The sequence below is a fragment of the Cygnus olor genome, chromosome 3 (assembly GCF_009769625.2).
Source record: "Cygnus olor isolate bCygOlo1 chromosome 3, bCygOlo1.pri.v2, whole genome shotgun sequence".
NCBI classification, from domain to species: Eukaryota; Metazoa; Chordata; class Aves; order Anseriformes; family Anatidae; genus Cygnus; species Cygnus olor.
The window spans coordinates 77,256,777-77,328,385 of NC_049171.1; the positions used below are offsets into that span (position 1 = coordinate 77,256,777).

The window sequence follows — 71,609 nt, forward strand, 5'->3', positions numbered from 1 at the left end:
GGTAATATGTACATTACATGTCATATAAAATCTTTTCTTTTTATTACCTGCAATTAAATGTGCTCCACTCAGCCTTTTGACTGAAATCAGTGCCAGAGCAGATGAGGCGTTTCTTAAAAACAAAAAATCTTGTGTGTATACCCATGACGCATAAGATTAATAATAATAAAAAACTAACATAACAGGAACAAACAAAAGCATTGTTTTTACATCATGAGAAAAAAATAAATAAATTGTGGGTGGGTGGGGAGGAGAAAGCAATTCCTGAAGAGGGACATACCGAATGGTAAGAAACTTGATCAGTTGCAGGTACTTCTAAGAGGAAAAGAGAGCTGGGTAAATGCCAGATGACAGATACAATAACAGTGGGAGTTAGCTCAACAGACACCAGCATCTTTCTAGTGCCTATTCTTCTGTCACCCTCTCTGCTGCAGCAGAACTGCATTCCCTCTTATGCTATTGGCAGAAGGTGAAAGAAGAAAATGAAAGCAGGCCAAACCAGCACACCTCAAGGTTTTCTAAAAGATCTACTGCTCTTTCCCTTCGCACCATCTCAACCTGCAGCATCTGTTGCAATGATGCGTGCTGGGTATTGTAGGAGGAAGACAAACACTAATGTATGCACCTTGGGCAACATACTCTTCTTAAAAAAACTTTTGGAAGAGGAGTATCTCCCCAAATGTAATTATGTAAAGCAGAGCATGTTCTAGATACCACGTTGACAATGCTGCGGCTCACCCAGTGAACAACTTGCACACCTACAGTCAGTTGTCTGGTCACTAATTGACGCCAGCAGCAAGGTGGAGCCCTCATACTCCTTTACAACTATGTGCTTGCTGGAGTACTTGAAGTGTTGACTTGCGTTCTTAAAAGAGGCTGTACTTTTTTTTTTGTTTGTTTGTTTTTTTTGCTTTCTCTGGCCTCACTGTCACATGCTCAGAAAGATGACAAATTTAACAAATCGTATGTGAGAGGTGTCAATCTCTGACCTATTAAAAAAGAATTAGGAATCATTTGCTTTTCTAACAGAGTAACTTAACATGGCTTCTGTTGTTGCAAGGGTTCTAAGGAGTCTGATGTCTTCTGTGGTCATAATCAAGATTTACTTTAAACCTGTTCAAATTGAAGATGTTGCAAAACGTTAATTTTGTTAATGCATTTTCCAAAACAGAGATAGGAGACTGCACGTGGGAAAAATGAAGTAGGGAAGTAGTACCTGAGACAGTACAGCCTTCTAGAATTGAAGCAGGAAAATTAAACACTGGATGAAACATCATGGAAACTGGTCTGCAGAAGAGTAAGTTTAGTGTCCTAACTACTGCCTCAAGAAAAACAGTTCTTGTGGGTCATCTAGCACTCTCCTTGCCTGTTAGGGAAAAAAATGCAGAACTTCTATAAATGTTTTTTTATTAATACAGTCTAAACCTTGTTTCTTTTTCAACAAATAATACTCCATAAAAGAGCATTGCTGAGCAGCCTCATACTTCACTTTTTATGAGATCACATAAAATTCAAAGCCACTTAAAACTATACGTCCTAGAGATTATTCTAGAACTAAATATTTTATTATTTTGGATTGTTATATAAGCACTCAAGAGAATGCAACTTAATTTATTCACTGCAGTTTCAATCTGTAATACTTGCCTTTTCTCTAAAAATCTGTTCGTATGTGATATTTCCACAAAACCAGATTTTCAGAGAGAAATGAACAATTTTGCCTTTTACATTTTTCCACTGACTTTTTTCCTCCCTTTTAAGGGAAGGATTCATCCCCATCTTCCTGCCAAAATGCAGTGACGGTTAGCAGTGATGAATTTTTTCAGTGTACCTTTTTTTTTTTTTTTTTATTACAGCCATAGCTATACAGCCAGCATTATAAAGCTATTAGGATAGTGACACATTCATATTTTTAATGTGAAAAACTAAGGCTGAAGTTTTATGATTCATCAAATTAAACAGCACACCTTCTGAAGTTTCTCATTCAAACTCATCCTAACACAGTCTACTCACACCACTAATGAAAATTTTTGTTATCGATCATCTTCATCACTATAAAAATAGTGTCTTCGGAGGCTGCTGGCAGAGATCATTCTCAGAAAACGATCACTATATTGCATTTCCTTAGGTCTGAGCTGATATTTCAAACATCCCATCCCATTTTATGGAACAAGCAAACCACACCATTTTCCAAAATTAATCCAAAGACGATGGCCAACCAAGAGAGCATTCGGTTCAAGTTCAACGTAACTGCAAAAGAAAACAAATTTATTGATTTCCAACTAAGAAGTCCACAGAAACCATGTGAGAATTCATATTAATTTGTACGTGTAAGAAATCACACTAGTGTGTTAAAATCTGAATTCCAAAGCCATGCAAAAAATTAACATGAAATTTTCATCTTCCAGACACACAAATAATTCTATTTTATGTTTCAATGATCCATGCTAAGGTGTCTCAAACTGTAACTGATGTATGCAATATGGCATATACAAAGAGTGGATAAAAAAAAAAAAACAAGAAAAAGCACCTCTTATCTAAGTGGTTTTTTTAATTCATTTTATATGAAAGTCTAAATATCACTGTTTTAGGCTAGAGCTATGTCAGTGACGTCTGATACTGATATAACAACAATAAAAGTGACTTCTCTAACAGCTGCATTCTCATGCACATTCTACACAAATCATATAGTAACAAAGCAAAAACGTACCTCTAATTGCCTGAGAGTTTGATGTCAAGACAAATACTTTTATAAACACAAGGCACAAAGGCGTGTAGTCATGTTCCCAAATAACAGCTGGAATTAGCAAAAGTTTTCCATAGCTAGACAACAGCAGTGCTTTGAGAAGTAAAATGAAGTCAGACTTGGATTTTAGCATCTCAGGTCTCATCCACCACAAGGCAATAAAGATGCCAACCAAAAATGAAGTTTGTTCTATGAGGAAATAAGAGGAGATGGAAAGAGAGAATGAAGCACCAAAATCAAGTCCTTTTTTTGAAACATTTTAATGAAATGCTTTGCGTCAAATGAAACTGAGATACTGCTATTTAAAAGACATATGTAAACACGAACATGTCTTCCAGCTCCTGTATTCATTGTAATAGTCATATATTACTATTACTTACCTAAACTAATTCTGTATCATTAAATTCAGAATAATTCTATCACAGATTTCTATATGTAGCATTGTCACACTTTAATTTTTGATACCATACAGCACAGGCAGTTTAATACATGAAACTCTACTTTTCAACAAAAGGAGAGGGTTGGTTTTTTTTTTTTTTTGCTTGTTTGTTTCCCCAACTGCCTGTTAGCCTGTAAAACAAAGATCATCAATACTTTTCATTTTTGAAAAGGTCACCAGCAATGAACCCTTTCCATGCAGCACAAGAAGAAACACTGAAGTGAAAATATCATTGAGCTATTAGACTTTTCTTGACACCTTGTCACTGCGTAACACTGGAACTCATGCAGATGTCAAAGCAACTCTCACAACAACTGGCTGAGCTCTATACCAGTTTTCAAACTATGTAAATGGTTCAGACCACGATTCTGAATATTGCTACTTTTCAGTGATTTGATACCTAATGCTGATCATATTAGTCTGAATTGTAATCAATGTTGAGATATGAATTTCATAGAATCATAATCATAGAATAGCTTGGGTTGGAAGGGACCTTAAAGATGAACTAGTTCCAACCCTCCTGCCAGTAAATTAGAGAACATGTGCATAATCATTTAACCATGCTGGGTCGGACATGACATCTATTCTAATGTGGTTTTTTTTGCAATACAGGCTTGCTGAAAGACTCATAAAATTATTGAATGCTTAAAATGTACACTTGATAGTTAAATGAAATCATTCTTACCTAAAGAAGCAATACCAAACATTCTATAAAAATCCCATTCCTTGGCATATCTGATTAAGTCATCAGGATCTGTATTTTGGCTTGAATCCTGTAGTTGAAGCCACCTGAGATAAGCTTCACAGAGCAAACAAAATACACAGAGCTTACCATGAATCTGGTAAATGAAAGAATAATAAAAGCATTAGTGTTAAATCAGCATAAATTAAATTAGTGTTAAATTAGTATTTGATATACATTTCTATATCTCTAAACAAACAAGCTCTGTAGGTTTTTTCTATTTGCTTAGAAATATAAGCAAATTACTTCTGTTGAGCCACTAGTTTAGCACATCATCATTTTAACATCAATTAACCTGATAGGCAAATTAGAGGGTGTATTAACTGTACTGTATTAACAGCTCTGCACAGAAGAAAGTATGTAACTAGTTTTTAAAGCCTGCTCTTTATTTGGTTTTTAAATTGTGAAAACTGTTTCAGTTAGGAATATAAAAACGAAAATTGTGCTGTAGCTAATAGAGCTATACTGTCAAAAACTTCAGTGTAACAGCATCTACTCCATTCAGTGAACTGGTTTAAGTACCCTTGTTTTTGTTTTTCCCTGTGGCAATCTGTATCTCCATTAAAAGAAACTGGTAGTGTAGTTAGACCAAAAACATTTTTTGGTTCAGGCAAGGGTGAGGAACCAGCCAATGGAGGAATATAACCCAACTAAACTTAAAGAATCCTCCAAAGTGATGCAAAAATTATGTCATGAGGGTCCATGCTTCGCATATTTCAACATTAACTACAGTCTATAAGCCAATGGGGAGGGGGTAAATTCTGATTTTACACAGATTTTTTAATAAAAATTTAATAAACCAATGCAATTTCCGTGAATGCCTTTTTTCTTTTTTAGTAGAGACTAGTTATGCTGATTGCATGTACATGCACAGGCTAAGCAAGTTTAAAAATTCCATTCAATTTTGATAGATGGTATTTCCACAAATGGAACATTCTTCCAGAAGCCTCATGGAAAGCATCATTGCCAGTCTCCAAAAGCAATGAATTAATTACAAACCTTTAGTCAGATTTCTGTTTGAAAAATCAGGCCAGTATACCTATCTACATTGCTTAACACTGGACTGGTCAAGAGGTACCAACATGAACACAACATAAGCTTATGCGTGCATCGTTTGTTGTAAATTAGCTTCCCTTTCCTGGGAAATCAATCCTTAAAGGAAAAAAAAAAAAAAAAAAGGAAATCTGTCAGAACAACCACCTCTACACTCCAATAGTATGGCCAGCACAACTAAGTTGACTCTGTAACTGCATCAAGAACAAGAATGCTTCATGTGAAAGCTACTATCTCTTGCTACAGTTCTGAGGATGTGTTTAATTACTCAGGAGGAAACTCATGAGAAAGTAGTAGCATAGGTTTAATTGGTATTAATTGGCTTAGTATTGGTAATATGCCACGTCGTACTACTATAGCTCATTTCAAAAACAATTGTTTCCATCAGAAATTTAAGTTGGAAATGAATTTCAAATTAAATATTTCCCTTCTAATGAGTCCAATTAGGACTCTTTAATATGTAGGATGATAGCTGTTTTTACTGGTATTGTAGGGAAAGTAACTTTATCAGTAACAGCTAGAGTTTGAGACTTCATATGTTCTATTCACAATATTAGACCCTTAATTTTTTTTTGAGAACAAAACTGGTTCAGCTTGCTGGTAGCTGTGAAAGGGAACAGTTCCTGAATTTTACAGCTATTCCAACCAATTTAACATATGTAAATATTATCTTTAACATAAAAAAGTCATAAAGTGGGGGCATAGCAACTTACATTTATCTTTGTATTGAAAAGAATGTGTCTGTATGCTTGTGCTTTACATAAAATTGCATTAATCAAGATGATAACAGGATCATACTCAATGTATTTGTCCACAGGTTTCTGGCAGGATTTCTGAAAAAATCACAAAACAACAAGAATTAGGGAAAAAAAAGAAAAAAGAGAAAGTTTATGAAACGTTCCTCTGAGCTTAGCACAATTGCATAAATACAAAGTAGCTAGTCAATTCTTATTAGTCTTTCCTTAATGTAATCTTAATTTTCAAAAGGTTTTTAATCCATCCACAAAAATTGTACTTTCCCCCTTTGACACTACAGTTGATACAAGATTTCCTTTATAAGCCAGAAAGATACATTACCCATTTTTTTGTAGGCTTCAGATTAACACAGATCATTAAACTATGAAGGATATACTTAGTTATCATTTCCTTCTTTTTAAAGAGATGCCTGATCCTCCTATCCTACCTTTCAATAGTTTTTTTCCTGTTGCATTGCTCTTCCATACCAGTACATAGTCCAGATGCTTCAATTCATTTTCCGTTACTGAACAAATACCAATATGTTTGGAATACTTAAAATGTAGTTTTCATAGAACCATAGAATGGTTTGGGTTGGAAGGGGCCTTAAAGACCGCCTGGTTACAACCCCTGCCATGGGCAGGGACACCTCCCACCAGACCAGGTTGCTCCAAGACCCCCCCCCTTGAGCACTTCGAGTGATGGGGCATCCACAGTTTCTCTGGGCAGCCTGTGCCTCACCACCCTCCGAGTGAAGAATTTCTTCCTTATGTCTAATCCAAATCTACCCTCTTTTAGTTTAAAGCCGTTACCCCTTATCCTGTCACTACATGCCCTTGTAAAGAGTCCCTCCCCAGCTTTACTGTAGCCCACCTTTAGGTATTGCAAGGCTGCTATAAGGTCTCCCTGCAGCCTTCTCCTCTCCAGGCTGAACAACCCCACACAGATACAGCTCCCACACACACAGATACGGCTAAAGAATCAGAAGCTGCTAATGCAGGGTGGTAAGACATTAGACAATTATTTCTCCAATGCATCTGCTGGTTCCTGCTGGGTTCACTGGGATTAGATTGTCATCAGCCCCTTCGGACTTACCGACTCACCTGGGTAGGTGTTTACTCCTTGACTTGAGTCAAATGAGAAGGGCTGACAAGAGGCTCTCGTTTTAAGTTAACAGAATGGCTATGGAACAGTCCTACAAGAGGCTCAACCAGCAGACCTGAGGGGGAAATAACTTGTAGGAGCGAGCAGAGGAGCAGCAGCAACTGAGGCCGCACCTCAGGACACGAGTGCTGTGCTCAGCTTTGGGCCCCTCACTACAAGAAGGACATGGAGGCCCTGGAGCGTGTCCAGAGAATGGCTAAGAAGCTGGTGAAGGGCCTGGGACACAAGTCCTGTGAGGAGCGGCTGAGGGAACTGGGGTTGTTTAGTCTGGAGAAGAGAAGGCTCAGGGGAGACCTTATTGCTCTCTACGACTACCTGAAAGGAAGGTTTGGGGAGCTGGGGGTTGGCCTCTTCTCACAGGTAACTAGTGATAGGACTAGAGGGAATGGCCTCAAGTTGTGCCAGGGGAAGTTCAGGTTGGAAATGAGGAGACATTTCTTCTCAGAAAGAGCAGTCAGGCATTGGAACGGGATGCCTAGGGAGGTGGTGGCGTCACCGTCCCTCTGGGGGTGTTCAAGGAAAGGTTGGGCCTGGTGCTTAGGGACATGGTTTAGTGGGCGACATTGGTACTAGGGGGATGGTTGGACCAAGTGATCTTGGAGGTCTTTTCCAACCTTAATGATTCTGTGATTCTATGGCCATAGCCACCACCTCAGCTCAAACAACAGCATTTGCAGAAGGCAGCACACCTTCGGGCCAGCTTTCTCCTGCCACCAATCCTCCAGCCTCTCCTGAGCTAATCCCACTCCCCTGAACCTCCACATCAGCTGCCATGCTCAGAGTACCAAAGTCAAGGAAATGATCCCTATCTCCATTTTAAGCAGCACACAGCTACGCACTGCCGGCACAGAAATCTGTGCACAGAAACTTTCTGAAATGTTGCCACAGTCAGAATAATCAACATTAGACAACATGAACCTACAGATAAACTCTCAGGAAAGAGAGAAAGGTTTCTGCCATTTTAGAGTATTCCTTGTATCTAAAGTTAATTCTGGTAAATATCAAAGCAAAGATATTATTGGAGAATTTCAGCAGGTAAAAATTCACTAGCAAATTGACTCAAAAGACCAATTTCCATATCAAGAAAAGCATCTGATCAAATGTTTGATAAATCAAATAGACTGTCTGAGGAATATTGCTACCACTAATCAGTGCTTCTAGGTCCAGCTCAAGAAAAAAAACACAACAAACTTACTTGGATCAGAAAAGAAAATACTATGTATAACAACAGTGCAGAAGGTAGAGGGAATTAACTCAAAAATTGACTTAATTAACCAACCGTTGGATGGGTCTAACATTAAAGTCAGAGAGATGGAAGAAAGGATGTAATTACCAGAAGACCAGTTACAGCATTTAATAAGAGAGAAAAATCTACCACAGAAGAAATCACAATTATAATTAAAGGCAATGTCTTGCTTCATTTCCTTCTACAGGAAAATCATGAACACATTCGTATAGGCAGCAATTTACTGATGTCAAATCTCTGGGTTGACATAGCACAGGATTTTTTTTTTTTTTTTATAAGTTTATTCACACAAGCACTCACTGGTCAAGCACAAACAAAAGATTTTTCTTCAACACAGTGTGTGTTGTAAAGGCTAAGGATGAAGGATATCCCCTATGCCCACAAATTCATTATACTCTCCAATTTTCCTAGAACTGAACGTTTTCAGAACAGGGCCCAAAACCTTTCTGGAAGGAGTAAAGAACCATCTTTTCAAATTCAGGGGGTCCCATCCAAACACCCATCCAAACACCTGCAGCTAAGAGCTACTGAAAAGTTTTCCCTGACGGCTGAGAAGCATTTTAGATAATTAAAATATGTCAGACCAACCCTCCAGGCAAAACAAAACATCTAGAAATTCCACCACAGACATACAGGGAAACTGCCATGAATACGCAAGTAGCAGCATTAGCCATGAGTTTTCTGCTCTTGAGCTTCTGGATGCCACAACCAAATAAATCTTCTGCAGCTATAAGAATGATGCTTAATTCAGTATTTCAGCACACCACCACCAAACATTTAAGAATCCTATTTCCCTCGTGTTACTTAACGGCAAAAAGAAAATCTGCCATATAACAAAAACCAGTCACTTTCAAGGACATTTCACGCAAAGACAGGAACATACATTAATGTCTGCCTGTCTTCTTGAGTTAGACCAGCATCCTAATCTTAATACACTCTATTTCTATTTGAGTATTAACCATATAAAGGAAATGGCTGGATAAGCAAAGGACTTTGACCTAGCCAGAGTGAGTCTTTGGGAGATTCAGGGACTTGTGAGATCTTCAAAGCATCACACTGAAGAAGACTTGCATGTGTGCTGACACAGACTTACCAGACAAAACGAAGACAACATTTCTTATATCACGAGGACATTACAGAATAAGTAAAACCTCCAGAATGAAATTTTCTCCATGCCTACTTCGCTTTTTTTTTTCTTTTCCCGCTGTAATACTAAAACATCTGCCACTAACCTTAAACACCTAGCAAGCAAACTTGTGACTAGAGCCTGACTTCAGCAAAATCAATGCAAGCAAAGGTTAATGCAGTTCAAGTGCATGCATGTTTATCTTGACAGCTTTAGCTAGTTAAAATGATGTAACTTTATGAACATCGATAATCCCTAGCTCTTTCGCAGCAGATCAGCAGGAGCAGCTCAACTATGCAGAATTGTTTGCATGCCTCCTAAGATTTCAGCCAGGCTGTTCAGTATGAACTAAAACACTGGTGCTCACATCTAATTCCTGTTGTATAGCTGTAGACAACAGCCCATTCAGCATAACCAGTAAACTACATCTTTAATGAAACTGAGCTTTTCCAGGTTTCTTTGGGCTTTCTCAAAGAAACGCATCATTTATCACAACCAGATCTAAACCGACTGAAAGGAGTATCTGGATTTCTGCATGTTTTTAAACAGTTTCTAATTTCTTCCTTAAATATGCAATTGACATCATAAACAGGGCATAACTGGTATCTTTCCCTGAAAAAATAGATGACTTGGATTACAAGCTACTTTCAGGTTATGCTGCAGAAGAGACAGCTCAAATGTGACACCATTAATTCAATTGACAGATTTTCTTCTAAATTGCTACATTTCAGTTTATAAGAATGCTTGATACTAACACACGCAAGTCCAATAAATACTTCAATCCTCTAAAAAATGGTATTTTGAATGTATTTCAGTATTCCAATGAATGAAAATGAACATTTATTTATGAATTATTGATAGTATTTGAGTATGCTTGTCTGTTGCTTCAAAAAACAAATTTCCACTCGGATGATTTAAAAATGCGCCTAGTTATCATAAAGTATTTTATTTTAAAAAAGACATCTTTAAGATTGCCTCTTCAAACACCAGTACAACCACGTTCTTCATAGTTCAGCATACAAGATGCTTTTCTGATCAAAACAATGAGAAAAAAGATCAGAAAAGTAATATATATTTTAACAGCACAGTTTTATTAAATAAGAACGAAGTACTAAAATGCTAATTCTTATTGCATTTTTACCAGCCTTTTATAAAGTTCTGTTCAAAAGGCGTACCTATTCTTTATTCATCAGAGATACTCAGCTGTGAACACAGTCCACAGATTTATGCAAAATAAACGATGGCGTATAAATATTTGGGGAAGTACCTACCGTCACTGAAGGGCTAAGTTCCTAAAATATATGAACATACGCTTTTGAGTGCTCTCTTCAACATTAAAATATACTGGATTTTTAAGTAGAAGTATTTTAGAATGGGGCTGGGAGAAGGGAAAAGCATTCTTCTTGAAAAGAAGTCTAGAGCATACCAGAGAAAATAAACACATATATTGAATAACCAGGCTCCATCCTGAATTAAAAATAACACGAACACTACACCACAGCAGGAATATATTTGTAAATCTGTGGATATTAGAAACACCAGTGCAACAGTTTCATTTTAGTATTCCTTTTTCCAGTGTTTGGAGTTTGGCATAATTAAGCTACAATTTTTTGCTGGTCTACCCATACAGCAAATCTTACCACTTATTCGGGTTCAACATGAACACAGGTTCAGTTACATAGGTTCATAGGGCAAAATAACATGTGTCCATTATTTTGAGAGATTACCCTTAACCCCGGTGGCATCCTTAAACAATAAAAGGTAATCAGCCATGCTGCTTTCAGGAATAGGTTGTTTATGAGGGATGCAGCTGTCATAATATGCTGAAAAATAAAACAGTCCAGTTTGAAATGCACTCCCTTTCAGAAAACTAAAATTAAATATGTTTTTAAAATATTTTTTTCCTAAATGAAGCATTTTGCAGCAATGAGGTGCTCTGCAGATTGAGTTATGTAAATACAATACTTTATTTTCCAGGATGATCTTTTTACTCTTGGGAGATTTTCCACCTTACCACATAAATGCTTTGCATTCCGAGCATTTATAGTCTTTCTGCCTTGCTGCAATAAAAGAGCTTTTCAATTATTTTTTAATTGCAGAAAAGCTAAATGAAGTGTGCCCTGCTCAGGCAATTTGGCTTTCTTATTACAAAACACAAGGGGGATCCTGGCTGAACGCTATGCATTGCAATGGATAATTTATTTTCCTTTGTTAGGGTCTGAAACTAAAAAGAGTTTCAAAATTGTTAATAAACAAAAAAGTGATATAAAATCAAATACAAAAGAAAGAGCTTTTCCTTCTGTTTTTGAATCAATTAAGTTTACTAATTCCCTTTTATATTCTTTCTACTTCAACTGCAGAATTTATCTGAGGTTAGCCCAATCTGCTTTTTTTTTCCCTCCTATAGCATTAATTCTATAATGGTGGTATTATCAGAACGGTATTTTTTGTTACTGCTGTTACCAGTTGGTTCAGAACATATTAAGTGAAGATTCTGCTACGTTACTTACACATAGTTTCAGTGTTAAGGATTTGAGTGTTAAAAATCATTTCTATAACAAACCACCTACACTTACTTTGACCATCACTTCTGGGTCAAAATAGGGAAAATGTCAGCATGTGACGAGTGATACAGCAGCCACCAGACCTTACCTCCACTGGAGCCAATTCTCACACATCCACCCCTTCTGCCCCCTAATTATCACCCTGAATAAAAAACAAACAAACAAACAAAAAAAAAAAAACACGGCACACCACTGAATAGGTGTAAACTGAGGAGGTAAATTTCCTTAAAAATTACTATCCATTTATAAGTACCTGTACGTTCTTTTTAAGGAGCAACAGTCCGCCTATTCTTTGTAATGATATTTCCACAGCAAAATACGTGCAAGATGAGAAAAAGGTTCATTCACTAAATGCAAATCTCAAGTAAGAAAGAATGCAGTCTCAGAGGTCTGGGGTTGGCTTCTGCTGAAACTGGTCCCGATTAAACAAATTAGATTAAAAAAAAAAGATTGAACTTGGAAAAATTTGTAGCAGTTAGCCACCCCACAGAACTTCTAACAAAAGACATGACTTTTCCATCCCGAATTTCATGGTACTGAGTGGAATTTTATGTTTGATAAAGGAAGAATGTTTCCTTAACTTTTTCAGTAGCCTTTGCAAACTTATTTCCAGAGTACATATTAACACTTGCGAGGTCTGCTTGTCTGCATCAGAATTACAATACAGAGCTCTAAGAAACTTATTTTTTGTAAGAGCAATATAAAATATTACTGGAACTAAACTGAAGCAGCGCCGTGAATATTAGATTGAATTTCCAACATTGCACTCTAATATTGTGGGCTGGAAACAAATGAGCCCTAGTGAAAGCTTTTAGTATTTGCCTCTGGAAAAAATTCCATTCTTCTCTCGAGCACATTAAACAATGGAATACAAAATAGTGGTATTTTGACATACAAATTAAAATCTTCTACCTGAATGAATATTAGCCTCAGATCATGTTAAACACATCCTAAAAATAAATGTAAAGCTAGATGTAAGATCCTGTTGGGAGAACTCAACTTCTTCAACCTCAAGATGACGTTCCAAATAGTGCTGCATGACAGGACCATCCTGAGAATGGCAAAGACCTTCTAGGTGCTGATTTATTAGCTCATCAAGGAGCACTTTAAACTAGGATTGGGGCAAGTTTGTAGGGTCAATATAGAATAGCGATGTTCGTGGCAATGTTCTGCGTTTTCCTTATTTTCTGGGGCCATAATAAGTAGAGGAACCTATTACATTTCATATTAATTTAACATGAAACAAATGGTTTGTAGCTTCCTTAAAGTGTCACTATTTTCAAGGACTACTTGAAAATGGGAATGAGATACAAGTATCCCACTGCTGTTTAACAAAAAAAATTATTTGGATAATGTCCATTGTTTTCACTTTGAGTATGATTATACAGTCTTTCCAGGTAGGTATTCTTCATTTTTTTTTCTTCTTTATGCTACAAAGGAATACAGTCTGACTCCATGCTCTGATTTCACAAAGGGTGTTCTCAGGTCAAGTGAACAAACCTACTAGTCCTACCTTAGTCCTCCAAATTTTCTCAATTACCTTCAGATTTTTATAACAATTCCCTATGTAATTTAGGGTCTACATTCCAAGCTGTATATACATCTGATCTAAATGATGTTCCACTCTGATAAGTAGGACCTTTGCATTTTTTAAACGCAGAAAACTCTACTATTACTATTTTCAGGTTAACGACAAACTATAACACTGCCCTTGAATTTCATGAAGGTTATCAAGCGACATTCTGTGTTTGGCTAGTTTTTGTTGTCGACAGCACGATGCTGAGTGTTACTGGGGTGACGAAAACATTCTCCCAGATTAAAAGGAAAAAAAATGCAACAAGAATTGCCCTGTTAGAAACCATGAGATCTTGATAGCTGAAGACGACAACAGTGCTTTCCCACAATACATATATAAAGCTGAATTTAGATCAGCTCACTTGAAGGAGCCTTTTGATCTTAACAATTTTCTAACATTCTGATCTCCACTTGATAAATTGTGAGCTGACGTGCCTGTTCCTCACATGACCTGCTCCTACTCTCAGCCCATCCTGGGTGGCCAGAAATGGAGAGAAAGGGTTAGAGATTATGTGACACCACCATGTAAAGCTCCCTAGGACTAAGACAAATTGAACCATGACAACCCACAACATAGGTGCAGGAAACAGAATGACAGAAATAAGAGAAGAATGGTACACATCTGGACCTGTATGGAGAAAGGTAGACTCAATTCCAGTTCATTAGGACAGTGTAGTTCATTTTTCTTTTACTCTGTTCTTTACTCTTTCAAAAACAGTTTTGCATTTGTGATGAACACGGCAACTGAGATTTTTGACTCTGATCTTAACGGGATGTCAGAGCTCCAAGAGAAGAGGGGTTTCTGTCATCAAATGGTTAAATGCTGAGAACGAGTGCCATCTACTGGATCCCAGTTTCCCTTAGAGATTATCACAGCCAAATAGTAACTGTAATAGCTAACATGGGTTCACAAGATACACTAAGTCTTGTGGGGTATGGCTGCAGGCATAAACATTACACTTGTCTCTTCGCACCCAACTTGTCCTTGATTTCAAAGACGAGTTTGAAGCTCCACAGTAAACTGAACGATTGATATATAATATCAGTGCTAAAAAATGACTAAAAATCTGTCTTTCCCTGCAGTGTGCAAGCCTACAGCCAGCAGCAGCCAATTTCTATTACCTATTTTGTCTTCCACCCGACAAAAACTGTTGCTCTCTCCAGTTTTTGAAAAACCTGTAGAGATTTTTGCGTATGTTTTTTGCTATTTTATGCTCTACAGTAACAACCCATTTTAACATTTTAATCTTTGGCTATCTCCCCAAATATAAATCAGCCACAGATCTCTACAAACTGGCTGCTTCCAACCTCTATTTCTGATTTAAGAAATGCTTGAACGACTCCAAATTTTACAGTTGCACAGGAATTTTGTCACAGGTTTCACACAAACCTGGTCACCACCTCACGGTTAGCCAACTAACCCAAATTCCAACCAAAACAAAACAAAAAGGAAAAAAAAAAAAACACCACAACAAAACACCCCCCAAAACCCAAACCACCTCAGAACTAACCACTGGAGGGGAGTCTACCTAAATGGCATAAAAACTTGACAACAGTAACTCGGAAACAGCTGAAAGCACTGGTTAAAACATTAAGAGTTTATTTCTTTTTTTTCCCTGTGCAATCTCCGAGAAAACAGAAAGAAATGAAGTTGTGATAACGCCGGTGAGAGCCCGCAGCCCCCCCCCCCCCCAGGTCCCCTCAGGCCCGTGGGACTCACGCAGATGGCGATGCGGAGCACCCCGCGCTGGTAGTCCCGGTACAGCTCCTCGGCGCCGCCGCTGCACTCCACGCAGCGGTACGCGCCCGGCTCCGCCATGGCGCCCGGCTCAGCCATGGCGCCCGCCACCGCCTCCCTTCCGCCTTCGGAGGCGCGGCGGGGACTGGCCCTCCTGGCGCTGCATGCCGGGAGTTGTAGTTCTCCGTAGCCGCTCTCCGGCGAGGCCAGAGCGGGGCCGGACTCCATATCCCAGGAGGCACGGCGGCGGCGCCCTCCTCCCCGCCCGTCCCTTGGCGTCCCCCCCTGCGAACATGGCACCTGCCGGCGGCGGCGGGCGCGGGGCTGCTCGGGGGCTGCGGGCGGCGCTGGCGGTGGCGGCGGCGCTGGTGCGGGCCGCGCTGTCGCTGAGCGAGCGGTACCCGGCCGTGTCCCTGCTCAAGCAGGAGCTGCACCGGCAGCGCCAGGGCCCGGCGGCGGAGTGGGCAGAGCAGTACGCGGCCGAGTGCGGTGAGACGGCGCCGGGGCTGGGGCTGGGACTGGGGCTGGGGCTGGGACCGGCACCGGCACCGGGGTGGGGAGGGGAGGGGAGGGGAGGGAGCCCCGGGGGTGTCAGGGTCCTGTCAGCCCTCCCCGGGGTCCCCCAGAGCCACACGCGGCCAGGGGAATCGGGGATTTCTCAAAACGCCTCGCTGCGAGGTCCTGGGTTTGTGTTTTCCCCCTCTACGTGCGTGCTTTTCTCCTCAGAGCTTAAAGCTCTCGGGGGTTTTAAGGAGGGGTTTTACTCCAGCTGCTTCTCTTCGGGGTGGGTGTAGGGCTGAGCCCTCCGTGAGTGCCACATCTGGTTGTGAAAGCTCTCCCAGCCGACCTCTGCTCCGAGTCGTTCGGGCTCAGCGCAGCCCCGAAAAGACTTTCACCCGGCGCTGAGATAAAATAAAACCTGCGTAACGTGCGGGTTAATAAATGGCAAAGCCTGGGGCTGCGTTTCTCCCCGGACTGAGACGTGAATGATAGGCTCTGGATGCTGCTTCAGCGGCGAGTTTGGGAGGTTAGATTGAGAAGTGATGGTGGGTGTGCTTGTAAAGAGATTCCGTGTAACTGGGATCGACAGAAGGTACTCTGCAGCATGTACCTCTGCTTTTAGCATTCACTGGCAATAAGATAGCCCTTAATTTAATGTATATATACATATATATATATACTTACCCTACTTGCCCTAAAACAGCTGTACAGCAGTCCACTCCTTGCTATTTAAATCTTGTGGCTAAATAAATTGCCAGCTGAAAAATTCCCTGAAGCCCTCAGTTCCTAGCTCAGCTTTCCCAGGAGCTGTGAATCTTGTTGTCTCAAGGCATTTCTCCTGCTGCCTGCTGCAAGGTCCAGGAGTTTCTCCGCTGATCCTACTGAAAGCTGTTAATAAAGCAGAGTGATACAAGTTTGCCTGTATCTAACCTGTAGACAAAAACAACTCCGCTCTTCCTGTATGTATGGCATCTTCGTTGCCCTGAGAATTGCAAAGGTCAAAGGGTGCTTTTCCCCCTTTACCTTGCACCAGGTAGGCTGTTATTATGCCCTGCCACCTTATTCAAAAACTCTTTCATTAAATTTTCACTGCTATACAGAAAATGATTCTGGAGTTAGTAGGCTGTGCCTGCATCTCTTTATTTTGACATGTGAAGCCAGATTTGCTCAGCGACCCTACGCTGACGTCCCCTAACTGTCACTGACTTAAGAGCACCAACACAGAACAAGTAACGGAGTGATGGTGCTGCCCATGGCACGGGAGAGAAACGTTTTGGCCAACATAAAGAACAGGGCGGTGCTGAAACCTCTTACCAGCGATGATTTTTCTGGGAGCTGTGGGTGTCGAGCCACGGTTCTTATAGGACTTTGCGACTTCAGACTTTTACCTTCTGCTTTTCACTAGCCCTGCTTCTGTTGTAAAACTTCTCCCACCCAGTTATCATTTATGGCTCAACTTAGTTCCAAGTTTCTGTTTACAGTGAATGATTTTAGATACTCTTTGACTTCCTTATAAGAAGGCTGTTTCATTTTGTTTTTCCCCTGCGCTTGTGAGAAATGGGGAGTTAGCTAACTGCAGACCTTATGTAATCAAACTACAAGAATAACACTGCCAGTAAAACTTAACGAGAATGCACGTACACCCTCCTTCAGCCTTTCAAATTTAGCATCAAACTTATTTCCACTCTTGTTTGTAAATATCTGATATTTGTGATATGGAATCAAGGAGGTAATACTGTGTTTGCTTTTTCTTGTTTGCTTTTGCAGTGTTTCAAGGTGATAGAAGCTGTAGGATCTGAAGATTGGAAAGCTAACATCTCTGTAGAGCTAGTAGTCAAAGCACCACGTAGATTAGATAGTGACTCCTATCGTCAATCCAGGGGCTTTTTTTTTTTAAATTCTGTTGCTGTTTATTTGTTAATCTTTTTCTTTGCTGTCCTAACAAGCTGTGTATCATTCCTAGATTTGAATGTAACGTTATCCTTAGTAATATACCTGTGAGGGTCTTGTATATGTTTAGTCAGTTATAGTTTACTATGTTCTCTCTACTTTCTGCAGTCTTTGTTACCTCTGTGTCCTGGACTTCCAGCAGCAGCTCTTTCCCTACCTCCATATCATCCCTTCCATTAATTTTCTTCTGTAGGTTTGGAATGATAATTTGGTCTTCAGTTTGCTGGGCAAGAGAACAGGATCACTGTGCCAGCTGGGGACAGACCTACCCCATTTTTTTCCCTACTTGATTCCAGTTTCCCTCCCCCTTTTATTACTCCCCAGCTCTTTTTTGGGGGGGAAGCTGAGATGAACATGAGGAAGTGTGAGATGTGGTAGCAGAACGTGTGTGACTTCTTGAATTCCTAAAGGTATTAATTTTCTTTTTTCCCCTAGACTCATCATTTTTGCACTTCCGTGAATCAGATTGTGACATAAGAGGGACTTCATCTTGCGAGTCGGTGCTTTCTCTCAACACAGAAAAAATTCTGGTATGCTGTCAAGAATACAATGTACAAAACAGTTTTTAATACATTGTTGAAGTGACATCACTTTAATTCCAACTGGTTATGCAGTTAATTTAAGCAAATAACTATAAATAGAATCTATTAATCAGCAGGCATAGGTCCCCAAGAGGCTTAAGTACAAATGAACTAAAGTTGGTCATGAAAGAATGGCTTCGTACTACTCCAGCATGAGTCTTTAGGGCTGTCAGCATTTTAAACCAGTCAAAGCTTTAACAGAGCAGGAAGTGTATAATGGGCTTGCAGTGGTTACTGTTGCACCTGTAGGAGGTTGAAATATCTGTGTCATGGGTGCAAGCGATGGGACTTCTTTTGACTAAACAAGACAAAAATAAAAACCAAAACCAGAAGGCAGAAGGACAAAGCACAGTCCTCTCAGTAGAGGAAATGAAGTTAAAAATGTTGTCTGAAGCTTAAGGTGTTAAGCTGTTTTCTGTAAAGTTAAAGATGTACAGATGTGCAGTTCAAAAGTAGAGAACTGAGCAGTGAGAGAAGTTAGTTTTTCCATTCTTACTTCCTAGAACAGTTTGGAAGATTAATTGAATGAGAGTTTTGTATTTTTCTAACATGTATTGCTCTGCTAGGCTTACAGCTACCTTTGGGAAAAATATGAAAATGAACAGGGTAGAGTATGTCAGTAATTGGGTGTTTGTCTCTGGCAAAATCAGTTTCTGCAGATAAACTATTTGGGCAACACAAGTCTTAGGCTTTGTTCAGCCTGTTGTAGTCTCATCTGTAACCAAACGGAAGTTCTTAAGACAGCCTTTTTTCTTTAGCGTGGCACTACTAAGTTAAACTTGTCTTTATTGCTGGAGCTATTTTCTTTTTGGTATTTCATTTTGTGTTTTAGTCTTCTGTAGTACCCTTCCCTTTGTAGGAAACAAAGGAATAGTTAATGGGGCTAAAACAGAAACTCTCCTGTGAGGTAACATGGGTGTTAAACTTCTAAAACTTCATGTTAGACAGGTGTAATACATAAACAGCAACCACTCCTGAAATACTGTCAATGTTCTTTCATTTGAAATATTCAGTTAGCCTTTTGTTAGAGAGGATAGCTGCAGTATCTGACTGAAGAACAATTTTTTCTCCCTATGGAAGACTAGGATTGGATTTGTTTTCAGTTAGAGCAATCACAGTAGTTTTAACACTTTGATTTAAAGCATTCTCTATTAAAGTTGTGTTAAATTCTTTATCGTTGTTTGCTAAACACTGCAAACCGTGATGTTTTACAGAGTCAAGCGAAGTCTCTTGCGGAGCAAAAAAGATTTCCATTTGCTACTGATAATGACAACACAAATGAAGAATTGGGTAAGGTTTCTTATATGAGTTTTGTGCAGGTGAAGTACATGCTGAGTAGTAGTATTGAATGTTTTGAAGCTAAACTATTGATTCCTAAGTGATACATTAATTTTAAAACTATCCTAAAAAAAACAGTGTATTTTCTCTGGTTGCAAAAAGAGAAAACAGATATGTCTTCCTAAAAGTCCTTTTTGCTGTGCTCACTGGAATTCTTCATTGAGTCTGCTTAAGCAGGTGTTCAGAAATCCTTTTGATTAAATCCCATTAAACAGCGTCAACTACTTTCTACTTCCCTTTTTTCTGTTGCTATTGATGGCTAAAACTATTCAAGCATCCAGAAAAATCTCAGTGGGATGTGCTTTCTGACATGTATAGATCTTGGATCTGTTTTGCCCTCTCCACACGTTCTTCTCATCAATGCTTACAGGTAGCAAGAAGGCTTTCTGAATTTCTGTCCTTCTGCAGTCCACTACTTGTTGATGTTTTTTCAAAGCACACTTGGGGCAGAAGATGGAGGCATTTCAAATAAAGCAACAAGAAATCCTTTTCCCAAAAGCTTTGAGGAAGAAGTTACTTGCACTGCTTCTCCTAAATGGTATCCTCTGAAGGAAGCAGGGGCACTACAAGGCAGCAAAGAGATTGGTGAGAATGTGTTTCAAGGAAGACAGCAAAGGGTCTTTTGTATAAGAGCAAAGAGAGTCTTTCCTCATAATTTGTCTAACAAAGTTAAAACAATTGGGTAGTTATTTGTTGATGTAACTTCTGCCTTCAAGGATTTGTCCAGCAAAAGTTAAGGGTTTAATCTTTCATATTCCTAGCATACCTAACTATGTTACTAGAATCTTTCAGGGAATACTGAACTTCCAACCAGGAGAAAATATTTGATGCTTTAATATCTGTACTGTAGACTCTGAAGACTATGTCAGAAAGTCCCTATCCTCACATTTTGCCTGTAGGCTGACATCTACCTACCCACTTTATTTCAAGTATGTCATGGTGTGAGGAGCCTGGGTCCCTCTTGCTTCTGTGCTACTCCTTGTAACTGTTCTGAGGAAAAGTAGTGTGGAACGTATCTTGCATTCTGAAGAAATGTTAGTTTCCAAATACTTGGACAAATGGATCATTGTTAACCCTTAGATTTTTCGTAATGGAGTAGACTTGTAATGTTTCTAGTACTTGAAGATTAATTGAAAAGCTGGAATTTAAAAAGCTGATATTCTGTCAGCTACTGTCAATCACTTGCCATAGCTTTACAGACATAGTCTACAGCCTCGTGTGTTTTGCCAAGAGTCTTGAGTAAAGATAAAACTGAAACTCATTATCAGCAAGGCAAGTAGTTTCCATTTTCTTGCTTCCTCAGCTTTTTTCTTTAATGCTAACATGTTTGAATTCATTTTCTTTTTATTTGCCGATTGTTCTGCGTGTGGGGATTGGAACCGTAAAGATGATACCAAGAACCATGTAGGCCTGGAGACTAATGAAATGACAAAAACTCAACAGCTCTTCAAACTGTCCTTGATTCTTCCTGTTTTCTTTCAGTTGGTGGCTATGCTACATGTCTGCACAGAGTGAAGCTTTTCATGTATTGAGGAAAAAGCTTGTATTGCACACGCACTTCCTTTTGTGTAAAAGAAATGCTCCAAGAATTAAGGAGTCTCTGGATTAAATACATTTCTCACTTCTTTCATTTATCTTTTTTCTTCCTTTAATGAACAGAGTTTAGTGACGCTGCCTAAAGATTGTGGCCTGCCTGAAAAATGTCTGTCCCCTGTAAAAATATTTCTGTTCCAATTGGCTTTATTTTTCTGGTTATGTTTGAGTAAATAACTAAGCTGATAGACCTCATCCATTCTGCTTGGACGACTGCTAAAACTCAGTAGAAGTGTGGGAAAAGGTAAAATTCCAGTGCCCAATTCTGCTGTCAGCTGTTCATGTGAACTGCTGGGAGAAATCTTTTTCTTTACCTTTCATAGCTCTAGTCTGCAAGATGCTTGCTTTTTGTGGGCAGTGTGGGTAGATCTTAGTCCAGAGCTAAGACCTGTGAAATATTGTTTCATTAAGTGTGTTGTAGGTATTCAGCTGTCAAAACTGAACTTGAGTCGCATAAGCACAACCACAGCTTTTCAGCCTTGTGACTTGACTATTTTTGTATCTTGTGAAGATTACAGGAACATGTTACTAAAAACAGTGGTCTGTTTCTTTTTCAAATACTTAGCTTCTGCTCCAAAGGCAGGGTATGAGAACTTTAAAACTTTTCATACTTTAAAATGGGTAAGGATTCTGTGTTTTTCAATCTCAGTTTTATAAACAACAGAATCACTTCATTTTTTCTAGGCATTTTAAGTGAAGGAAAAAATTGTGAGCTATTAAAGTTTAGCAAAAATTATGCAAACAAGTAAAATCAGATGCTTTCTAATGGAAGTATCAAAAAACTATTAGTGTTAGCCAAGCTCACTTAGAATTGAGAGTTCATGCAGGGCTACCAAATGGGGTCCTGGTGCCTTTCCTGGTCCTAAGTACTTTAGAAGCTAACATGAACTATTTCTTAAACTGCTTGCAAAAAAGAGGGGGGTGAGGGACAAAACCCCAATTCTGAGGATCATAATCCAAATTGAAATAATTAATAAGGGGTAGGTAATGGTTGAAGAAGGCAATTTCAGTGGCAGTTTAGAAAACATTTGACTAATATAAGTTTCTAGTATATACATTATATATATTCCTGTAAATGCAACCAAATTGTAAATGTATATGCAAAGAAAACCGGCTGTTTTTTGATGTTTTACTTACACTTGTAACTTCTTGTTAGCAATTGCTTACGTGTTGATTGGCAACGGCCTGTATGATGAAGCCATTCGACAATTTTCAACAATGCTTCAGGTAAGCTTTCTTTTTGGGCTCCTCAAGCTAAATATAGTATTTAAGAGAAAAAAAAAAAAAACACTTTATGAAATTATGATCTAACCTATGGCTTTTACTAAACCAGATTGAATTAAGGGTTTTAAAAAGAGAATAACAGCTCTGATATTTATTGTTTGTCCAAGCATAAGCATGCTCTTAAAGTCAGGTGATTCAGCATCTTGGTTAGTTGGTGAGTATTTTTCTCATCTGTACGAATAATTTTTTGACATTTCAAAAAAAAGCATCTTCAGAAACTGACCTGTGCAAGACTGAAGTTCCTTTAATTACTGTCTTAGTGTGTAGACTGAGATCATTTCATTTTGCTGTGTGGTGGGGGGGAACGTGGGGGGAGATGGGCTGCAGTTAGGGTGTTGCTAGCAACATAAGGAGAAAACTGAGAGAGATGACTTACTGCTAGTGTCAAGTTCCACATTGCATTCTTAGTGATAATGCTTTTGTGTGCTGAGTTTATCCTTTTTCAGTGGTAAGCATTTGATGAGTTTGTAAGTAAAACTTAGTTAATGCTTCAGGATATTTATTTCTGATCAAGGTAAAGAATTCAGAATCTTCTATGAACTTGGGTAGCCACTTTTAAAACAAATAAACAAACAAAAAAAAGACAATAACAAAAACCCAATACCTAAACCTGATATCAAAATACTGTGTTTGTATGGCCAAGAACCTGTGACTACGAGAAGTATGTGCCTCTTTTTTGTTCTGAACTGGTTGTAGTGCACAAGTGGAAGTGGTGAAGTAGTACTGCAAATATCATGAGTGTTTTAACTCAGATGGCATATGGCTCATACTTTCAGTGAAAGTATAGCAATTCAACAAAATTATTATAGGGAACTTATCAGAGGACAAAAAAACTATGAATCAGAACTTTTTTCAGTTATTTAGAGATCTGTCATTGGTTTGCTTCTAACGTAAGGAATGATTTAACTTTTTTCTAATGAAAAATCCTGCTTCTAAAAATCACTGGAGTTATAAGGCTTTTTCTGCCTTCTCTTGAGTAAGAAGGTAAAATAGAAAGTGAAGATAAGCAAGATATAACAACTGTAGAAAGTAACTTTGAAAAGTGTGCATGTAACAGAGTAGATTTGTAATGAACACACTTCAGTTGAAATCATGATATCATGATTGCATGCCTCAAAGAATGTAGAGTCATTAAGATCATTCACTCTGTCTTCCATAAGACAATTTTAAATACACTTAAAGTAAGTATTGGAACATTTAACAGAACAAAACATTCATTCTTAGTCATTATATTAAAAGTAGGAAAGTTACCTGAACTTGACATTGGCACGTGTACAGTGGGATCAGCTGAAGTCTGGCAAACTGTCAGCATTGGTTACACCACTTATCTGTTGTTTAGTCAATGCAGTAATTTGTTTCCTGGCAGTTGTCCCAGGTAAATGAGACCAGGCCTATACTACAAACTTCCATAGCACAGCTACGTACCTGGTTGCAGGTATTTAAATAGGCAATTCCTGACTGGATTTCAGGGGAAACCCTAACTGCATAGGCCTACTTGTGCCAAGAAAACCAGTTCTGCAGTTGTAGTTCTTCACATTTGGGTGGGAAGCCATGGCCAGATTACATTTTATTGCACAAGATGTTGTTTAACTAATAGAACCCCTCAGAGCCTAAACTCCTTTCCTTTTGTGTTATAAAACTAAATCATAAATACAATGAGAAGAAAGGAATATAAAAGTATACCTGTAACTTTTCTGTATCTCACTGTTGGGTGCTTTTGCTATAAAATAGTGTTTAAAATGCATTTCTCACATGAAGTCTCTTCTCTCCTATCAGATTTGTTGGAGATGTTTAGCTCTTTTTCCAGACAAATACTACCCAGTAATTCCAGTATATAAAACTGGAAGTTGTGAACATGTGAAAGTATAGGGTGTAATACAATCAGTGTAATATCTTTGCCTGGTAGCTGTGGTTGTTCATTGCTTGCTAGTTGATACAACAAGAATTAAACATTTATTGAAGAAAGATGCTTATTTTTTGACTGATTATTACATTTGTTTTTAATCTAACAGGAAGAACCAGAACTGGTTAGTGCAATCTATGGACGAGGGATAGCATATGGAAAAAAAGGACTCCATGTAAGTAGATGATTATTTAAAATTATAGGTTACTGAATTATTTGAATCTGAACTATAAGAAGGCCTGTTACAGGAGGAGCTTAGATTGATCAGTATGTACCTATCAAGTTCTAAACTCAATGCTATAGGCGATGCAGAAGTGTCCCATTTCCTTCCCTTGGTAGGTGCTCTGTAACCTAGTGATCTAGTGGACCGTGCTACACGGCCCATGGGTACATTCTTTGTGGGACTGTGAAAGTATAGCAACATGAAGCAAGGATGCCAAAGGAGAATAGAGGAGCAATTGTGAGTGGTGAATAGTAAGGCTGAGAGCTGGGAGCGACAGCTGCTTGAAAGGGTTATCAGACAAGATAATGAGCAGTGTCTTCTAAAAGGCAGGTTTCTGAAGCCCCACAGAATTAATCTTTGTATCTGGTCTGTATTTGGAAATGAAAGTCTTTTATTGCAACATGGAAAATCATCAGCTCTTGCAGTCCAGTAGGCTTTATATTGCTTCTTGATGGACATGCTTCTTCAAATCTTATTGAACAAATTAATACATTTCAAGTTAAATTACTTGCATCTGATGGCTCAAAATTTTCCTGAGCAAAAATAAGTTTTAAAGTAGATAGAGTTTATGTAGCCTGTTAACTCATGATTGAGTGGTCTCTGGGTATTCTAGAGGGAAGAAGAGTTGAATAACTTCTTGAAAATTTCTTGTGTGTAGGATCTTTAATTCTTTAGTGGTGCTGACAGGAGCTTAAAGTCCCTCTTATTTGCATATTTTTAACAGCAGCCTGATTTTTTTTTCTGAGTTTTTTTAGATGTTGCTACGGTTTTGCTTCATAAAATGAGGTTTCTGTCAACAACACTTTTGAGACACAAAGATGGTGTTTAGCATGTTAAAACTGGTTATATAGCAACTTGCTATGTAACCAGTCTTTTGTAGGTGAAGCAAGCCCCATCCTACAGTATATTGAGGAAAATATAAAAACTTAGACAAGACACTGATGCCATCAACTGATTGCCAGAACTCCTCAGATCGGCTTATAAATGGTATTGATGAAAACACCGGTGTGAGTGTGCATGTGTGTTGGAGTTCATGTGAGAGCTTGAGCCAGCTTTGCTGCCAAGAATAAGTTATTAGAACTGCAACACAAAATTGATGTTTACAAGCAGAGTTCATTTTTCTTATAGCACATAGGTGTTTTTCGGCTATTTGTAGCATGCTGCATCTTAATCTTGTTAGCAAAAGTATGAAGAGCATTTAATGTAAATCGATGCACTTTCAGAGTCTTAGTCAAATTAATTGTTCTTCAGTGTTCAGAGTGTATTACTGTAAGTACGCACGGTTATTTACCTTGTTTATTTCTCTCCTTTTCAGGATATGAAAAATGCTGAACTTGCTCTTTTTGAGCTCAGTAGGGTAATTAGTCTAGAACCAGATCATCCTGAAGTATTTGAACAACGAGCAGAAGTGAGCATTTTTTTTTATCTTTTCAGATCTTTGGAAGTTGTTGCAATTACACAGTATTTTCAAGTACAATTTTCCGTGTAATTTCTGGAATATTTACTTTTAAAATTAAACATACACAGTATGGAGTTACTATAGACAATAGAATAGCATATGTTATGTCTAAGTGTATAGTTATTTATAAAATGTATTTATTTATAAATGTTTTTTAGTAATCTTGATCTAAAAATATGAAAGGCATTCATATAATTGGGATATGGGCAAATTTTGACTGGGAGGAATACTTTGCCTAAACTGAAAAGGTTTGAGAACATTTTAATTACGTTTTCTGTTGAGTGTGTTGGAATTACTTTGAAATACAGTATTTTGCTTTGTTTGTCTTGTTTCTATTCAAAATACTAAGTTCCTAAAAATGATGATGGTTGGAAGTACACTGGTATTTCAAGGGAAAGATGCTTTCAGATTTTCTATTTCATAAGAGTTTAGAAAATAAATAGTAGAATTTTCTGTCCTGTTCTAGCAAATACAGTTATTCTGTTACAGCTGAACATGAAAAAGAATAGTCTTCATATTTCTAAACCTAATCCATTCAGCCTGCATGCTCTACACTTATGTTTTTGTTGGCTCTCTTAGATACTGTCCCCACTGGGACGAATCAGTGAAGCATTATCTGATCTCACCAAAGCTATTCAGCTACAGCCATCGGCACGGCTTTACAGGCATAGAGGCACTCTGTACTTCATATCTGAGGTTAGTGGATTTGGGTGGTTCTGTTTGGTTCTGGTCATGTGGGTGTTGCTGTTGTTGTCTTTTTTGTTTGTTTGTTTTCTTGTGTGTTTTTTATACCTGTTGCTAGTTTTGTTCAAGACCATCTTTCCTATTTAAATGGAGGGAGGGGAAGCCTTGTTTTTCCTGTATTTAAATTTCCAACAGTTCAAAGATATTATTCAAGGATTTCATCTGCATTTCTATTTAATGCAGAGAAGCAGAGGGCAACTACATGGTTTACCTTGTGTGTCTCCAGTTATTGCGTGTTTGAGGAATAGGATATAGATAAAGAATTAGATTTATAACCTCCAGTTGCATTTAAGTATTATTATTAAATACCAGTCTAAAAAGGAAAAGCTATGGCCGTCACAGTAACTACTATATATGCTTAAAAAAAATCTAATATCCTGTTCTGTTATGTAATCAGTTTGTGTTGATATTCTTACGCTTTGAAGATAAGTTACTCATTTTAAATTAAAGATTGTCTGAATTCTAAATAACTGACAGCTCACTGTACTCTGATCTGTCTCTGTGTCTAGTCTTTTTTTCCATTTACTTTGTTTTATACAGCACTTACTGAAAAGAAAGTTGAAAGTGCATTATCCATTCCTTATTTGTTGATATTCTGAGTGGCAGTTTACAATCATTGCTGCTTGGCCCTGAGAGTAACTTCATATGTCAAAGAAAATTCTGTAGTTTAACTTTATGAGAATACAAATATATATTACTCTTTATTTGTGTAGTGTTTCTTCTGTCATCTAAAATCCACTTTATCACAGGATTATGCAACAGCCCACGAAGATTTTCAGCACTCACTGGAACTGAACAGAAATCAGCCTATAGCTATGCTTTATAAAGGCTTAACCTTTTTTCACAGAGGACTCTTGAAGGTAAAGTTATGTTAAATAACAATTCTCTATTTGAGGTTATTTCCAAAAAATAGTTGTAGAAATCTCATTTGGTGTTGATATACATATTTCTCTCACATAAAAACTTTTTAAAGGCAAAGGAGTACAAGCAAAATGAAAATGTTTTTGGTCCAATTCTAACAATGTAATGCTTCATAATATGACATGTAAGTACTGCTGGTCTTGATGGATATTGGTAAATCAGTCATAACTGATGATGTGTTTATGTGGTGCTTTCAAAGATGTTTGTATTTTGCATCTCTGCTGAGATCTGCATGGTTATATTAAACTCTTTTTTTCATGAAATGGAGACTCCTTAGAGGAGTCTATGAATGGGAAAGGGATGAAGAGGAAAATAATGTTAAATTCTTTCTTGAATGAGCTAGAAACAAGCTATTATTCAAAGAAACCAGGAATAGAGAACCCTGCATCCGTGCCTGTGTATTTTAGTTATAAGTTGATTCTGAAATGCTCATAAGTAAATAGAGGGAACATAATTGCTCCCTCAGACTCTAAAATGAGCAGAGAAGTTGTTTCCTTTTTCAGTCAACTGAAACTAATTTGAGAAGCAAAGATGTAACTGTGATTCCTAAATTCCAACAGAGTGGATTTTTTTTGCCTTTACTGACAGCTTGGAATTCAGTAAAAGTTCGTATGAAGAAAGCCTGACAGAACCAGGAGACAACCCAGAACTCCTGGGTTTTAGCCCAGTATCTTTCATAGTTTATCACTACCCTTTTTGTATCCAAGCTGGTATTTTCCCCTCACACACACACACTCACTGTACAAGGTGAGAGCTCCAGGTTGTCATTGAACTTACTGTCTGTATCTTATCTCAGTCAAGTGAGGTACTTACAAATAATAGTTGGATTGAATTTCTGATTCTTGGTGTAGACAGCCAAAAGCCCAGAAAGTGAAAATGGAAATATAACTGACAAGAATAAATAATGCCTCAATTTTCAAGACAGGAACAATTCTTTCTTCTTTCAGATTTGCAAATCAACACAATTCTATGCATTCTTCCACCCCATTTTTTTTCTTCTTGGAGGAAGTATCTTACCCATTATTGCTCTTTCATCCCTCTCTAATATTCTGGTTCTGAGAGACTGGAAATGCAGAGCCACTCAGTAACAGGCATACCTCTACTCTTGTTTATCCTCTAATAACTTACAGTCGGGATCAGCAAGGCTGTACAGGTCATCTCTTAGGTTTTACTAGGCTTGCTGGAAACTGAGCTTTGGCTCCATTTGGGAGGGTGTTAGTTTTTGAGGGGTGTTAATTTTTGAGTGAAAAGTCATTGCTTTCGGGGATAATCTTCTGGCATTTGAAACTTATCTAGAGCACACAAGATGGTCAGTAATGGTAGGTGACTATCTTATATTTTTGTTCAGTAAGTATTTTGGTGCTTCTAGTAGTTAGTACTCGGAATATATTTGATGCCTGTTCTAAATAAGAATCTTGATAGGGTTTATACTAACTCTGTACAGGCAACTTAAGTCTTACAAAGTTTTGATGAATAACTAAATCCATGGCTAGTAACTATTGAGGATGCTAAAATGGCATGGATGTAATAAGCGACAAAACTTTTCTGTTGTTATCTCTCTATAGGAAGCCATTGAGTCTTTCAAAGAAGCTCTGAAGCAGAAAGCAGACTTCATAGATGCCTATAAAAGTCTGGGACAAGCCTACAGGTAAGGACATTCAGAAATAGTTTTAAATTTCTTCTGATTGTATTCTTTAAAAAGCACTCCTAAATTTCACACGTTTCACACGTTACAAAACCGTGCAGAATCATCTGTCCTTGATAGCTCCTATGGCCAGTATGGCTATGTCAGCATGTGTTCAATAGAAATAATTTTCAGGTTTGCTCTGTAGTTTTAATTCAGTCCCTTGCAGCTGTGGATCAAAGGTTAGGTGAATGGCAGATATCAGTAAGATGGGAACATAAAATAGTCATCAAGTGAATATCTCTGCACATTGTAGTTCTTTTCCCAACCTGCTGTGTCTTGTCAACTTTTTATTTCATATTTTAAATTACTATTTTTGGAAAGTACTGATCTGCAGCAGAAATGCTGTTGCAGCATAAACATCTTCTGTGTACCAAGGGTTAAATGGGGTAGGGATGGTACACAAGCATTTAGTACAGATTTTAGTTATGTGGTCGTGGCTGTATGCTTCCTTCAGCATACAGAAAGTGCAGTATTTACTGAAAGCAGTGAATTACATTTATTACATTATTTTTTTATTATTAGCTTTGTGGACTTGTGCCTTATTTATCACAGTCTCTGCATTCTGAACTCAATATAATGGTTAGTTTCCTCATGAGTTTTTCTGTGGTATTTGTTACTGTGGTGTGTGAATACTTTTCAGGTGCTAATGAATTGTCAGTAATTTAGCCTGGAACATGGGTAGGTGCCTTTTTACATTTCCAATAAATCCTTTAACTCTATTGCTCTGTGTTTGGATGTGAGACTCTCTCTCTCATCTGTTCTATCCTGTGTCCAAGAAACTTCAGTCTGTAGAAGTTTTACTTTGAGGGATGGGGGCGGGGGGGGAAACAAGCTTTTTAAAGTTTCATTTTGCAGTGGATTGTTGTCTTACAAAGCAAAAGTCACTAAATCAGAGCATTCCAATCAGCTGAAGTATGTTGCTTTTCTCCCTTCTCACTGTCCACTACACTCAAAAGTTCTCTGGTCCTCAGGAAATAATGGTAGGATTGTAAAGGAAACTGTTCATTTCTTGTTTTGCTTGGTTTTTGTTTTATTACACTTAATATGCAAAGCACAATTACTGTTGACTTCTAAAATGCTCAGCAGTTAGATAAGGAATCTCAGCCAACAACCAGAAGATGAATGGAATATTGTTTAATAACAGAGGGGACTATAACTAGAGGCCAACTATGAAAGTCTGAAATACTTTCCCATAAACACACAGGTGTTATGATAGGCAGAAATAATATCTGAGTTCTCCAGGACAGCCGTTAGTTAACATTAGCTGACAGATTCTTTTTTCCTTCTAAAATTGTGTATTTTAAGTTCACACCTTCTTTCTTCTACATTTCAAATATGGTGCTTAAAAAAATCTTTTAAAGATTTTTTTTTTTTGTAGTGGAAGTAGGCAATTCTGAGTCTCTGATTTGTCCTTCTCCACAACATCAGTTATGGCATTTTACTTAATTTCTGCTTTGAGTCTAGTGACTTCTGTGTTCGTGCATGTGTTTGAAACAGAAGAGCTGTGGTTAATCACTGATCTATCTAAAAATTCTTTTTGGCAAATGTATTTAAAACTAGTTAATGTTGTTAGTCTTTTCCAGCATTGCTAGTTTGGATTAATTTCGGGTAATGTAATTTGACCTAGAAAGAACTTCAAGATCTTAAATTTTAAAAATCAGTCTCCTGGATAAATATTTGAGGAAAAAATTACTTGTGTACTATTTCTATTTTTGTTTATTCTGGATAGTAAAAACAGCCACAGAGAAACTAAAAGCTGTCCTGACCATGGAGTAAGTTGCTACGTTTGTTAGTATGTTTTTAGTTTCATCTTTCAAACACCACACGCTTTCTTCTTATTCAACATTTTAAGTATTTTGTATATTAAATAAAGTGTTTATATAAAAAAGTTAAAAGATCTGTCACAGATTTGCAAAAAATGCATTCTTCGAAAATGCAGTTTTGGTTCTGTTAGGTTCTGAAAGCCATACTTAGAGTATTTTTTTAATGGTTTATGTCCATTCAGAATTGTGGAAGATTTTTGTGGTCTTGTGGCATTGCATATTAGAGTACACTTTTCAGCTAGTAAAAAACTGTGTGCAGCTGTTACTACCATTGAAGAACAGTTAGAGAATTACCGCTTTTCCTAAAGAAATTTTCCATTAGTATTGCATTCCATTTTAATGATATCCCCGGTGGACACATGAAAGTAGCTTTTAACAAGCAATTTTGTTGTCACTGTTACCTTCTGTATTCTTCACTTTATACTTTATGGAATTCTCTAGGGAACTTGGCAACTTTGATGCTGCTACAGAGAGCTTCCAGAAGGCTTTGCTGCTAAATCAAAATCATGTTCAGACATTACAGCTCAAAGGAATGATGCTTTATCATCATGGTAGCTTAGATGAAGCACTGAAGAATTTTAAGGTATGTAGTGTAAGACCCACTTTAAATAAGAAATCAAACTATTTTAACAAAAATGAGTATATAAGAAATGTTTTAAAAAAGACAAATTTCAAGTTTTACATTCTGAATGCAGATAGGAATGTGCATTTGAATTAAAATGCAGTTTAAGTCTGTCATAAAAGATTTATTAAAACCTTACAGTTTAAAATTAAAAATAAAATTTGGCTAAAACTAAGATACTTCTTCTAACTGCTTTATGAATTTCTAAAACCCTGCTCTGGTTGAAATGTTTTATGTTTTTTGAAACTGGTAATTGTGTTCTAGCTAATATTTTACTTCGGGTTGAAACCTAAATGATTTTTTGTTCCTGGGGGAAGAAAGGATTTAGTCTTCTTCATAATTTTAAGCTTAAACTATGCATATGAAGAAAGTTCCAGTGTTTTGGAACAATAATTTCTGAGGCATTTTCTGTGTTTTGAAACAACTTGCAGTATGTAGTTATCCACTGACCTTGAAAAAAAAAGTGCCTAATTCCATACGTAAGTAAAATCTCACCCCTTTCCATTGACATTGAGTAACAGCCTCATTTTGGAGGCAGAACAATAATGATACAGACACGTGGTTAACATTTGCTTTTAAAACAATAATTGGAATGAGATGTGGACATGACTATATCCCTTGCTGAATGAGACCGTGCTTATTCCAAGGATAACACTTCCTTAGTCATTACATATTCCTCTTGTGTAACACAATTTGTAGATACTGGTATAATTGAAAAGATGCTTTAACTTTTAAGGCAGAGATGCTCCTCTAAAGAGAGGTAATTGTTAGAAAAAGAATCAGAGCATTGTTTGAATGAATGAATATCAATTTGCTGTGTGTTTAACATACAGTAAATATTTGACTAACGTAATGAAGTGTACTAATGCATGAACTAATGAAGATATCACACCATTTCTCCAATCCATATGTTGAACTAGTCAAAAAAAAAAAACCACATTAATATAGTGAGTGTTTTTTTCTAGTTTCATTCAACTAATGAAACTAGCACTATTATCGTTAGTGCAAACACTATCTACTTTCATAACAATCAGTGTGATCAAAAGCATATTTGCATTGGCATTTCCTTTTCTTTAGTAAAGCTGGAAATGTTTTTCTTCACTAGCAATTTAAGTGCCCAGAAGAATTTGAAAGAAACCTTTGATGGAAAGTACTTCTTAATAATCAGTAAATCTTTTCATTAGTGGAGGTCTTCTGATGAAACAGGTTAGCTTATTTGAAGATTCTCATTCTCCGTTTCTTGATTTGTGGGTGCTTTATTCGTTTAACCTTCTAGAGGTGTCTACAGCTAGAACCATACAATGAAGTATGCCAGTATATGAAAGGACTCAGCCATGTTGCAATGGGACAGTTTTATGAAGGCATAAAAGCTCAGACTAAAGTTATGTTAAATGATCCACTACCAGGCCAGAAAGCCAGCCCAGAATATCTGAAAGTGAAATATCTCCGAGGTGAGTTGAATTTTTTTTCCTTAAATCCTGTAAGAACCCTGAAAGTGCAAGTGTGGTTATAATTATGGCCATTTTAAGGAAACGTTGTACATCCTGAGGAGCACTGTAGAGTGTATCATGCAAAAAATGTACACACTTGCTTGTTCATGCAGTTAAAAGCTGGCACCGTAAACCAAATGCATGTTTCTGTGAAATGGTAAAGTGGTACTTAGCTAAAGTAGGCTTATTTCTGTCTTGGACATTAGCTAATAACAAAACTTGATTATTGAAGAGTAATACCCTATTTAAGTTATGTTGGATAACCGACAAATGTATAATCTGTTTTCTGGTCTTACATAATTACGGAAGTAGAATGATCATGCAAACAGTATTTAATTTTATTTCTTTCCTCCAGAGTATTCTAGATACTTGCATGCACATTTGGATACCCCTCTTACAGAGTATAATATTGATATAGATCTTCCTGGAAATTTCAAGGACCACTGGGCCAAAAATCTTCCTTTTCTTATAGAAAATTATGAAGAACAGCCAGGGTTACAGCCACATATAAAGTGAGCAATTTTATTTTTTTTAAGCCTACTCAAAATGCTTTTTTTTCTGCTTGACTTTTAACAATGTTATCCTGAGGCACTTATACTGTGGAAATCCAGTGAGTGTAGGTTCTTTCCAAAATTGTAGTGACTGGAGTTGATTCAGTTCATAAGAGAGGAAGAATGAAACTTACGATGACTTTTTTTCAATTTGATCTTCACGTAAGCATTGTTTCACATGATTGTTTCACATCATACAGCTTTAATGATTTACCATTCTGTTTTCTTTGCAATTAATGTTAAGGCATTGAAAAGTTTGAGATGCTTAGTGCAGTGTTATGTAGCACCCTTACTACAGTTTCTTGCTATGTGCTAAATTTTATTTTGTTAGAGGTGTAATTTCTCAACTATTAAATAGATTTGTTAATAACAGATGGGTTTCACTGGGAAAATATTCTCCAGTACAATTTAGATAACCCATATTTTAGGGGGAGCATAATATCAGCTAACAGAGCAGGGGATTTATTAGACTAGTCTTTGGAAATATGCACTTAAAGGAAGGATAGCAATTTCTCCTGATATAAATGAATTTATAGATATATTCTCACTTATTCCCTCTGTGTAAAAGTAATGCTGAGTTAAAAACATATGGCTTTTGTGCTAAAATGATAGATTCTATTACATATACACAAGAAGCTTTTACGGAATTAAGGGATAATTTGCAGAATAAGACTTCCAGTTTCTATATGTATGCTTTCCTTACTTAGTGTTGAGGTTTCTCAGGTAAGTGTGACATTGAAGGACGGTGTATTATTGGTTAACTTTTAGTGCCACTTACTATGAGAAAGTCTGAAGGCGAAATAGTTTTTGACAATAATAAGATCAGTAGGATGAGGATTTGATTTGAGGTACTGAGTATAACTGCCATATACTATGTATGTTTAGTGAGGTGGGAGGAGAAATGAGTGTCAAAAATTCAGTTTTTGAGTATTTCCCACGTGAACAGTATGGATTACCTGACAAACAAATTGTGTTTTATAACTTCCAGGACCTATGTTGCCAAGTTATGTCTGATGTATGTTTTTCTCCTCTATAAGAGATGTGTTATTTCAGAATTTTGAAAGCTATAAGACTGATGTGCAAGAACTCATATGTGTAGCTGATCATCTGGGTTCCATGATGCAGTATGAGACACCAGGATTTCTTCCAAATAAAAGAATACATAGAGGTATACTGAAAAAGCTCTGTGAACTTGAGAATTAAAAAATTAATGTGGTTACAATTTAATGCCATGCCTTTGCTATCTGCAAACTGGTCTTAAGCTCTACTCATTTCAGATACTTATATAAAAAGTTTAAAATGAAAATAATTATATCAGCAAATTTCCTGGAAAACATGATCTCCCAGTTTTTATTGATACGGACAGTTTCTTCTGTAAATACATCACTTCCCTGCTTCAGTTTTCCTGTCTGTACAAAAAGAAGTGTGTGGTTCTAATTGCTTTTCTGTTTTTGTTGTTGTTTGTCCTTCTCTCCTCCTCCTCCCAGCAATGGGATTGGCTACTTTAGAAGTAATGCAAGCTGTGCAACGGACATGGGCAAACTCAAAAGTTCGGATGAATGGGAAAACCAGACTGATGCAGTGGAGGGATATGTTTGATATTGCTGTGAAGTGGCGAAGGTAATGTTAAAGAAGAGAGAAAACAAGCCTTAAGTTGTAATAATGGTGCATGCTTCAATTAACCAAAGGGCTGGAGTCCGAACAGGTAGAACAATAGTTCTTTCTTTGCTAGAAACAGGTGAATAAACTAAAGGGAGTCAGTCTTAGCCTATATACTCGAATGTATCTTTGTGCATATCTTGATCCAATCTGAAGAATCCAATGCATTCCATAAAGGGCGTCGTAACAATAACTAATCTAAATGAAGAGCTCAGACTGAGGCATTCTGGGGTTAGAGGGATTCTTTATGTGGTGTGCTGTTTCATTTTATTTTTTTTTAAATTCTTCATGGAAAAAGAGTAGACTAAAACAAAAGTGTGTTGCTAATGTGGAGAGGATGGATGAGTTTTGGTAGGTAAACACAAATAGATCATTCAAAGGTAATTAAGATCAAACCAAATAAGGTGTGTTTTTTTAAATACCTCATTATATCTTCTATTAATTCTCAATTACTTTCACATTAAACTGTTATCAGAAGTAGAAATACTTTTTTTTTAAAAAAAAAGTTCTACATAATATATTTTAAATCGTCTTGAAGACTTTTTCTTTTTTTTTTAATGTTTACTTGTTTTTTCTACCCCATCTCTATGGAAAAATTGCACAAACTGATTGCTGGAGACCTGAATCTGATTATCTCTTGCTATTGCAAATATCAGTTATGGTTTTTTTTCATTACTGTACAACTAGCAAGAACGCTTTTTGCCTAAATAATTATTTGTTTGAATAAATTCATTTTTTGTTACGTTTTTAATCTATGAAGTTATTAGCAAAATACTCCATAGTGCTGCCTTTCTGAACAGCCTTTTGGAACATCTTGCTTTCCCATTTGGAGATTGATAGGTTTGGCGAAAGGATTGCTCTAGTTTTGTTTCAAATGATGCCCAGTTGATTGAGCAGAAGTTGTCATAGCTAGTATTGTTTCTGAAACTGTTGGCCTTGAAGACAACAGACGTTTAACAGCAGTCTGTGACAATCTTGTCAGCTGAAATACTCAACATTCAAACTTTTTATTTTTTGTGTGATTGATTCTCATGAAATAATTCACAAAAATTGCAGTAATATGGCCATGTAATGATGATCAGATTGGTCTCATCATATCAGGTTCCTCAATAAGAAAAGTTACTAGCTTGGACTCTATAGATAAGACCAGTGGTCAATATAACTTTGCATCCTGTCAACAGCAAGAGCTAGTTGCAGGTTCATAAGAAAAAGTACAAGAGTAAAACAAGCACAAAACAATCATCCAGAATAGTTTCCCAGTCTGTCATAGTTTTCTGTGGCTTGTGCATTTTCTTGAGTCAGAGGTGTCCAATAACATACTCAGAGTTGTAGAATCATAGAATGAGGCAGAGCTTACGTTTTTCTGCTGTTATTCTGGCAGTAACAGCTGCAAAGAGCAAGAAGGAATTGAGGCATGTTTGTTTTTTTTTTTTTTTTTTTGTTTAAGTCCAGAAAGACAAAATACAGCAGTCACCTCACTTGTATTGGTTTAATTCTTTATAGGTTTTTGGTTCTTAAAATTTCTCCTTAGTTAACACCAGTGCATTAGAAACTAGCATACTGCAACGTCAAGCTCCCTACTGCACAGTATTCAATTTTGACATGAAGATTCCCATGACCTTCCAAGCAGTTAAGTCAGAGGTGACTCAGTGGACCTGGTACTAGACTTGCCCACATTTTTAGTTCTCATGCTGTGTGGGCATTTGTTTTCCTTAATACATCACTGATACTGAACTCGTTAATACTTAAGGTGAGCAATTCTGATGCAAAAAATTCTCCGCTAGAGCAAGTGAAGGCTGCCATAGGAGGAATCATGTGTATACCTTTATCAGTAGGAAGACATTCTTGTTTGTGGATTTAATGGGTTCTGTTGGCAATGAGAATCAGATTTTTCTTTTGTTCTATGCGCCCTAAAAATGGAATCATTGTAGGCATGTTTGACTGAAGAATCCCAGTTACTGTAGGATAACTAATTTTCTTTGTTTATATGATAGTAGCAGCTAGAGGCCACAGTGGAGTCCCTGTTATAATTATTTCTTTTGTAAAGTAAAAGACAGTTGTGCTGCAAAGAGTCTATGATCTAATAAAAGGCTAAAACAGGTAGGTGAAACAAACAAGAGGGTGAGGAAGGAATATAGCAACACTAGCGTTAATAGTTCTTGTGCAGATCAGCGAGGTATAATGAGCCAATTATTAGTAGCAATCGGATTGATAGCCACTTCTTAAAAATAGACCTGTGTGAGAGAACAAAGTTCAATTAGAAATATTACATGGAGTGAAACATATGCCAATGTTAACGTCCTTTGTCTTTGTAGGATAGCAGACCCTGACCAGCCTGTGCTTTGGTTGGACCAAATGCCTGCCCGAAGCCTTAGTAGAGGTTTTAATAATCACATTAATTTAATCAGGTATGAGAGTTTTGCCAAACAGCTTTTTCACACACACCAAGGCGCTGTACCAAAATTTACTGGTTGTTTATGAAACAGCATGCACATTAAGGACATATGTATCTAATACTATATTATTTGCTTTAATATTTATTTTTTATTTTCTAATGGAATATTTATTTATTGTGCACTCTTATTTTTCACTCATGACATTTTCTCTCCCTCCTGGATTTCAATTGTACAACTGAGTTACAGCAAGATAAAAAGTAGTACCTGGAAGGTGCATATTTTTACATGCTGTTTTTAATTCCCAAATGATCTATTTTTTACATTTAAGGTAAAGTTAATCACAGCTGTAATTATTGCAGATGATATTTCTTGAAGACAGTTGCAATTATAATGAAACAGAGCTGTTTTATTGCCTTTATTCCCAATTTATAACAGGGAGGAAACAGTTTCTTTAGTTGTTCTCAAAGTAGGCCAAATTAAAGCAAAAATGACAAAATAAGTAACCTGTCAAAGGTAATAGGTGCATTTTCAAACAAAGCTCAAATTAAAGATTGAACCACTGTTGTACGTTCCATCTTCTCCCATTCTGCAAGACTCAGTATTGTACTCAAGGTAGTGCTACCTCCCACAAAGTGGTAGAAGTGTGAGAGACTCAATGTGGCAACATCACTGTCAATCACAGGAGCAGACTGTTTGTAACTAAATATGTAGCCAGATTACATTTTTTTTTTTTTCTCCCCCACTACGGTAAATATTGAATCTTTGATCTGTCATTCTGCTTTTATATCTACTTCTTCCTTTTTTGAGAATCTGCTTGGAAAAAGCAGGACAAGGGAAGCAAAGCCTTCTCAATAATTTTCAAGTAAAAAAAGTGATATTCTGATGTTCACAAACAGAAACTAATGATAATTCCTCCATGCTCATCCTACCATTCTACAAGGCTCCCCTTTACTTTAAGGAGCGATTACAATGTAGTTTTAAACTCCAGATTGCAATTGGTGGTTGCCCTTTAGGGATATACTCATTATTGGACAATCTTAGGCTTAGGCTTCTGTCTTCCCTCAAGTCAAGTGTTACATTTGGGCTCCAAACTCTGTCCATCTTTGCTGCATTCCTCTCTGCACACACATAAGCTCCAGCTGAAATCACAACAATCTATTCTTTGAGACAAGCGTGTCTTCCATGCTTCATCCATTTCTGTCTGTTTTTATTTTAAAATGGGAGAGGGGAAAGCTTAATTCTTAGGTAGACTAAGCTGGCAGAATACAAGGGCATTAATGTAGCAACACTTGATTACTATATTGAAATAACTTTAATATTTATTCTGAAGAAGTGCACCCTTGTCCAAGATCTCTGTCAGCAACTGTTTTTCACTGAGCAAGCACATTAATTGCTAGTGTTCTCTGCTGATAGGAAAACAAAACTCATGATTTACTATTTCAGTTATTGTGGTGGTTCTGTAGAAATTTAAAATAAGCATTATGAACTTTGAGAATGATAGGCCCACAGTTTTAATCTTTTGGTTTTGGATCAGCCTTGACTTTTGGAGATCTCATCAGCATTTTGATTGTGCATTTTTTGACAGCAAATTAATGATTATCAGTGAATTACCATTTGGGGGCTTTTTTAGAGGGAACACTAGATTTGAAGCAGCCTTAAGAGTTAATCATGGTTTAGTACTGGCTGCTGACTGCATCCTTTTTGATTCTAGGAAGCAATACTTGTTTGATTATTCTGCAGCCCAAGTAATAGCTGTTTTCACAGAATCATCTAGGTTGGAAGAGACCTCCAAGATCACCTAGCCCAACCTCTGACCTAACACTAGCAAGTCCTCCACTAAACCATATCCCTAAGCTCTACATCTAAACATCTTTTAAAGACCTCCAGGGATGGTGACTCCACCACTTCCCTGGGCAGCCCATTCCAATGCCTAACAACCCTTTTGGTGAAGAAGTTCTTCCTAATATGCAACCTAAACCTCCCTTGGCGCAACTTTAGCCCATTCCCCCTCGTCCTGTCACCAGGCACGTGGGAGAATAGACCAACCCCCACCTCGCTACAGCCTCCTTTAAGGTACCTGTAGAGTGCGATAAGGTCGCCCCTGAGCCTCCTCTTCTCCAGACTGAACAATCCCAGCTCCCTCAGCCACTCCTCGTAAGACTTGTTCTCCAGACCCCTCACCAGCTTTGTTGCCCTTCGCTGGACTCGCTCGAGTACCTCGATGTCTTTGTAGCGAGGGGCCCAAAACTGAACACAGTACTCGAGGTGCGGCCTCACCAGAGCCGAGTACAGGGGGACAATCACTTTCCTAGACCTGCTGGCCACACTGTTTCTTATGCAAGCCAGGATGCTGTTGGCCTTCTTGGCCACCTGAGCACACTGCTGGCTCATCTTCAGCCGACTATCCACCAATACTCCCAGGTCCTTCTCTGCCAGGCAGCTTTCCAGCCACTCATCTCCCAGCCTGTAGCGCTGCTTGGGGTTGTTGTGCCCCAGGTGCAGGACCCGGCACTTGGCCTTGTTGAACCTCATACATTTGGCCTCAGCCCATCGGTCCAGCCTGTCCAGATCCTCCTGCAGAGCCTTCCTACCCTCAAGCAGGTCGACACACGCACTTAACTTGGTGTCGTCTGCAAACTGGTTAGCTTTCCATAGTGGTTTGTTTCTGATTTTGAATTCCCTCCTGATGACTTCACATGGGGCTCACCCCCATCTGGAGTACTGCTTTCAGCTCTAGGGACCCCGGCACAAGAAGGACATGGAAGTATTAGAACAAGTCTAATAAAAACGACTTTCTCTAATAAAATGATTTTATCTAACAATAGAACACCAGTCTTTTGTTCTTTGTTCCAAGGGAATAGGATAGTTAACGGTTCCTGACTTTCTAATTTGTTATGGGCCCTACTGCCAGAAGCTCAGATAATACTTAGTAGCGTACTAACTTAATAATATTTTGACATTCTGGCTGAGGGCATCCATTGTCTTGGAAGTATGTAAGAAATATAACTGCAAATACTGGGTGTAGTTCATACCAGTAACTACCATTTTTTCAGTTGTGCTGACTCAGTGTCTTATTGCACATAACATTTAGTATTCCTGTTTTGCCATGCATCTGTGCAGTTTATTTGGCAAAAATGAGGGCTAGGTAGCTCTAGGAGGGAGAGGGAGAGGAGTAATCTTTTAAACTAGCTAGCCACTGAAAGATTTGAAAAGTGGAACTTCCTTTCATTATTTTAGTATTCATGACAGATCTAGTCACACTGAGCTAATGCTGTCTCTAGTTTGTTTGATATAAATTGTACACCAGTAATTTCTGTGTGCAAAAATACTCGGATTAGGAACTTGTTAACATATGCTTTTTCTTTGCCTCGGAATTCTTTGTATTTACAGTCCACTATTGAATGATTTCTGGCAAAAAAAAAAAAACAAAAACATTTTGCTGTGGAGGCACTAGGGATCAGCAAATTCTGAATTCAAGATTCTTTTCCAGAATGGTATAGTGATTGAAGAGTGTCAGAAAACAGTTTTGTTTTAATTTGGAGAGCTTTTAATAGAAGGTATTTAAGAGAAGTCTTGTACTTCACTATGTTTGATAGGCTTCCAGATCTTAACAGTTTCAAGATAGAAGTATATTGGCTATTGCTGCTTCTTTGTGGGTCTATACACAAGCACAACTCTGGCTGATCTCTCTTCTGGCAAGTGATCAAAGTTACCAAGTTTTATTTAAATTAAAGTGAATGTTCTTGAAAGTTTGAGTTATTTCTGTAGGCAAAACAAGGATTTGGGATCAGCTAAACATTAATAATATACTCAGTGTTCTTACAAAAAAAAAAAAAGTAAAGAAACTCTCTAGAAGAGTGCTGCTTTTGAAGTTTTGGTAGTAGTGCTTGTTAAATAAGGAGAAAGTGGTAATATACAGAAATTACATCTGACCACCCACTAAAAGTCTTTTCTCAGTACTGCTGCTTCTAGGTAGCCTTATAGAACGATAGGTCTGGTTTGGATGTATTTTCCAAGATGCCACTTAATTAAAATCCAGTTCCTTATTCTGACATGCTTCTGCCTGTTGTACAGATTTATTTTTTTTTTATACAGATGGAAAATGATGGGACGTACAACAAGGGCAAATTATGCGCAGAAATGTATCCTTCATCCTTTCTCTTTCTATTCCTCCCTCCATTTCCTATGTGCAGATTATGTATGTGTTCTAATTCTGTTCAGGTTTTTAAAGACTGATTCTGCAATTACTCTGAGACCAGGCCTACTAAAGTGTGTGATGGTGGAGTGAGACTTTAGGGAGTTAAGCTGCCAAAATCACTTACTCAGAGTGAATAAAAGCTAGGTGTGAACACCTTCCTGTGATTGACAGTGGTTTTGCTTCCTCAGAGAGCGATAACACTTGCTTTATAAAATCTTGTTTTGTAGACTGGGAGAAGAGGAAGGACTTCTACAAATGCAATAATGGTATGTAATTTTTCCTCTCAGAGTGGTTATATAATACTAGTAGGTTTTTATCAGGTTTTTATTTATATTTTTCTTAGCATTCTATGGGGGAAAAAAACTTGTTTCCTTGTTCAACAGTTACTATTCCGAACTGTTAGGAGTCAAAACAAAATTACTTCAGTATGTAGGTGCTTAGGTGAGTAAAGAAAACTGTACCTGGAAATGTGAAAACTGTACATGGAGAACTATGTTAGAGCATATTTAGCACATATGTTGGCAAATACGTAAAATGGGGAATGTCAGTTTTCAAAGTAAATCAGTGTGCACACCGATAACTCTCTCTTAGCTCTGCAATTTCTACTAGTCTAAATAACTGTCTGAGAAAATTCTATCCTATTACAAATAGATAATTATCATATAGATAATGGATATACTGAAAATAGGGAAATACCCGTGAAATGCAGTTTATCTGAGAAAACTGAACCAATGATACATGAATTTTTGCTAGTTCACTTGAGAATCTACATCCAAAGTTGGGGATGGGCAATTTGCCATTTCAGAAAAACCTCTAATTCTTTTCTTTGATCTAAGAGCATCTGTGGATAAAATATTGTCAAATTTTAATGAACAATGTTTGCCTTAGCCTGGAATGTTGGGTTAAAAAACAGAACTTTAAAGAGAAACTTTTATTTTGTAGGGGACAGGTCATTAACATGCGGTACCTGGAGTACTTTGAAAAAATTCTTCATTTTATCAAAGATAGGATCCTTGTTTATCATGGGTAAACTTTTGATTATCTTTTTTCACTTCTCTTTGCCTGCTACTTCACTCCTCTGGTAATATTGATTTGAAATGTACATAATTAATTTTGGGAAGTCCAAGTGACATTTCCTTAATTGTATGTTCTAGTTTTCTTAGTGTCTATAGCTGTTATATTTCCTAATAGAAATACAAAATCCTATTATTTGCCACTTAACCTAATCAGAAAAGTATTGTCAATTATGGTATACCTCTAATTAAATACTGGTATTAAATTTCTACCCACAGTTTTTGCATGAGTGGGTCTTAATTCTTTCTATAAAATATGACTCCTTAAAGATGTCTTCCCCCCGGTAGAATGGAGTACAATTCCTGGTAAAATAGACTACAATTTCTCTGAATATTAAGATTTATTTATTAAATAGAGGGATAAATCCCACCTTTTGGAGTGAGGAAAAGGAAGAATAGAGGATACAGAAAGCACTTTTATATAAAACTGGTGTTTGGCAAGTAGTTTTATCAGAACAGGAAATCTTTACTACCTTTTATGTAGATGGGTTTGTAGACTTTGTGCTCAAGCAGAAGATGGTGGTAGAATCTTAAATAGAAGAATGTCGATAATCTTAAAAATGATGTTTATATCAGTTTCAAACTTTGATCACTCTCTTATGAGTAAAATGTCTTCCCAAGCTGTGGCTTTTTTGTGACAACAATGTTCTGACAAAGTTTAAAAAATTAAGAAACTCTTAAGTCCTCTAATTTTTCTTTGGCCTGGTAACTTCTCTTAAATATTATGTTCTATTATTCTTTGTGCTACGTGAATATCAAAAATAAAAGTACAGAAAAGCTTTATAGCAGTTGAAAACATTTAAGTTTTAGAACATTTCTGATAGATACTGGTTCATAAGCTTTGTAGTAACTGGAAAGTCTATCTTCCCATTGAGAGAAAGCTTTTTCAGGCTGAGCCAGTAGCCTTTGGGCTTGAACCAGAGCAATTTGTGCAGCGGTTTTAAAAAAAATACTTCTGTTCTTAAAATCTGTGTAGAGTCATAAATTTCAGAGAGGTAGTTCAATGGGTTTCTTAACTGTTCAGCTGTGCTTGCACCTGTAATATATATGTAACTTTTGAGGCTACACAAATGCACGCATTTTGGGAAGAGCATTTCTAACAGTGCCGATTTTCTTCTGTCTTCTCTCATCAACAGCCCCTGCCCCCACACACATGCAAGCACTGTTCAACACTTCAGAGTGGCCAACCACAAAAAAGATAAACTTGAAGTTTGAAGTTGAGGTTTGAAACTGAAAAAATAAGCTGAGATGATGTAGGGTGGAAAGTTCTTTTTGAAGAAAGTGCCTCTCTTATGCTAGAATAGGTGACCATGTGGTCAAGTATGAAGAAACTCATTTTCAGAAAAGAAATAATTACCTTTCAGTAACTCATTGTGCTAACCATTGGTATTGCTAATTAAGTTAAAGCGAGATGGATTTCTGGAAATGTAACACGTGCTCAACCATTGTGATTCCATATTTATTTATTTTTCCAGTGCTAATAATCCAAAAGGACTATTGGAGGTTCGAGAAGCTTTGGAAAAGGTACATAAAGTAGAAGATCTTCTTCCCATAATGAAGGTAAATCAAAGAAAACATTCAAAATATGCTGAAAATAATACAGCATATTACGGGATATATCCAGTTCCCCAGAACGTAACCACAGTGTATAAACTTAAAAACGACGAACTGGAAACACTAATTCAAGCTATTTCTGCCTTACCAGCCAGAAGGGTTTGTGGTCAGATCTTCTGTAATGGGCTCACAGCATATGTGTACAGTATGAAGGAAAAAAATTGAAGATATGTCTGAAAGATTAGGAACATCAAAGGAACAAGGTCATTTGATGAACCTAATGTAAAAAAGTTGCAACTAAAGTTGGCTATAGTCACTGATAGCCAACCTGAAACTGTGTTTTACATTTTTGTGCTCTGGAAAAAGGAGTGAGGGAAACCTGCAGTTTTACTACTTGCTGGTGAGGGTATCTGCAGAAAGGCTGTGGATCATGAGAGGTGCCAAATGAGTTATACTCTGATCTCAACTTAAGCAATGGGGCTTAAGCTGGATTTAAGTAACAAGTCGTTCCCTCTCCTGTAACTCCCTTCAAATTAATTTAGGATGACCCTTATGTAATTATTTGTGTTTCCCCAAACACTGTTACAAAGTATTTCTTTTAAAAAGATTGAGCAGAACTTCATTTAGAATAAAATAAAATTTGGGAAGGAATATGCATTCTAAATAGAGACCAACTCATAGCTTTCTGTTAGTATGTCTGCATCATGGTTTCATGGACAGATACCAAGCTGTCGCTAATCAGTCATTCTGACTGATTGACACAGAACAGTTCCTCAGAAGATGCTTTTACCTTGCTGCTACTGCTGATACACCAGTTTTGCATTTGCTCACTTGTGCGCTATAGGTATCTTCACAAAAGCCACATGGCTCAAGCACTGAATTTTTCTATGGGGCGTTTTTAATAGGTATTATAAATGAAAGGGTCTAAAAAAGTCATAGCTTTGGAAGTCCATCCTTTTTATACTCCTGTCTTGTTCTTGGGCTTTGAAGAAGAATCCATGTGAATACCAGCTGAACCTAAATAAACTTGTGATGAAGAGACTGTAGATGTTAGGGTGGATAGGTGATTACATGTTGCCTACTGCCACATGAATGTGCAAATACAGCCCTGTAGAGCACTTCTTACGGCTACTATAGAATCATAAGCCAGAAAAAAGAGAAAAGAAATCCTATTAGTGGAGTTAAAAATACAGGTTACTCCAAGACAATGATGAAAATGTATAAACATAGTGGACTATACATGACTTAGTTTGTTATAAATGTTTCTAAGAACTGGCAGCAAATATTTTTCCTGGTTTTCATAACCTGTACGTTTTGCTCTGGTTTGAATCAACTGTATCCTATTCTGAATTGCATCTAAGTGGAATGCTGTTTCTCATTAGAGGCTTTTAGATTTGTTTCTTATAAAATAAATGCAGATTCTCTTTAAACATAACATTCTGGATCATAAGTTCTATCTTAAAATAAATAATTGTCCTAGTAATTCATTCAACACTATTGCACAATTGTCATTAATAGTGCCTGTATAAAATAACTGCCTGCTAATATTGACGCAGTTTGGTTATTCAGATAGCTGAGGAATGTTGTATGTCAAAAGCTGGGCTTTTGGCTTTACTTAAATACAGTTTTGCCTGGTTTATACAATTCTTTGGCTACAGTGCTACATTTAGATAATGTAGCTTTGTAAAATTCTTAAACTCTGTGATATTTTTCCTTCTGATGAGGATAAACATTAATTGAAATTGGATCACAGTTAACAAAGTGTTGCTATGAGATTGTATTCTGGAATCCACAGTTAAACTAATGCAGCTACTTCTTAGTGTAAACATAAAAGGCAGACTTTCAGATTCCTGCTTTTGCATTTACATTGTTTCAGCAAATGGTTACTGTCAACATGCAACTTGGGGAGAAATCTGTACAGTTCAAATTGTTTTATACAGTTGCTTTTCACACATGATGTAGTTTTATATTCACTATATAGTTAAAGTTGAATGGCAAAATGCCTTATTCGGTACTTAAGATTTCCATCCAGTAGCAAATGAAGAATGAATGAAATAATGTAGTTGACAGTAACTCTTTGTACTGCTCACCCAGCTTGTCCACTTTCATTTCTTCTCCAGTTTTAAGTGTTTCAAAACAATAGAGGCAGGCTGTCTCTTTGCAATTACTCTAATATTACTTTTTTTTTTTTCTTTTGAAAGCAGTTTAACAGTAAAACAAGAGATGGGTTTACTGTGAACACAAAAGTCCCCAGCCTTAAGGATCAAGGAAAAGAATATGATGGATTCACGATTACCATAACAGGAGATAAGTATGTTTTGGGGGGCTCAAATACCTTAAGTAATGATGAAGTATTGAAGTATTTATCTTCTCAAATGCCATTTCTACTTGCATAAAGTGGCTTTTGTTTTTCACTGGTGACATTCTTGCCACCATGTTTTTTTATTTTATTTCAGCACTTCTGATTCCTGTTGTGTTCCCTGACAGAGAGGGAATACGGTTAGTAATTATGGAGTTCATTTGAGATGATTCTCTAACATAAGTGAAGAGACACCTTGTTATTCATTTTAGACTATAAAAAGCCTAAAGGAGGAAAAATGTCATTCTTTATCCATATTAAAATACATTTCTTGTTGTGAGACCTTGTCTTTTATTGAGGCTGAAAAGTCCTGAATGGAAAGGAAATTTCTTTGATCGAGGCATGGAAAAGACTCTCTTCTGTTTGGATTTTGGCATTTTCATTTTCTGTTTTTTTTTTTGAGATGTTTGCAGACCTATTTTTGCCAGTTTAGACTACGTTATTCTTCTATGAGGATATGCTCAGGTGGGACTTTGGGCTTATCTCATTGAGTGAGATAGCAAATTTCTCACTGTATGGATACTGACTCCTTGTCTTCTCAAAGAGCATTAATCTGAATCTATTTAGAACTAATCAGAAACCCCTTCCAACTACCAGCTGAAAGATTGACTAGACAGTTCGTGCTGTTGGTTTATTATGGGATTTAAAATTCTGTGCATTGGATTTTTTCCCAGAACTTGAGTGCTTCTAACACTGGGACATGGAAGTTGAACTTCTATTCTGAAGTGTTAACATATCTCCTAACTTCTAATTTTACATTCTAAATTGTATGCCTGTATACACTGAAATGAAACAAAACATGCCTTTACTATTTTAGAAAGATATTTTGGTATTAGTAAAATGGTATACCATTTACTTCTTACAAATGTTCTTCTATATTAATCTGTTTTAATCTATAGTTTATAATCATACTTTTGTACCAAAACAATTCCGTTTTGGTAGATTCAAGTTTGTAAAACTGTATTTTGCATTCTATACAGGAGTCTCAAAGCCAAGAATATGTTTTAAAATTGGATAGCATCTTGATGTATTCTTTCAGATAAACTTACAACATGGCAAAATGTTTCTAATTTCAATGTTTGTGTTTTTTTAAACTAAAATGGGGGCAATGCACATAATATCATGATTAAAGAAAAATATAGGAAAAAATCATGATGTAGTATTTAACTGTTACACATTTGTAACTTAGCCTGTATATGTACAAAAAAAAAAATTCTCTGTTCTTGTTTAATCTGTTTGATAGAGTTGGAAACATATTATTTTCAGTAGAAACTCAGACAACAGAAGAAAGAACACAGCTGTATCATGCAGAAATAGATGCTCTGTATAAGGATCTAACAGCTAAAGGAAAAATTTTAATTCTGTCTGCAGAGCTGGGGGTAAGGCTGTTTTAATGGAACTGATGAGTTCCTTGATAAAATTCTATTATGTTTTTATACCTTGCGTTTAACAGTCAATGTCTTAATACTTTTCGACAGAGATCTTAAGTAATAAAATAGACTGCTTGTTTAAACCCAGTTATGTCAAATATTATAAGAAATTGCCATAATTCTGTCTGCTACTTAAGTTTGCTCTGATTTGCTGCAGTAATTGGAGAGAGTCCAGACAAGGTCTTGATATCACAATGTGTTCTGCTATAGAAGTAGTGGATATTTTTTTCTCCTTTGTTTGCACAGGTCTATGATCACTGTTTCATGGTTCTGACAAGCACTACTTAAGATCATATGCAGATTTGGTTTATAGTGGCTGGATGTAAGATGAGAAGTAACGTGGAGTCATGAAAAAAAAACACCAAAATTGTGTTCATGTTGATTTCTGTTGTAATGAGAATTTGACCAGATTTAAGGCTGCACTTTCCACTTTTCATCCTTTGACACCATATAGGTGAACAGTTTCACCTAAACTTAAAATGTATAATAAAATAAAATGCTTATATATGTTTTTCACATTTGAAATGGTAATTCTAAAAGTAAGTGCTACAAGATTTTTCCAAATATGTGTTCATACGTATAGTAACATCTGGATATTAGACCATATTTAATTCTCTTTTTGTCTTTCCTTAGGAAGCAGATGCTGTGTGCAACTTGATCCTGTCATTAGTTTATTACTTCTATAATTTAATGCCACTTTCAAGAGGATCTAGGTTAGTGGTTGTTTTTTATCACATCTGTTATCTTGGATGCACACTGTAAAATGTCCATGTGTTACAGTATCCTAATATATTTTTAATATGAAAAAAACATTAGAAGTTGGACCGTCTGTCCTGTACAGTTTCTTATTTTATCTGCCATGATGATGAACACTGATTTTGTAGTGTTTTAAAAGATAGTTCATAACTGCTGATAGTAACTATTCATAGCTGCATCTATATTTAAAATGATGAGTAGTCTGTATTTATGGACTTCAGCTCAGGGATTGAAAAGTGTCTTTTTTTAAATTGTAACATTTGGGTTCTTAGTCTACATTGTCAGACCACTGTAATTTAATTCAAAGCTTTACTGAACCATATATTTTATATGAAATATACTTTGGTATAGCTTAGGATAATATTTACTTTGCATTTTATTAAAATGTTTTTTTCAGCTGTTAGGGTCACCAAATGAAACATTAGAATAAAGTGTCCCATATTTCATTGATCTCTTCAACTGAAATTCTAGTTTAATTCAAACCTGGCTACGTGTATGACTGTTATTAATCTCTTTTCCACAGAGCACTTACAAGCTTTAAGCTTATTAATAAACACAGTTCAGTAGTTCAGAATATAAATAAATAATCAAAAGACTTACATTTCTTTATTCAGCTTTTATCTTGCTGAATGAAAAAAATAACAAATTGTTTGAGTTTCACAATTAAAAAAAAAAAGTTTAATGTTGAACAGTTGAGGCAGGGGAATCCCTTTCTGTTCTACAGTGCCTCTAGCTCTGTTGCAGTAAAGTTTATAAACTTTTCTGGGCTACAGTTAAGCTTCTTGGAAACAGGAGTTTGCTTTGTATTCAGCTGTGTGGAGTTTTAAGAACTCAGAAGTCTGAAATTATAATTCTGACTACTGTAGAAACTGTTCTTCAGTAGCTAAACTTCATAGGATCCTTATTCCAATGGTTTTGGAAAAGAAGTGATTTCACTTTTTAAGTGTGTTGCACTTTATTTTATTTCTAAAATAACCAGCACTGTAACTTTTGCTAACCTTCTGTAAAACAGCAATATATACTATATAATATATATATATATATAAAATATATAATTTGTGTTTTTTGTAGTCTAAAAGAATGCTATTTTAAAGCTATTATTTAGTATGACACTATGGAAAGACTTCGACTGTTTTTCTCTTTTTTTTTTTTTTTTTTTTTTTTAAAGTGTGATAGCTTATTCAGTGATCATGGGAGCACTAATGGCAAGTGGAAAAGAAGTATCAGGAAAAATTCCTAAAGGAAAGGCAAGTATCAAAACGCACTGCTTCAGCCTTGGTGGAGGAAGTAGTGCATGTAAATTTGGGGAAGGAACTATAAGAATGAACAGAAGTTGCACGCTTATTTACTGGAGATGAGGTAGCCTGAGAGAGTTTTAAAGATTCCACTGCTGATCTGAGAGCAGGTGAGATGTAGAAATACTATATACAGTAACTCTGCTTAGTCAAATGGTAGCTGCTTGTGTCCCACAGTAAACCTTTGGAAGTGAAGCAGTTCTTGTGTGCTGAGCTGCATTTTCCAGCTTTCTTTGAAAAGGGTTCTGAGAATACTTGGGCAGAATTAGCAGCTCTTCTGGACACGCAGCAGAAATTCTTTCTTTACTCTCAGTGTATTCTTGAGTACTTAGGGCTTAGCAATCAAAAATGTATTTGCAGCTTCTCATAATATCTCCTCCTCCTCTGAAATCAATTTAAAATGTAGTCAGTTGAAAGGTTGGATTTCATTTAAATACTATAACACCTTGCTCCATTTCCCTTTCTTTATTCAACTAATGGTCTGTTAGCTGTATCACCTCCTCAACATGAAAGGAGTGAGAGCACCTCTGTTTCTTTAATGTATTGTCAAAAGAATCAGCAAAATTTCAGTGAGACTCAGTGTTGAAGAAAATACCCTGTGCGGATAACCGAGGAAACAGCAACTTTCCTTTCTATTCTAGAAAGTCCTGAAAACAATAAAGTCTGTCCTTTTAGTACAATGAATTTAGAAGGCTGATAACATTAAAAACAACAGCAAAAACATAAACATGGACATGAAAAGAATATATGCCGTACTCCTAGTTGCTTTTAAGAGCAGATAGCAAAAAAGCTTCAGTATCAGTGGGCTGCTAAGCTCTGCTAAGCTGATATCTTCAGTGTTTTGTAGGAGTTCAGAATAAGGTTGAATATTTACTTATGTGGAGTTTTCTTGTTTTGTTTTGTTATTTTATTTTAATGCGTCTTCGTAGGACTTAATAAGGTAGTGCATTTTGCTGCCTGATTTTATGCAATCAAGCAATGTTTCAGGATTACTCAAAAACAGGATTTCTGACTTACAGGAAACTTCAAGGCAATTCTTATGTTTGAGGCTTTTTTTTTAATTATTTTTTTTTCCTGAAATAGCACCTGAATTGAAACAAAACCATTTTTAGAAAGGCTTTAACTAGCTGGAAGAAATTGTTTTGAAACTGGGAGTTTTTGACAGATTTCTTAGAGGGGGATTTCTGGTCCCAAGCTTATTACAGCATGCAATATCAGACCGCTCTGAAGCCAAAGATGTCTAGTTGTCAAGAGTCCTGTTACTGCCTTGGAAGGTCTGTCAGTAGCCATGGACTGCATATTATTTATTGTGGACAGGAATGCAAACCCACAGTCATATTCAGTGCTTGGCATGCATGCTGCTTTTCCAAATTGTTTGGTGATGAGGGAGAAAATAGCCTGGGCGCAGATTAGTTAGCAAGCTTACTCCTGTCCCACCAAGAACAGAAGTAAGATTTGATTGGAACCCTTCCTTAAATTCAGCCAGAATTCACTAAACAGTTTTAATGAAGCAGTGTGTTTGAGCATTGCTTTGCTGAAAACTTGCTATAAGCTGTAGATAGGAAGTTTCCAGAGTTCTTCGCTGTATGTAATTAAACTCTAAAAACTTGTCATGGAAAGAAATAATACAGAATGCCTGGAAAATCCAGTGCAAGTCTACCATTCCTATGCTGTGATATTTTGCAGAATACAGTATGTGGAAATGTAAAATATCCTGGTTTTATTTGTTAGTTGGACATTATAATAATTCTGAAGATGGTCCATATTTTCTGTCACCAACTCAGTAGTGTACACATCTTGTTTAGAGGGAGAAACTGTATTATGTCACAAAAGGAAAGATACATTTTTAAAGTTGAAGTTATCTATTAAGAATATTCAAGGATTAACTTCCTGGAATTAGAGAACTTGAAACTTCTCTCATTTCTTAAGATCTTTTTAATTTTGTTGCATTTTCAGCTTGTTGATTTTGAAGCGATGACAGCACCAGGATCTGAGGCTTTTAGCAAAATAGCAAGGAGCTGGATGAACCTAAAAAGGTAAATCTTTTTTGTTCTGATGGTGGAGGAGGATGGGGGTGGGGTGGTAGAATATGAAAGACTTTAAGTCAAATTTAAGCCTATGCTGAAGAAGTGACTTAGACATGACGAATTTAGCAAATGATCCAGTCTATTTTTAACTTTCAAATCTTGTCTTAACAAATCCTAATTTATAAACACTTTTCTAGGCTAACAGAACATTTGTCTACACATCCAGTCATCATGTGTTACCACTGAGAAAATTCCTTGAGTTAATATTTTCTTCATTTTGTCCAATGGTATAATTTGCCTTTTTTTCTGTAGTTGTTATTAATGAATCTTGTGATTGAGTGGAAAAAGGGGGGGAGGATTCAACTTGGTGGTTCTTTCCGTTCTTGTGGATCTTTGACCTATAGACTGAAAGTGATGTATTTATCTGTTGGTGCTATTTTGACTTGGAGAATAAGTATTTTCAAAGTAAATGGAAGTTTTGAATATGCAGTATTACGTTAATATAACTGTATGACTTCTGTAATTTTATTTTTCTTAGAGTAGTTTTTGAGTACTGAACATGTTAATTCCTTGTCAGTGTTACAGAACTGTTGCATTTGATTTGTCCCTTAGTTGGATATTCGCCATACAAAATCTAAAAATGGGGCTAGAGACAAAAAAACAGTTTTAGTATCTTTCAGGTAAAGGTCAAGTCACTTAAAGGGTGCTGAGAGAACTGGCCAATGTCCTTACAAGGCCAGCTGTAATCTCTGAGAGGTGATGCGGGTCTGGGGATGTTCCTGGTGACTTCAGGAAAGGAAATCTTGCATCTGTCTTTAAAAGGCCCGAAGAACAACCCAGGGAAACTAGAGGCTGGTCAGCCACGCTTTGGTTCCTAGGAAAGTAATGGAGTCCTCTAAAGCACTTTGGTCCCTAGGAAAGTTACGGAGTCTCAGCTTTGTGGAAGGGGACCTGTAAGTCTTGATAAACTGCAAACCAAATGTGAGCCGGCAGCAGAGAAGGCCAGCAGCATCCTGGGCTACCCTAAATAGATTAGGAGAGATGATTTTGCTCCATTCAGCGCTTTAGACCATACCTGCATCCAGTTTTGGGGCTGCTGGTACAGTAAAGAAGGATAAACTGGAGCAAATTCAGCAGAGGACCACCAGGATGGTAAGGGGGCTGGAGCACATCCCTCAACAGGAGGGAATTGGGCTTGCTTAGCCTGGAGAAGAGAAGGCTTTGACCTAACAGGAACTTTCCAGTTCCTGACACTGCCTTTACCACACAAAAGTTATCTTTTCTAATTGGAGCAAAGTCAGCTTAAGCTATTTCAACCCTACCTATGTGTGTCTGACCCTCTCAGTTATACTGCTGAAATTATTTGTGGGAACCCATAGCAAACCAGATCAGGAAACTGATCTGTGCTAAATTTTGGTTTTGGCAAGGTTATTTTTAACTGAGACTGTTTCACAGCATGGGATTTGCTGGCTCAACTGAGAGATGGGTGAGGAATGAGCCAGAGTGGAGAAAATGCTAAAGCTGGCTTTGCTTTATACTTAGAAAAGTATTTGTGGAACCACAGCCCAAAGAACTGGAAGTAATTATATGATGATAATTAACCTGGGGAGTTAATTTGTCTGTGGTATAGAAATAATAGTGCATAAGGTAAGTAAGGTTTGAAGACTTAGAGCAATAAAACTCTACTTTAAGTTCTGCCATTCCAGAAGGCTCTTATTTAGTGGTTGTTTTCATTCTGTATAGTGAGGGCAGTTCGTGAAGTGAGGAGTCATGAGAAGCAAGAACTGGTGGTGATCAACAGGTTCTTGACTTCAAGTCCCAAATGTGTTGAAGTGCTTGAACAGAAGTATAAGCTAATATGTTAACTTCCAGGTAAATTATTCTTAACACAGCAAAAGATTAATATATTTTTTAATTTTTTTTCCTTTTTCAGTATTTCACCTTCTTACAAGAGTCTACCATCAGTATCAGAGACTTTTCCTACCCTGAGAACGATGATTGAAGTACTAAATACAGACTCGTCTTATTGTCTAAAAAAAACTATAGCTGTTGTGTAATTTATACAAATAAAAGACCAAGATAAGCTGCTGCTTAAATTATTTTGAAGCGGAAAATATGGTCAAACTGGGTTTATTATTATTATTATTATTATTATTTTTGATAAATAGACTACACAAACTTATTTGAGTAATGATCACTAGAAAAGGGAATCTTTGTGACCAGTAATATTAAAAAGGAAAAAAAAGGAGAACAGTTAACTTCTTGTATCCTGACATGCTCTAACAAGAAATACAGCTGTTTGGGGGGTGGGGGGGGGGCAAAATGAAGAGCAATAAGAAATTTCCATCTCACTTATGTTCTAAATGTTCTGGAAGTGAAGATTTACTTTAAAAAAAGTGCATTGAAAATACCACTGTGCAACTTCCCTTTTTATTTTTTTTCCAAAGCCTCTGTCTTCCGCATGGAAAACCTCGAGAAAATGTGTGAGTAATTGGTAAATATACAGACATTTCATGTAACGTAATCCAGTGAAGTAACAGATGTCAGCTTAAAGGAACGGGTTCTAGGAGAACAATTTGGAAACAAAAACAAATGACATTCAGGGTTAGCTTCTTGGTGAGTAAATGTCAAAAACACAGCAGCAGTGCATTAGTTCCTCTTTCCATGTACCCATTGGTGGCGGTATCTGGCAAAAGATATCAACAAACTTGAGTGCATATTGGGAGAACTATCTAGGGCTCCCTGGGTTGTTTTTGTTGGAAGGGGACTGATGGAAAGACAGGCGTCCTGTAGGGTAGAGCTAATTCAGTTCAGACAATGTGGACAATACCATGAACCAATTTCTCATTATCACAGTCATATTCTTCCAGTGAGTCTTAACTGAATTGTACTCATTTTAGGTTGAGCTCTGTGACTTTAGATCTATTTCTCAGGTTAAATGAACTCAGAAAGGGCAAGCAATGTTGGGACAAATGTCTAGTTTCCTCAGTGACTTTGTTTTTTTTTTCTGCCTTAATATTCAACACTTCTGAAAATGTACAGAACTTTTCTGTTTTAGATACAGATTTCAACTTGTTTAATATTGATGATCTATTCTGTGATTGTTACTGTCATCTTTTACACAAATACTCTATACACTTTCTTCCAATTTTCCAGAGGTTAGGGCTTTGTGCAATAGCAACTATTTGTTCCAATCATGCAGCATAAGATATTGTGAAGAACAAGTTGTTTTCCAAGGGAGAGGTGAAAATATCCTGTATACCCCTTTTTTTCTGGCTACAGCACAATGCAATCTGAATTCCCTCTTTAATGAAAAAAAAAAAAAAAAAAGGAAAGAAATGCAGCAAAGCCTCAAGGATGTTGATATAGTTGAACTGCTTTATAGTGGGGCTGAAAATAGTATAGATTATTGAAGGGAAAGTGTTGATTATTCTGCGCAACGTTATTCTGTATTGGATTCAAAGTGAGCTCTGTGTGGGTATGTATGTTCAGATTTGTGTAAGTCCTGGAGCAAGGGAAAAAAAAAAAAGCAAGCCACAATATAAGTTAGAAGCTGCTCTGAGTACTGACAGCCAATTGGGGGAGAGGGGAGGGGCTTAATTTAAATCCAATATTTGCTAACTTGATCACTGGCAGCATAGGAGCTAGCTGGTAGCTAGAGTCTTGAATGTTCATGTGGGTTTTCCTAGAGCTATTTCTAAATGAAACCTGAAAAGTGAATGTGTACTATGTCTACATTAGGAAGCAGCACATCCCACCCAGTGCGAGTAGAACACTTCCCACACTATTAATTTCAGAGGTCTTTTTCTATACTTGTCTATTTTGTGAACTGACTGCTCACTGCATTTGGAGTGCATGTTAGCAATACATCTTCTGGTTTGGACTTCTCGGATGAAACAACATGTATTCTGAGACCTTCTTGTGGTGGGAAAAAAAATGTGGTAAGTGGAAAAGATGAGGAGATCCCCTTCAAAAATGTGCTCCTGATCAAAATAAAATAGTGATGCATATGTATCCACAGGAACTTTTTTCATGAAGTCTTATATTCTAAGATTACATATGGAAAATATTAGAGTAGGGGAAGAATGTGCTTTTCTTCTACTTAGCACCTTCTGCCATCCGTTGCCAAAATATTTTGCTGCCCATGTAGTAAGTATGTCTCTAAGAACAAGTGCTATTATAGTATTAACTTCTAGCTTATAAACTAGAACTACTAGTTCAGTTGGAAGGGACCTGCAAAGATCAAGTCCAACTGCCTGACCAGGGCTAACCAAAAGTTAAAGCATATTTATGAGGGCATTATCCAAACGCCTCTTGAACACTGACAGGCACAGGACATAACTGCCTTGCTAAGAAACCTGTTCCAGTGTTTGACCACCCCGTTTCTACAGGGCTGCTGTCCAGCCACTCATCTCCAAATCTGTACCTGTGTCCAGTGTAGTACTCTGTGCTAATTTATGGTATTGTTACTATACTTGTAAGCAGAAGTTACGTCTGAAGGCAGGAGGAAGGAATAGGAAGCATTAAAGATGTTTTTTAATCCTAACTTGGATATGTCTGAGTAGGTAGGTCTAGGATCTGTTTCAGACTTTGCATGGAGCTTTGTTCTGGAGCTACAGAGATGTCAAGGTTAGATTTGATGGAAAAATTGACCCACCTCCCAGCCAAGGGAAGAATCCAGTGTGCAGTATCCTGAAGTCAACATCTGTTTCTCAAGTATCAGAAGGCAAGTAGAATGCCCTTATGTGAGCACAGTTTTCTTAAAGCCTAGTATTCTCTGCTCCTGCTTGTTTGTAGGGAAAGTATTAAATAAGTTCCAGTATATATATTTGATCAATGGGGTACAAAATGTGTATACCCAAAAAGCAAATCTAGGAAAAAAAAGGAAACATTTAGAATCCACGTTAGTAGCCATTAGTGCGCTTCATTTTATTGCTAAACATCTGGAAGGCTAGGAATAACTTTAAGAAGGGAAGTGAAACTCATCAGAAAAAAATATAAGCAGAATTTCATACACTGACCTAAAATTCATCAGCAAACCTATAATAAAGGCAAATTTGACCATCTGTCTGGTGGGTACTAATGGAAATGCATTTTAAACTTTCTTGGTCAGAATTTACATTAAGGCCTAACTTGGGTATTCCTTTCTAAGTAAGGGTAAAGTAGGCTTGTGAGTTTTCAGTGAAAGAATTGAGTTATTTCACCACACTTTTACTTGAGTACCTTTCCCTGCCCCATTATAAATAAGCAGTGTTTGCTTCTATGATGCCTTCTATTTAAAGGTCTAAAAGATTCAAAAATGTCTATTAGATATCATTATGGCGGAAAGGAATCATTTTATTTCTACATAATGGGGAAAGGTTCAGTAAACAGGAAGAGATTCCTAAATTGATGCCTTGATTGTACTCAAAAACCGTGATCTTTCCTTTAGACCTGTACATTTTATTATTATTCACTGATAAGGGGGAAATCTGTTTTGGTATTGACCAGGAAGTTCTTGGAACTGTAAAATAAGAGCTGTTTTGTTTTATGGCTTTGTTTTATGGCCTTGATAAGAGGGAGTAGAGAATTGACAGTGAGGAAGAGGAAGATTACCCAGACAAACAAGCCGTGTACAGCTGTCCAGGTTTTCTTCTCCTTATTCATTTTTACCTGTGTGCCTGACTTCACACCTATCCCCTTGCTGACAGATAAAAAGATTGTTAGTGGCAGATGAAGGGAGGGTAGGCAAAGTGTGTGTTGCATCCGCGTGTGTGCATGGGTGCTTCAAAGGCTTGTTTCTCTGGGCAATACATATGACTAAGAAAGTGAGCTGCAGTCAAATAATGCTCTCAAACAAGTTTAACAAACAGAACAAGATTATATAACTGGACTGGTATGTGAGGACGTGGAGAACTGTAATTATCTCCTTAGAAGTAGATATGTGGGGAAATCTAATTATCATTTTTCATCCTCTCCTGTGTCATCTTAGACAACTGGTCTAGCTATCTTTTGAGCTTTTAAATGGGAACACAGATGCATTGCAGGCCCAACCCAACCACTTATCTATTAATATTACAGAAAGTATGAGGAGAAAAAATAGGTTAAGCAATGGAAACCCATTAATCTGAACCTCTGCATTTGTGAGACTTCATAATATATTTTGAAGATCATAAAATTTCTTGTGCAACTACCCAGCACAAAAGGCAAAACAGATTTAGTCTCAATGTATTTACTTGTCTTTGGTAAGCCTCCTTTTTGTGTGTGTTACCACATACAATTAGGACTTTATACAGAGTACACTCGTACAGAGGATGAAGAGGTCTCTGAAAGGGAGAAACAAGGTGGTCCTAATAAAACTAAGGTTAGTAGTCTAGTCTTGCAATGAAACTTGCAGGTTATATGGATGGGTTAACAAAATGAGGCCCAGAATAGCAGATGAGGAGAACTCAATGTCTGAAAGTACCTGAAATGGGTTGGAAATTATAATCAACAAAATCAAGTCTCTTACAATTTCTCAATACTGAATTCCAGATTTTATTAGCTGCAACCTACCTAAAATTTGCTGCTATCATGTGGCTGTGGGAAAGGCATATGAAGTTCTTGATTATGTCAAGAATATTTCAAAGATGTTATATTACACTGATGGGCTCCCCTCTGGGATACTGATATACTGGGGAATTCTGGTATACAGCTCCAGCCATCTGGGGTCAACAACAGACTTTAGCGTTAGCCTCTCTGTGTGTGCTGCTGGCTGAACAGGGTGCTGGAGTGAAGGTTGGTTTGACAGAGGCTCTCCCTGTAAATGCAGTAGTAGGAAAAATACATTTGTAGAGAAGAACGGAGGTTAGAAAGAACCATGCTCTTGGCACAAGCTGGTCATAATGCTGGCAAGATTTCAGAAAAGGGGGGCAGTTTGGTAATGAAACTTTTTTAAGATGTTGGTTTTGTACTGTACTCTTGCTCTACCTCATAAACTCAGGAGCAGACTCTTGCTGTGGCTGTCAGAAATCCCTTATAATTTATGAAAGAGGCCTGTGCTATGTGGAAAATCAGCAGTCCACAATTGTCTTCCCTAATCTCAGTGACAGAAGCAGTAGTAACAGGAGTGCTGTGCCACAGTGAACACGCACTACTGCCACTGTTCTTCCCCAACTTTCCACCCCTCACTTACCCTAATTCATCGAACATTTGAAAGAGAGCGTTCTTCTTCCTCTGGCAGCACACCTAAGACAAAATAAAAAGCCACCAGCAGTTTCAGTCCGTAGGAGATGCCTTTATTCTGGCGTTTGGGGTATATCCTCAAAGCTCAGCCCCACCACGCTCCGTGTTACTAACGAGTGGAGCCGTTACACTTGGGCTGCGACTTTTTGGGGTTTATTTTACCACATAACACAGTTGCTTTCGAGCGGCTACCTGCCGAGCCTGTTGGGTTGGACGAAAGGGGCAGGCCGGCTCCTCCAGGGGGGCCGGTGCGTGTGAGGGACTAGAAGACATGAGGGGGTTCGCCGGGGGCAGGCGCTGCTGCTGGGGCAGGGACGGGGCGGGTGGGCTCCGCAGGGGCTCTCCTGGGAGCCGGGAGCGCTTCTCCTGCCCGGGTCCCGCCGCCAGCTGCGAGGCAGGAGCCCGGCAGCGCCTAGAGCCGGCCGGCAGCGCTGGGCGTGCGGGAGGCGGGCTGGGGGGCGGCGGCCGGCGTTTATAGGGAGCGAGGGGAGGCGGTGTCTGCAGGAGCGGAGCCGGGAAGGGAAGGGAGGAGAAGGGAGGAGGAGAAGAAGAGAAGGGAGGAGGCGGTTCCCGCTCCCGCCGTGCGAGCGCGGCCGGCTTGGGGCTGTGCGGGGCTGGCGGCGGGGTGGCCATGGCCTCCATGGCGGCGGCGATCGCCGCCTCCCGCACGGCGGTGATGAACGGCAACCGGCCGCTGGACGAGCGGGAGCGCAAGCGCTTCAGCTACTTCTCCTCGCTGAGCCCCATGGCGCGCAAGATCATGGCGGAGAAGGAGCGGATCCGCGAGCGCTACGGGCCCGAGTGGGAGCGGCTGCCGCCCCGCCAGCAGGACGAGATCATCGACAAGTGCCTGGTGGAGCCGCACGTCCAGGCCCGCTACGCCGCACACCGCGGCGCCGCCCGCCCGCCGCCGCCGCCCGCCTCCTACCCCAGCCTCCGCCTCAACACGGGCCAGAAGCTGGTGCGCTTCGGCGACGAGGTACCCGCGGGCGGCGGCCGGGGGGCCCGCGCCGTGCCCGTGCCCGCCCCCGCTGGGCGCGGCCGCCTGAGGGGGCTCCGCCATGGCGGGTCCGTGAGGGGCCGGGGCGGCGAGCCCCGCTGAGGCGGGCAGGGCGGGCGCCCCTCGTGTCCTCGGTGGCCGAGGGACGGGTTTCGGGGGGCTCCCGGTGAGGGGCGGGAGCGGTATCGTTCGCCCACTGCCCGCTGCGTGTGCCCAAGGGCGGGGTGTGGTGGTCGCTGTACGCGGGGGGGGTTGGTTAAAGGCAGCCCGCCGAAGTTTGTCCGAGATAAGCAGGAGCGATCCCGGAGTGGATTTTATTAAAAAAAAAAAAAAGGCTTAGAGAAGAGGTCGGTGGCAGCGCCTTCCCGAAGTTGTCCGGCCGCCGAAGGCTGGGCTGGCTCTGGACGTGATCCCCTGCTGGAAAGGGACTGTAGGGAATGTTTACCCTCAGTTAAATCTCTTCCTTTTTTGCTCCTAATTTTAGATACAGTTAAAAATACAACGCTGAAAACATTCCAGCTCTTGGTATTTTTGACACCTTAGAAAATGTAGCCTTTTCCATGTTATGTGCCAGGAAAAACAAGGGTGTGGAAAGATAGATGACAAAAAGTATGGATTTTGAAGCTCCTGAGAGCCACCTGTTTAATGGCAAAGTGTGGCAGATGCTCCAGGAGAGCACAGGTACGAGGGTACCTGGTCTGGAGCAGCTGGTCCCTGTACGGAGTGTGCTCCTGTGAAGAAGGACTAATAATTATCTGAGAAGACCTAACGGTGCTCTTCACATCCTGTATCCCTCTTACTCCTTGTATGAGATTTCCTTTGTTTTGTTTTGCTTTGTTTTTAAGTCTTGGTATGATTACAGAGCCAATATCTGGAGTGCTCCTGCACTTGTAATCATCCAATTTAAATTGAGCAGTGCTTCTTTTAGCTACCTCACTGGTATCTTGTGCACTAAGGTTTGTGAGAAGCGTTTGAGGCATCGTGGTTCCTAACTGGCTTTGTGGTAGAAGGCTGCTGCCTGTGCCTTGTGTGCTGGGAAGGTAGGACAATGTGCAGCACACACATCGCATCTAGAGCCAGGCAATGTGTGCTCATGTTTGGTTTTATATAGTCAGCGATACCAGAAAGTCTGGGTAGATATTTCCTGGTAATAAACTATCACTTTTGGTGAAAAAGAGTGTACAGAAGGACATGGACAAATTGGCTTGCACAATCAGTCTTTAAAGAAAACCTAAACTTGAAGTTGCTTGTGAAAGGACTTAGGTTAATGACTGTGGAAACTGAATGCGTTCAGCTTTCCTGGTCTCAGACAGCTCTGCTGTGCTTTCTGCTTTGAATTATGTGGATCCAGAAGGAAAGAAAGCATGTAGTAGGTTGTTGTGCTGTACCATATGGAAATAATCATTTCCTGCTCAACAAAAGTACAACTAGAGAGTCCATCTGAAATTTGGCAAGTCGTTTTCTTTTTCTTCTTCCCCCAGAATATCGCTATGATGCAAATAATGTTGTCCTTAGCCTTTTTGTAACCATTAACTAAAGAAATCGTGGCTCATCAAAATACTTGATGCAAAGTGTTTAATTTTGGAAGCATCTGCCTCAACTGACTTCCTCGTTGACTTCCAAGCTGAAGTTAATATAGATTGCTTTTCTGAAGAAAGAGATTCCACTTGTTTTGGCATCCTCCATTTCCATTTTAGTTCTTCCAATAGCACTATTGAGCCTTGGAGCTTTTCCTGGCTCCTCATCTGATAGCTTCCTCTCCCCCAGCTCCCCTTCTGGCATCCAACCTGATTTTTTGGACATTTGCCCTGGCTCAGTAATTGCTCCTCCGCGTCCTACTGTTACAGAGCCACCGCGGCCAGTGCCTTGCTGTTACAGGTCAACTTTCCAGGCTTGCAAACGCTTTGCCTACGGAGCTCTGTTACCGTGCTGCCTTCTGAGCTGACAGCTTACCGAGCCGTGCTGCTGCCGTCTGTAAGTTGTAGCTGCTGCACGTACCACGGTCACCTAGCACTTGCTCGTAGGGCAGTTAGATTGATCCTGGCTCCTGTCCCTGTCTCTTGGTGTACGGTATCCTGAGGTAAGGAAGCAGAGAGTAGCCTGCATACCCCAAAACCACTGATCAATATTGCAGCCCTTACAGCGTGAGTGTGCTGGTCCAACGATGTCCTTGTTGACACCCGCTCCACAAGTGTCACATTTGGCCACAGAAGCATTGCTCATCTTCCCTGGTAACTACTGTTGAAGTCTGTAGAGATCTACCTGTGCTTGCTTAAACACGAAATATTGATCTCCTTCTTCGTGTGTTTTTTGGAGGACTTGGGAGAAAGCAAAGTAAGGATGAATGCTGAAAATACTGATTTACCCAGCCAGAACTCAGCATTTCATTGCCACTTTAATGCACGTGGCCACTTTGATAAGCTGGTACAGAGGATATATTTAGTGGTATATATTATATTTCTGGACGGTTCGTTCCCTCTTTCTCCTCCCACCTCTTCCCATAGATCTTTTCTAACACCAAACTGATTTCCTGAACTTCTAGTGCAGGACTGCAAGCTCTCAAAATATAAGCATTCTTACATTTCCAAAACATCTTTCAGTACATTGCCTGCGTGGGAAGGCTGTGACAGAAAATAGATGCACGGTGGCAGGCAGGACCACAGCATCCTGTAGTGTTGATCCAGTTGTGTCGTAGCGCCAGAGTGCTGTGGCACCATGTATCACTGCTGACAAATGCCTGGAACTGCCTGAGTCCCACAGCTCCTTCCCTTTCATTACCTCACCCTCCCTGCAGCATTGCCAGACCCCAGCATAATACCAGAAGATGTGTGTGCACTGTGAATCTCACGTGCTGCTTTTTAATATGCCATCCTGCTGTCAAAGAACTGAGCGTACTTTAAAAAGTTACAAAAAGCTCGATGAGAGAAATGGGAGGACAGGAACCGGGCCCCCTGACTCCACTGTTTCACTACCACAGTTTGCCTGGGTGGCACCCAGCACGGTTGACGTCTGCCTACGTGCTCCACACTGTCATGGTGATGATGCACCTAACTACAAACAGCAGCCACTGACGTGTCCACCGTCAGCTTCACAATGTCAAGTAAGACTTGCAAGTTGAAACAGGCCCCAGAGAACACCAGCTTCATATCCGTGGTGGGGTCACAGACCTTGCTGTTTTCCAACACCTGCTCTTAGCAAAAAACATATCTTGCCTCTCGGGTTCTGTTTTTCTAGAGTCATGTGCTCTAGGTCAAGCATATATTTTCGTCTCTTTTAGGCTAACATTTACACCCCCATGAAAGATTTTTTGTCCCGTTTGCTGAAGATTAAGTGACTTGTTATCTGCATGTGGACGCAACAGGAAACTGTTTGTCACTTCACCATCATTGCTTGTGTCCAGACAGTCTACGTCTTTTGGCCAAGGGCTTTTGGATGCTGCAAGCTTCAAGCAGAGCTTCATCTTCCCTAACAAGGCTCCGAATGCTGGTGTTTCTCCAGCTGGTAGAAAAGAGGGTTAACTAAGCAGAGAAAAATCTGGAAGTAGAATTTAGGATTTAATGTAAATGTAATAGAAAGGGGTTATTTTTGAAATACATCATAAATTGTGTTAAGCATCTGACTTGATGATAGTTGATGCCATTGGATCCTCCCCCTTTAGTTTAGTGCAGGACAGTTTAGATATTTAGCTTACAGCAAATTCTGCCATCTCTCCGTACTGCCCCTGTTTATCCACAAGTGTGACGTGCACATAGATTCAAGGCCTGATTATTTTTATCTTTAATTCTTTTTTTTTAAGGCATATTGGACTAATGATAACTAAACTTTTTGTTGAAGAAAATGCCATGTGATTTAGAAAATGTTTAATAGTTTATGCGGAGAATAGACAGGTAAGAGAGTTTTGGTAGTTTCATCCTATCTTTTAATAGGGAAGCTTGACTTAGCTACCTGAAGGTGGGTACTGTGTTCGTGTTGCTTTGCCTTAAGAAGTTTGACACCAAGCCAAAGGATCAACCCTTTTATCTCCTACTTAAAAATGCTTTAAAGCAGCAAGTACTGAATATAGCAATAGCTTTAATGTAATGTCTGTTATAGATTTGTGCTTTTTTTTTTTAAATAAAAAACGCAGTGCAATTTTTGAGTGCAGTTAAACCACAAGAACCAGCAAGTCCTGTTCCGATAATGCTTCTGAGGTGCATTTGCCAGCACAGGAACGCATTTCATGGTAGTTTTGGGATGGCATGGTCATTGTCAGCTGCTCTGAGCAATGCTTGTGTCAGACAGCCTGGCATCTTTCTCCCAGTGTCTTCCATTTCGAAATTCTCTTGCTGTTTGGCAACACAATGCCTACATGTAGCCAGCATAGTATATGAATCTTTCTAATATATTCTGCAGCTGGTTGTTGAAGTCAAGCGTATGACCAGATTTTTGCCTCTCTTTCTCTCTACCCCCCCGCCCTTTTTTTTTTTTTAAGCTATGAAATATGTTGCATGAGGCCTGCTTTCTTACAAATGGGTTCTTTAACGCTGGTGAACAAAAGTTTATTTATTTGGCTTCTTTCTGGAAGAGAGCTTTGTGTGCTGAAAACAAAAGCTGATCAGATATGGATCACGTCTAATCCATGCTGATGCTAAATAGCCTCAAAGCTTTTTTTTTTTTTTTCTTGGAAAAAATCTCACTCCATTTACTTTTGTGAATATTAAAATTGTGTATGTTTTTGCTCCCGTTTTCTTGAAGCATGGGAGAACTTGTTTATTGCACAGAAAGCAAAATTCTTTCTCAGATTTAGTTGGTGATAGACGTGCATCAGGTACATCAGACAGGAAGCGGCAGAACTGCGCTGTTCTCCTGCTGCTCACTTGGTCCTCTGCGTGTCCTCTGAGGCACAAGAGATGGAGGCCACAAACTTCCTTCCCTTCTGTGACAGTGGACAGAACGTGGTAACTGTCTATTTAATCCTACCTTCAAGGACACTTCAGGTGACCACAGACATCAACTCCTTGAAGCTCCAAACCGTGTTATGAAATAGATTGCTAGATCCAGTGGAAGACCTCTTCAATAAGGGCAAAGCTCTTCAGATTTACTGGCTGGGAAGTGCAAGTGTGCTGGGAAGTGGAGCCTGAAATACAATGAACCCTATGTGGAAGAAAGAAAATCTGTGCTTTTCTTTCAGGGACCTCCTCCAGCCTAACAAGTGTCTACTACTTACGTCTTTAGAAATTACCCAGCAAAGTCTTAGGCCTTGTCTCTGACAAGAACCTTTAAACAACCAGTACCAAAATACCGTTAGTTCATTTTGGGAGTGTTTTGTCTACCTAAGCTGGAGATTGAAGTTATGTGCCCACAAGTTCAGTGGTTGTTGAAGACAACAATTTCTACTAAGTGGAAAGCTGACTCGCTCCGTTCTGTAGGGAGTTGTCTGTCCTGGTGTATGGCAATGTCGTATGTTCACTCATTCTTCCCCATGCTGCTTTCCTGTCCCTCTTCAGGCAGTGTTTTGTCAGCAGCAGCACCAGCATCTTCTCTGAGTTGAGGACGTGCAGAGAACGTTGGGTGAAGAGGCATCTCCTCCCAGTGCTGTCTGTACTTGTCCCAAATACAGGAAAAGAAAGAACTGGCCATCTTGGATCCAGGACAACATGGCCATGGGATCCAGGACAACATGGCCATGCCTTGCTGCCAGCTTTAGGACTGGTTTGTGGCTGCTTTGCATGTTGCGTAAATGGACCTGTATCATAGTCCTTTACAAGGGCTGTTTGGGCTTAATGTGCTCTCCTCATTCCCAACACAAGTTTTCCCTTTGTTGTTTTCCACTGGAAATGTCTGACAGTTAATAGTAGCTCATCTAAACCACCCATACGTGTACAGCTGGCTGACCTACAGTCTGTCCCAGTTTATTATTGGGATCAGTCTCATACTAAGTTTTTTATCCCCTGCTCTCCAGTTCCTCATGAACTGTGAGCCTTCTGACAAGAAGACGAAGCTTCCTTTAAACTCCTGAGGTAAAATACACTGACAACTCTGTTAACATCTGGAGCTCTGAGGCTCCCTGACAGCATGTGGGAGTTTGTTGGACTTCATTTGTATCCTCTAGCGCTGTGGTTGAAGGCCAGAACTAATTTGTCCAGACCCCACGTGGACACAGGGATTATAGTCCTACCTCCAGTGCGTTGGACTTAATCCAGCAGCTGGGCTCACTGAATGCTCTTTCCAACACGTGCTCCCTCTGGGCTGTGATTCCTGTCGTGCATCCTTCAGAAATGGGGTTACAACTCTGCCAGTTTCAGATGTGAAAGATCCAGTTCTAAAATGGTTTTGAAATAATTTGTCAGCTCACCTGCTGCAAGGCATGCCCCCTAAGTGCTATGGCATTCCCATGCGGTTGGCAGCACTGCACAGGGCAAATACTGATAGAACAGACAATAAAAACAGACTTTTACTCACTTTGTTTCCCTTAAACAGTAATAAATAAGAGTATCCGCTTCCTAGAATGAGAGAACCTAGTGTTACACTTGTGTTTGTGGCAATTAATTTCCTGTGTCAAACTTCCTTCTTGGTCAGAATGGTTGGTCCAGCAGAGCCCAGGCTTTCCCTTTCAGGTGGTCTCTGATCAGCCCGGTTCTTTGGATTTCAAAAGTATTTTCATCCAGCCTCACCCTAGATGCTAAGATCTTGGCCAGTAAAGAATTAGGCAGGTGAATCTTGCTTGTATATCCTCACAAAAGAGTGAGGGATTACTGTCATATACCACAAACACTTTGCTGCTAGAAACCCTGTGTTTCACAAGTGAGAAAGAATTGGAGATTGCCGTGTTTTCATGTTTAGATGGGGGATTCCTGAGCAGTAGTTAGCTTAAAACACAGTCTAGTTCTATTTAGAAGTGTGAAACAAGCTTTCCAGGTCTTGTCCTCTCCTTCCTTATGCATGGTTACTCCAGGCCTTTTTACATCCATCCATCCACCCATCCACCCAGCCATCCTTCTGATTCCTGTTCCTCCCCTGTGGTGGCAAAGCAGCATTATACGTAGTGTGGAGGGTGCATCTCGTTACCTTGGCCAGCATGAGCATCCAACGTACAAATAAGTCTCAGCCATGACTAGGACTAAAAGTGCAACCGTTTTATAGCAAGTTGTGAAAAAATGTGCACAATGTGTATCTATTTATTTTTCACCCCTTCTTGCTTGATGTGGTTTGTGTGTCTTTCCGGACAGCGTGCTATGTGTGAAGAGATTACCTGAATTTCTCAAATTGGGATTATTTTCGTAATAACAGCTTCTTAAATTTTATTCCATTACTCATTCTGGCCTTAGTAATAAAGCTGAAATACAGTAATGATCAAAACCAGCAGAGTTCACTCAGAGCTCTTAATGAATTCCCAACCACTCTCTTGCAGCATTACGCATGGCCAGAGTCTCCGTTAGTCATGAAACCTCACAGTACTTTCCCAGAATGGCACTTCTTGGATTCAGATTGGGCTTTTACTCTTGCTTGAACAGCACCAAGTACTTTGAACCGACTGTTCTTAAAGTGCATAAAGCTGTATCTTGTCAGGGCCGGACCCAGCTGTGGCTTGGAGGGATGGACGTGCAGCTGTTTTGCTGCCACGAGGCTGCCTGCTTGCACACACGCTCTTCCATCTGCGGAGCGGGGGAACTGGGACTTCATTTCCCTAAGGCCCCCGCTCCTCTCCTTAATTCTGTCCCTGTGTGTTGCTAGTAGCCACCGAGGAGAATGTAGAGTAGAAAATTGGAGATATAATACATTTTAAAGCGATTTATAGAGAAATCATTTCCAGAAGTTTAGACCACGTTAAATCTTCATATACTTGGGTTAAATTGTCAGGTTAAATTGGAATACTAATTGGTAGTAAGTTCCCTCAGAGAACTTGCTTTCAGTCGGTCTTAAAATGTAGTCAGTGACATGTAGAAGCAGTGCTCTCACTTTTTAGCTAGTTCTGTGGTGGTGATTATGCTTCCAGCAGCGCAACATAATGTTATCTGTGTGATTCTCTGAGCAGGTAAAGCTGTTCTGATTTTTACATTCTTGAATTTTATTTCAGGACATAACTTGGCAAGATGAACACTCGGCTCCGTTCTCCTGGGAAACGAAGGTGAATATGCAGCACTTTTATCTTTAATGTTGGTTTGTCATTTGACGCTGGTCCTTCTGCTTTTGTAATATCTTCATTTCGATACTTGATAGGCCAATGTCGCCTCGATTCTATGAGAGCTGTGTAAAGTGACCGTACTCAAATGGAACAGGGCTGGTGTACTTTGATTTACGGCAACAAAAACACAAAATGTACTTTCTGTTGTAATGTTCTGACTTCAAGTGCAGGTGTAGAACTGATTCATTCCAAATTATTTGATTTTTTTTTCACAGCGAACTTTCAAAACAATTTTCCATGTTGAGTGAAAATTTAATCTTGAAAACATGCATCAGTTATTGTGTAAGCATAACTGCATTTCAGTTTAGAAGGCAGGAATAAAGTAGTTAGGGAATGGGGTGAGAAAGGTACCTATATCTAGTAACTTCATTAGAAGTTCATTTTTTGTTTTCTTGTAGACTATCTTATGCTTCATCTTCTTGTTATGTAGTAGAATGTAATAAAACTTGTTAACCTAGGGCTGTGCTGAAAGCATTGCGTTCTTTCCAAAAGGCAGCTCCTTCAAAAATAATGTGTTTTTTTTCTGTGGTGGTTTTATATATATATATAATAATATATATACAATATATACACATATATATATATTTTACTTTGCCCCTGATATTTTGTTAAAGCATTATTTACAATGGGATTCTCATAAGGCTGAAGTAGAGCCAGATTTCCCCATGTTTGTGAACTTGCAGTGTGAGGAAACACACACAGTTGTACCATGTTTCTAGTGGGAAAGCACAGCTCACTGCCTTTCTCAGCTGGGTATGGTGGCCATGTTAATTTAATCACACATTTCAGACTTTTTGTTTTCTGGATTTATCTGCCAGAGAAAGCTGCTTTTCCCCCACTTTTCCTTTTTTTGCCCTTGAAATATGTAGTTATCATGTATGAGCTTACGTATATAATCTTAGGCTAATGCAGGGTAATTACCTGGAAATGCCAGTGAATACTAAATTAATCCAGCTGACCCAGCCCTAAAGTTGTTGTCAGCCTTCCTGCTCAAGGTCACTGCCTCTGGCTAGCACCCCATCTGCGCTCTGCAGATGTGGATTACCCTATGACTTGCTGTGGCTCCTAGATCCCTGCAGCCTACACTGCTACAGTTCAAGAGAAACCATCGCCAGTCTTCAGGGGCCTTAAAACTGTGTTATAAGCTGGGTCAGGAGGGTTTCTGGCGGTGGGAGCCAGCTAGCTCAGTCAAGCCCTCCTGTCTTTTCAAGACTCTTAGAAGAAGCAGCCACAGGCTTTAGGAGAATACTAGAGAGGCTTGTAATGTGTGTGAGCTTGGGTGAATCAGTCAAGAATAGTGAGAAGAGCGTGGAACTCATTGACAATAAGGAGAAATAAATCATATGCTGGAGACAGTTATGTTGTCTCTCCTGTACTTTTTGATGCAAACCCCAAAACTCAGTCTTGGGAACATGGCAGATGTAATCATATTTCCAGGCTCTGTCTTGATACGATTTGATAACATCCGAATACTTGCACTGGAGATGGTGCTGCCTGTAACACACTGCCCAGTGATCCATGGTGAGCTGTACCTGCGGTCAGATGGGTTTTCTCTTTAGCTGGCAGTTGTCTTTTCAATGCTTGTATGTTTAGTGAAGCTTTTTTGAACCCAACCTGTGGCTTTTCCCTTGCTGCTTAAGACTATTTCTACTGTCCTCCTGGTGTCTCAGAGTAAAGGATGATGCTCCAGTTTCTCACCTTTCTGTAACGAATGGAGGATCGCAGAATGACATGCAAACCCTCGTGTGACTGCTGAAGAAAAATGAGGTGGGGGGAGGTTGCTTTAGGAATAATTATTTGTCTCAGCTAATCAAGATGTGCTTCTGGCTTTCCCCTTCCCTCCTTGCTGACCGGAGATAAAAGCTGTGCTTCGGCTGCAGGGTGAGAAGCTGAACGACCTTTTCCTTGAGCAAAGCTCCAGAGAATCCATTTTGTCCTGCCTCATGGTGTGTGGGTTGGTCGCTTTGTGTGGGTTCCTCCTTTTGTTTTCTTCCCAGTGCCTCGTTATGCTGTGGCAGGCTTTCAGCCCAACCCTTCAGCTGCTGTGTCTCCTGCTTCTAAAGGCTGATGTCTCGCTTCATGCTTACTCTTTGATCTCGTCCCTAACCAGTACTGCAGCAGGAGAATACTGGAACGCAATTTCTCCGTGAGGTAGTGCCTCAGGAGAAAATGTTCTTGCTGTCAGTCCAGCATGGGGAAACAGCAAAAAAGCTTGAGTGAGCCTGAATAATATTGCTATGTTGTGATGCATGTTCACAGTCTTGTGAGCCAGATCTCCCACTGTTATTTTAGGCTATCAGGCTCTTCCCATTTCATTAGCTCTACCTCAGGATGGGCTGTTCTCTCTATAATATTATTTTCCCTGATCTCCTGCTCATGAAGAGTTGTTTTGTTTTGTTTTGTTTTGTTTTTTGTCTGCATTATTGCCTGTGATGACGGAATACCTTCATTCTCTTGCAGCTTTGTACGAATGTGCTTTGGGTTACCTACGGAAGGGAATGTGACATTTAATGTCTACTTTTGCAGAGAAGGAGAAAATAGAGATTTAAATCAGTAAAGCCGATAGGCTTGATTTTTATTTTTAACACTGAGACTGTATGAAAAATATAAAGTAGCGAAATCAGTAGTTGCCTGTAGGACAACTATTTTAGGACAGCTGAGAGGGTAGTGAGAACAGTAGAGAAGAGGGAAGGGTATGTT

General features: G+C 38.6%; 3 protein-coding genes across 4 annotated transcripts in view; 2 read left to right on the top strand and 1 right to left on the bottom strand.

Moving 5' to 3' along the window:
* Positions 1 to 922: 922 nt before the first annotated feature.
* ARV1 (ARV1 homolog, fatty acid homeostasis modulator) lies at positions 923 to 15,362 on the bottom strand. The gene is made up of 5 exons (XM_040551136.1): positions 15,108 to 15,362; positions 5,691 to 5,810; positions 3,868 to 4,021; positions 2,708 to 2,932; positions 923 to 2,247 (listed from the first exon to the last, which is right to left on the bottom strand). Exons 1-5 carry the CDS (start codon positions 15,351 to 15,353, stop codon positions 2,141 to 2,143), a joined length of 852 nt encoding a protein of 283 aa, XP_040407070.1. The 5' UTR covers positions 15,354 to 15,362; the 3' UTR covers positions 923 to 2,140.
* A 31-nt stretch (positions 15,363 to 15,393) lies between these two features.
* On the top strand, positions 15,394 to 54,621 carry TTC13 (tetratricopeptide repeat domain 13). Of its 2 annotated transcripts, none has more exons than XM_040551134.1 (23): positions 15,394 to 15,614; positions 18,012 to 18,106; positions 19,372 to 19,447; positions 22,245 to 22,315; positions 24,385 to 24,450; positions 25,814 to 25,906; positions 26,537 to 26,653; positions 27,451 to 27,561; positions 29,188 to 29,270; positions 31,574 to 31,715; positions 33,031 to 33,205; positions 33,600 to 33,756; positions 34,833 to 34,963; positions 35,283 to 35,415; positions 37,770 to 37,862; positions 42,991 to 43,074; positions 44,597 to 44,681; positions 46,877 to 46,986; positions 48,278 to 48,413; positions 49,098 to 49,177; positions 50,389 to 50,467; positions 52,472 to 52,551; positions 54,476 to 54,621. In XM_040551134.1, exons 1-23 carry the CDS (start codon positions 15,419 to 15,421, stop codon positions 54,597 to 54,599), a joined length of 2,517 nt encoding a protein of 838 aa, XP_040407068.1. In that variant the 5' UTR covers positions 15,394 to 15,418; the 3' UTR covers positions 54,600 to 54,621. The 2 variants fall into 2 exon arrangements, with proteins under 2 accessions (XP_040407068.1, XP_040407069.1); XM_040551135.1 differs by having other exon boundaries at positions 46,880 to 46,986.
* A 5,616-nt stretch (positions 54,622 to 60,237) lies between these two features.
* Positions 60,238 to 71,609, top strand: part of C3H1orf198 (chromosome 3 C1orf198 homolog) — a 23,589-nt gene continuing 12,217 nt past the window's right edge. The window contains exons 1-2 of the mRNA XM_040552029.1: positions 60,238 to 60,724; positions 68,802 to 68,852. Coding sequence (XP_040407963.1) covers positions 60,377 to 60,724; positions 68,802 to 68,852 — 399 coding nt within the window. The 5' untranslated portion in view covers positions 60,238 to 60,376. The remainder of the gene's footprint in view (positions 60,725 to 68,801; positions 68,853 to 71,609) is intronic.

Bases quoted from the DNA above. Each gene is read 5' to 3' on its own strand.
- ARV1 (XM_040551136.1), bottom strand. From the start codon at position 15,353: ATGGAGTCCGGCCCCGCTCTGGCCTCGCCGGAGAGCGGCTACGGAGAA. The intron at 4,022-5,690 runs GTAAGTTGCTAT...TTCATTTACCAG, and splicing joins TTTTCAATACAAAGATAAAT to ATTCATGGTAAGCTCTGTGT. The intron at 2,248-2,707 runs GTACGTTTTTGC...TTTCTTTTGCAG, and splicing joins AAACTCTCAGGCAATTAGAG to TTACGTTGAACTTGAACCGA.
- TTC13 (XM_040551134.1), top strand. From the start codon at position 15,419: ATGGCACCTGCCGGCGGCGGCGGGCGCGGGGCTGCTCGGGGGCTGCGG. The intron at 22,316-24,384 runs GTAAGCTTTCTT...TTAATCTAACAG, and splicing joins AATTTTCAACAATGCTTCAG to GAAGAACCAGAACTGGTTAG. The intron at 27,562-29,187 runs GTAAAGTTATGT...ATCTCTCTATAG, and splicing joins TTCACAGAGGACTCTTGAAG to GAAGCCATTGAGTCTTTCAA.